Raw genomic sequence first — 72,089 nt, 5'->3', positions numbered from 1 at the left:
AAAAAGATGAATAATTGAAAGTACTAGCCCTATACTATGAAAAAAGGAGTTCATGTAGTTTTGCTCAAGTTTTCAAAGCCTAATTATGTCTAATAGTAAAGTAACAAGAAACTCAGATGTGATGTTAACTTCAAATCCCTTTTCGCTGGGGAATCACTAGACACCTCCCCCACGGGTGAGGAAAGACGCAGCCTGTGCCCTAGCGCTCTCTTCATCCTCGGTCTGCACTCCCACCCATCCTCTTCCAGACCACACAGCTCTGGCTGTGGGTCACAGTGGCTTTAAATACATGATTATAGAGAACTCATAAGCATTCTGTTTTCGATTGCTTCAAGTTTACTACTTAAGCGCAACCTTCAGGTAATAAACCCTCTGCCTCAGTGGCCCTCCGTGATGAGCAAGCTCACCCCCGCTCTGAGCTGTAGCCCTGGGATGGCTTTATGTGGGAAGAGAGGAGCTTGCTGGGTCAGGTTTTCCAAGTCAGGAGCATTCATTCAGATGTCTTGCAGGTGATCTTTGGAGGAAAAAATCAATGACAGCAGATTTTCTTCTAAAATGTATTTCATATTGAAAACTCATGAAAAATAAGCGTATTATATAGTTACTTTTGCTATGATATGATGACCAGCCTTTTAGAAGTGGCCTGTCATAACCAATAATGTTAAGAAATCACCAATGCAAGATCACGTGACTCTTAATCTGGACAGCACTGACCAAGCAAACCATTCGTTGACATGTGTCATTGAGGTAGCTTGCCTTAGAAATTTAACATATACATCTGTGATATGTAATCATTAGGAAGACTTTTAATACCAAGACATAGGAAACTTGGTTACCACTGGCTTATGCAATTAAAAATTTGGTTTCCTTATCTAATGAATAGTCAGGAGGTAGGGAGGGGCAGGCTTGGTTCAGCTTCAGAGGATCCAGGCCTTTCTAGATTTCTGCTCAGGTGTCTTCAGCATATTGCCTCATGATCACAAGATGGAGCCTGCCTTTCTAGGCAATATGTTCACATAACAAGCAAGTAGAAGCGAGCCAAGGTGTGGCTCTAGTAAGCTTATCTTGTGTCTATTGTATTATCGGAAAATAAAATCTTGCTTAAAACCCTCTTAACAGATTTCGCCCATATATCTCACTGATGAAGATTGCATCCCATGACCACCACTAGCTGCAAGGGAGATTGGGATAATGGGTATCTGACAAAAGGAATGGATCATTATAACTGGTTTAAGGGAATAGAGATCTATAGAGCACACTGTCCCCCCTAGGCAGAAAGATTCAGGGATGAAAGGTCATGGAGGCAACGTCAGTGATAGAGCACTACGATCTGTTGTATACGACAAAAATCACTTCCCATAGATCAGATTCTGAGAAAATAAAGTCTTAGATGAAAATTCAGGTCTTGTTCTTAAACTCTCTCTTTAAAAATATTTTATTTATTTATTTCTTTTGCAGAGAGAGAGGGAGAGAGAGAGAGAGAGAGAGAGAATCTGAAGCAGACTCCATGTTGAGTGCAGAACCCAATGCAGGGCTCAGTCTCATGACCTCGAGATCATGACCTGAGCCAAAACCAAGAGTTTAACATTCAACCGACCAAGCCACCCGGGCATCCCTCTTAAACTCTTTCTGAATTAAACCAACACAAAGAGGGGCACCTGGGTGGCTCAGTGGTTGAGCATCTGCCTTTGGCTCAGGTCGTAATCCTGGGATCCAGGATCAAGTCCTGCATCGGCCTCCCTGCATGGAGCCTGCTTCTTCCTCTGCCTGTGTCTCTGCCTCTCTCTCTTGTCTCATGAATAAATAAATAAAACCTTGAAAAATAAATAAATAGATAGGTAGATAAATAAATCAACACAAAGCCAGATTCTACAAAGGAAAAATAAATAACTATGGACTTAGATTTCTAAAAAAAAGAGAGAGAGAGAGAGAGAGACTGCAGTATACAATATGAGGTAATTAATGGTCTTTAGAGAAAACCATGTTAAAAGCATTAAAAGCAAAATTTTAACTGAGTACATTTAAAGATCAAAATGGCTTTATTCAACAATTTATGAATTGGGCAGCACCCCATCTGGCAAATAGAAATCTGCTGAGCTGTAGAAAAGGAAGAGTTTTTAAGGGCAGGAAAGGGGGAAAGGAAATTAGCAAACAACACATTCATTCTTTTTTTAATGGCTGAGTAACAGTCCATTGTATATACCTACACCACATCGTCTTTATCCAGTCATCTATTGATAGACATGTGGGTGGCTTCTATATCTTGGCTATTGTAAATAACGTTGCAGTGAACACAGGGATGCATGTGTTTCTGAATTAACGTTTTTATTTTCCTTGGGTAAATACCCAGTAGTGGAACTGCTGGATCATACACTATCTTGCCATTTGCAACAACAATTCTAGAGGGTATTATTCTAAGTGAAATAAGTCAGACAGAAGAAGACAAATAACATACGATTTCACTTACATGCAGACTCTAAAAAAAAAAAAAGAAACAAACAAACAACAACAACAAAAAACCAGAAATAAATTCATAAACACAGAGAACTGTTGGCTGCCAGAAGGGAGGGACTTGGGGGAATAAAAGGTGAAGGGGATTAAGAGGTACAAACCTCCCGTTATAAAAGAAATAAGTCATGGAGATGAAAAGTACAACTTAGGAAATATGGTCGATAATATTATAATAACGATGTATGGTGGATAGATGGTGACTACATTCAGCACAGGGAGCAGGGAGTAATGTACAGAATTGGGAAATCACTGTACTGTACACCTGAAAGTCACATAATGTTGTATGTCAACTGTACTTCAATAATAAAAATTAAAAATAAATGAATGCATTGTTTCTGCCAAGGTCACCCCCACAAGGGGAACAGACAGGGTGTATCAGGTGGGCCGATTACCTCGCTGGTGCTAACGAGGTGACTCCGGGTTGACTGGTTAATTGTTATATTCCTGGAAGAGGTTGAAGCTGCAGTTAGGTTAGGTATCAGGCCTTGGTTTGCTGACATGGGACTTAGTATAAGTGACTCCACTTTGGACCTGATGTTTCCTTTTTAACGAGAATATCAGACTGTCACTAAATGTGGAAGTGCAGCTTGTCATGACGTTTCTGGAATGTAGCTTTGATAACAGAATCTCTCCTGTTATGCTAAAAGCAAACAAGCAAAAAGGACAGACCTGATACCTTACCTGAAGGAAATACATGACAGTGTTTTCTGTACGACTCAAATATTTAATTAAAATGCACTTATCATGTCTAGAAAGTTGGTGGTGTTCACATCATTGTTCATAAGAAAATTTTACTTGCAAGAGGCAGTATTATTTCCCGATGCCGAGAGTAAGCTCTGGAGCCAGGCAAACCTGGATTCGTGTTCTGACTTACTGCTTATTAGCCTTGGTCAAGATTCAGTGTCTTCCCTGCAAATGGGGGTAATAACAGCACTGACATCCTGGACCCATTAGAGGCTTAAAGGAACCAGCGCCTATTTAATACTCAGCATATCTCCAGGCACAGAAGTCAGCCCTCAGATATTACCCAGCTCAGTATTTTTCTTATTTTTGTTCTGAATAAAGTAAGAACATTTGGACCTAATATAATTGTCAATTCTAACAATTTTCTTACGAGATCTTGTTTGTTGTTTGTTGTGATACAATCCAGGCAATGCTTATATCTTGTGACCTCTCCCTGTTGGCATTCTGCCAAAAAAACTGTAATAAAAAAATATTCTGTGGTGTGTTTTGAGATTTTATGTATTTATTTGGCAGAGAGAGAGAGAGAAAGAGAGAACAAAAGCAGGGGGAGCAGCGGGGGGGGGGGGGGGGTGGGGGGGGGGGTGGGAAACAGGCTCCCCACTGAGCAGGGAGCTGCTGCAGGGCTCCATCCCGGACCTCAGGATCCTGACTTGAGCCTAAGGCAGTTGCTTAACCCACTGAGTCACGCAGGTGCCCCTCTCTGGTGTGTTTTCATAGCAGTTCTCTGATTCGTGACTTAAGAAGCCTTCGGTTGTGTATCAGACCACACCTAATGGAGTCACTGGTATTTCTTAAGTGGCACTTGCCGATCTTCCTGGCCCACTGCACCCCTGACTGCAGCATCTCTGGTTTGCTGCGAACCCTCTGTACTGTAGACTCCAGACACAGTAGATTTGGGCTGTCTTGGAGAAGTGCTGAGTCATGGTGGCTGTTCTTTCTCAGACTCTCCAAGTCTCTTCCAAGAAATCTCTTGGCCTGCATGTCCTCATCATCTTTATTGTTGAACAGCTCATTTTTTGGACCCAAGTATAAAAATCAGACTATACTATTATCCAGCCCACATCATTGCATTTTTACCTTCAAGAAAATCATGAGACCTTCTGTCAAATATTTTGTTAAATCCATGCATAGCATATTTGCCTCAACCAGCAGTCTGGCAAAGGCATTGAGGTTAATTAGGCTGAAGGCTTGTTTGTATTATTGTCTCTCTCCCCGATTAGAGTCAATATGATAGAAACTATGTTTGTTTTGGTCATAATACTGGAGACAAAACAAGTAATTTTTGAATAACTTACAGACTGAGAAACTGAACTTAGTGATAACTAATTGTTATGTGCTCCGGGAATGTTTGTCCTTTTATTATTGTTTTCCAGAAAAATGCCCATGATCTATGTGAAAGCCACCACTACTATGTGGAACCCAACTCTGACTTCTCTAGCCTGGCTCCTCCTTGCTAGTATTACACTTCAACAAAGATCTACGCACTGGCAACATGTCTGATTGCGGCCAGGCCTAAAGCAGGACATCATTCTTCTCGTAAGGCCACCTAAGCAAAGCTAAAAATAAGTACCAAAAAAGTTACCTTGAAACCAACTGGGGCTGGGCAGTCCAATTGTATAAGGTCATCTAAGAACAATGGGTTGTTTTAGCTTTTTTTGATTCCAGGCTCTAATATCTCTGATACGATTGAGACAGTATCAAATAAAAGTTCTACTTGTTCCTCCAGGGAAAGCATTTTCAAAAATAAATTCTTTACCAAATATGAAGCAATGGGAGGGTAGATTCTGGGAATAAATGCCACTGGCCTGAGTGTTGTTCTTTGGCTTATTCGGTCATCCAGATGTCCTCTTCACTCAAAAGATTTTGTCACAGAAGTGACTCTACATTAGTGACTGGACAACACCAGGGTAGCCATTCATTGCAACTGGCATTTCTATTCCTCTCAGAATATCAGGAAATGTGATTAAAAACAAAGAATAAAAATCCCAGATGTCTACTCTGAGTATGGAGAAGAGAGGTGACATTGTGCTCCTGAGAGGCATCACATGTGACCCAGAGCTGCTGCTGAAATGTCCAGGGGAGACTGCTTCCCAGAAACGACTAAACTTACTGCCCAGGACAGAGGTCCTGGAAGCTTGGTGCAGGTGAAAGACTTCCTCAAAGTCAACAGTGATATATTATGCAGCTGAGAAAATGTATCACTCAGATCTCCTGCCATGGGAGACTGAAATCCCTGGCTGCTGCCTCTCTGTACCTACTTCTACACTCATGCCAAGGCCATGCTTACCCCTACATGTTCTCTGCCACCAGGGCAAGGTACTAAGGGAAGGGGAATCTGTGAGATGCAAGACTTGTCCAAGGACAACTGTGTGTCAAGGATTCTCTACAGGCTGGTCTGAGACTCTTCTTACCCAGGCTTCCCTTGTTCTCTCTCCTTTTATAAGTATTCGACCTCTCCTGAAGTCTGAAAGCAATCCTTGCCTTTCCCATTGTCCTGACTCCAAGAAATCTTTTGTATAACTAATCCTACCTTGACTTCTGCTCTTTGGCAGACCCAAACTCATGTACATAGCATTCCTTTGTCCAATCAACTGAGTATTGTTATGACCAAACACAAAAGACATCATAGAGATTGACTTTCTTGATCAGAGTGAAAAGAAAAACTAAATATATTTCTATTCCCTACGCAAGCCAAGAGTAAGCATTTTTTTTCTTCTCCCATTGGCCAATCATAAAATACTTGTGTCTCCTATAACTTTTGTATAAGATAAGGACATAATACTATATTACGAGCTGACAATACTTTTAGCCATTTGGGATATTGGAAAGGGGAGAAAAGGATCACCAGCATTGGGAGATGTGCTCAATAAATATCTAAAAAACAAAGCAAGCCACTGTGTTCTTTATTTTGTCCTGGACAATGTTTCCCACTAACCAATGGAAGTTAGCTGGGTGACAATAGGGACCAGAGGGTATCAGGTATTTTTGCCTTGCAGTTTCCCATAACTAAAAAGTAGCTGCTTGTCATAAATGAGCAGTCATTCCTTGTCACTGGGTCTGTGATGATTTGTAGGACTATTCTTTTTTAAGATTTATTTCAGAGAAACAAATTGTGAGCATGAGGAGAAGCAGAGGGAGAGAGAGAGAAAGAGAAGCAGACTCTGTGTTGAGTGCAGAGCCTGACAAGGGGCTCTATCTCACGACCCTGAGGATCATGACCTGAGCTGAAATCAAGAGTCATATGTTTAACCAACTGAGACATCCAGGCGCCCTGACTGTTCTTTTTTTAAAAAAAAAATCCTAAATTGTCTTTCAGCAGCAGAAGATAATATTGAAGTCTCTAAATAAAGGATGTGAAGGAGCTAGGCAATAAAAGTAAAAAAAAAAAAGTGCTGAAATTTTGTATATATATTTACATTGTAAAAACCACATTTGAAAAATAAGTCCAAAATCAGTGCTTAAAAATATCTGTAATAGTTCATTTCTCTTTTTTAAAAATGAAACTGAGCATCTTATTTGGGGCTGTTTTTTATTGGTATTATATGATTGCAAGTAAACATTCTGAATGACAGAAAAAGAGTTGCAATGATATTAAAATTTCTTTTCAGCTTTTGTGTATTAACTCATTGTCATACCCTTCAGTGAAACACAATTTACAAGCTCATATCCATTTGTGAGCATATTATGAATATAAAAACACTTTAGCAATTTGGTAATTATGAGCCATTATTTGGCTTGTAGAGGACCAATTAAGTAAGAAAAATTTCTCCTCTCTCTGTCTCTGTGTCTCTGTGTCTCCCTCTGTCTCTGAAAGACAGTGAGAGGCTAAGCTTAAGGGAGCATAAAATAATTAAACTAATTATACTGTATTTGAATTGGTAGAAGATTTTAGACCCAATCTGATCTAGAACTCTTAACCTAGAGGCTACAAACATCCCAGGAATCAATTAGTTAGCTTCATGGGAACAACTCTGGTCGGGTCCTGGTGATCCTGTTAGATGGTCCTGGAGACGGAGAACAGCCCAACCAATCTTCTCAGGGATGATGTGAACTCAGTGGCTCCTAGAACTCTCAAAGGTGGGGGTATGTGATGTAGGCAGACCGCAGAAGGAGCAATGGACAGTTGCTGATAAACTCAGCTATCTATGAACATTCCTATGTCCTCAAGGACTACGTAGGTGAATTATACCAGGACGTAACAATCGTATCATCCTGGAAGGTCACACCACTGGGAGTACATGTGTATAACAAACAACAAGAGGTCAGAGATGGAGAGAATTGTGGTCCTCTGAAAAAAAAAAGCAGAAAAAACAACCAATTTGGGAGGGTAGGCAAGGGTTTGGTTTTTAAGATATGGCATTCAAGGAGTGGACAGAAAATCCAGTTCTAAGTGATCCAAAAGTGACTGAAAACACAGAAGTAAAGGTGAATGCTCCCTATTACTATAGCCATGTTCCTTCCCCATGAGTTTTTCCTTCCTTTGGGGTTCTCCTGAACCCATGGCTACCAAGGCCCTTAGCCCCAGTAATGTACTGTATCCTCCTTTACTTGAAGTAGTGTGTTGAGCTGGCTTGTAACAGGTGAAGAGAGTCATTTGCTAGCCTTTCCCAACTTTGCCTTCAGTGACTTTACACTGGCTGCTTGAAGTTGGCCATAGTGGGAGTATTTACATCACAGAAACCAGCCAGTGGTATAGATGAGGAACCCCCCACCCACCATGAGTTGCTAAACATTTACCAGCATTTACCAATCACTACCTAAGAATGAAATAGAGATAGGGAGTATGTGGGGCCTTAAATAGGTTGATTATGGAAGACCTTAATATTAAAGTGGCATTTGGGGCAAGGAAGAGCATGCCTGATACAGAAAACAGCAAATGCAAAGTACCTGATGCATGAATGTGCCTACTCGAAGGACAGAAGAAAAAAAAGAAAGAAAGAAAGAGAAAAAGGTTAAAGTAGCTACAGTAGAGTGAGTGAAGGAGAGAGTAGTAGGAGATTAAGTCAGTGATGGAAGTTGCGAGGAGAATCAAATCATGCAAAATCTTTAAGATGATTGTAAGGAATTTGACTTTGAAAAAAATGATGAGCCAACTGAGGGTATAAAGCAGTGAAGTGACATGAGTATGGCTTACATTTTTAGGGATTTATCCTTTTAAAAGGGATGCTTTATGAAAAAGAGACTGCAAGGGGGTCAAGGTGGCTGCAGAAAGACCAGTTAAGAGGCCATTGCAACAACCCAGATGAAATCTGATGATGACTAGGACTAGAGGGCTAGTGGTGGAGATGGAAGAGGTAGTCATACTCTGGATGGATGCCTTAGAGCTGTACTCAGCAAGCAGCTTTCAGCTCAGTAAGACTTCCTTTCCTTTCCTTTCTTTTCCTTTCCTTTCCTTTCCTTTCCTTTCCTTTCCTTTCCTTTCCTTTCCTTTCTTCCCTTCCTTTCCTTCCCTTCCTTTCCTTTTCCTTCCTTCCTTTCTTCCTTCCTTGAAGACCTTTCTAATAGGTTTTTTTATAATCCCCAATGAAGTACCAACTTTCTGTGCCTGGAGATAATCAGGAAGAAGCCTGATAGCCACCCATCATTGATACTGTAGAAGACTTTCCTCTGTTGGGAAGAAACATCTACTGGCCTCTAATATTCTACAACAGCATAGGAGCTTGGCTACACAAGAAAATGTTTCTGCTTAAATGTCAAAACTGAGGGCACCTGGGTGGCTCAGTTGGTGAAGCATCTGCCTTAGGCTCAGGTCATGATCTCAGGGTCCTAGGATTGAGCACTGCATCAGGCTCCCTGCTCAGTGGGGAGTCTGCTTCTCCCTCTACTCCTCCCCTGTGCTCATGCTCTCTCTCTCTCTCTCTCAAATAAACAAATAAAATCTTTAAAAATTAATCAATCAATCCGATAACTGAGTTAAGGCGAAGGGAGCAAACAGAGTTGGATGTATCTATCAAATGGCTTCATTTCTGTGAGTGGTTTTTCTTGGATATAATACATAGGTCATATATTATATAGTATTGCATGTACATATTAATGACATTATATAACATTACCTAATATATAATAAGTATTATGTAATAGATATGCATTATATCATAGATATTTATAATTAGATATATTTAATATATAATCATTATGTCTATGAATACTCAAGGGGGGGCCTAACATAATGGTGTGTGTGTGCGTTCTGTGACATCGACCTATCATGTCACTATCATGACCTATCACATCAAAGCAAAGGGGAAGGAGGATGAGGAGCTTTGAGTGTGTGCATCCCTCTCCGTGGTGCTGAAATACCAACGGTCAAGCGATAATCTCTCAACTGGCTGACTCATCATCCTCCAGGGAGGTGAGGCTACAGGCCTAGTGCAATCACGTGAAGCAGAGATGGGGTGATGTGGAGGAGGTTAGAGAGTAAGTGAAGAAAAGATGTTGTAGGCTTTAAGATAGTACAGCCAGAAAAGATTTCAGGGAGTATCTAGTCCAACCCATTAATTTTGCAACTAAGGAAACAGAGAGTCACCCCATTTATTCTCAGCAGAGGCCCAAGGCCCACTGCAATCTGGGATGCGATCAAATGAGAGCAGGCTTGTCCTATGGGATGGCTCTTAACATTCCCAACAGAGCATCCTACCAGCTGAATTCTCTTTCATCATGTGATCCCCATTTACCACGACAGTAAAGAAAAACTTTCTCAGAAACATGTTTTGATTTGTGCATGAATTTTCCTGTGCAGTGAGTTTTGATACCCCCCAGTCTGGGCTTTATAGCAGTAATAGAACTGCTACTTGGTGTTGCCACAGCTTCCCAGGCCACTGCAAATGACCACTACTTTTGATTAATTTTACTAATTTATTACTTTTACATCTAATTGATGTCTCATGATTTCTGAAAGATGAGGACTTGGACAAGCTTGGTATGCATTTATGTGTTCTTTTTGTCCTTGGGTGGCTGACTTTATGCTCCATGAGGTTGTCGATCTGCTGTTGGGTAGAAAAAAATTAACGAGGTTACAGGATAGGAAAAAGAACAGAGGGCTAAAGCACCAGTGACCAGTCACACAGATGTTCAGTGAGGCAAAAGCTTGTGCTACGAGCTGGTTGATTTTTTACAAAAGAAAAGACAAGACAAGAGTCTGCTGAGATAGATAATCACACTGATCAAGGTGGTGTGAGTGTCCTTGCCTGAATTATCTAGGTGGACTCAGACACGGCTTAACATTTATATATTCGAGGAAGCTACATTCAATCTTCATTTCAAAACTTTGTTAAATTCTAATTAAGTCTGTGTTTTTTTTTCACTGGGATGACAGCCATTAGTAACTACTAAACTAGTGAATTGCAAAATGCCATCGACTACTGATGTGTAAATAGAACAAAGCCATCTGTGCAGTGCAGAGCATGGGAGTTCCTGCCTCATCCTCTCAGAGGCTCATTGTAGCCTTGGGTCACAGATGGAGGCAGCTCAGCTGCCCGGAGCACAAACTTCATCTGGCCTCAGGGCCCCAGAGCCTGGAGCAGGTGTGGGCCACATGCTTAGTATCCCCAGGGGGAGGAAGAGCAGCCTTGAGACCCATGCTGCAAACAAAGCCAGTAACGAGGACTCATCTCAACTGTTTCAGCCAGAGTCAGAAATGCAGACTCCAAGGGGAGGGAAAACCCAGCCTTCTTCACTTAAGCAGAGCCCTTCAGAAAGCTTCTGTCTCCAAGCCTGAGTCCCAAGGTTTTCAGCAATATGCTCTTTAAAGTCTGCACAGGTGTCCGCTGAGACCAGAATGGCTTGGCTAGAGAACTGTCTGGATTGCCAGTCTTCCTCTACAACCCGCACCACAAAAACTGACTCACCCAACTTTTATGAAGATGGTCTTCCTCTAAAAAAATACATTTACCATTGCTACTCCACTTTTCTCCTACGCTAGGTCTTTTATTTTTCTTCTCAGTTTTCTTTTTCACTAGAGTGAATGTATTAGTTCTTTCCCAGTTGTAGGAAAATAAACCCGTCTTATACAAAGGCATTGTACCAGAAGAAGAACAGGTACTGCCAAGGACAGGGCCTCCATCTTGCATTATGGGGTCCAGAGAGCATCCTGTGAGCTATGGTTTACCTTGGACATGGGGGTTTAGAAAGCGGCTAAGGGAGGATCCCTGCTGGGGTCTTCAGCTTTCCCTGGCTCACCAGGTTTCTGACAGGGGGGAGGTTTGCATTGTGTGGGGGGGGGGACAGAGACTAAATAAATGGCTGAGGGCGGAGGAAGTCCTGAAGGGTTGAAGTGTGTTCCTATGAGGGCCTCAGGAGGCCACCAGGCAGGGCCTGATCCGGTACTGCAGGCTGAAGCTGGCTTAATTGCTGGTAATTAAAGCAGGATCTATAGTTTCTGGGCATGCCTGGTGGGGGAGGGGATGGGTTTCTGGCCTTGGAGGAGCTGCAGGAAAGCACATGGTGCTTGGTGCTCCGCTGAGCTCACAGCCCCACTCCCAGCAGGGCCTGTTGCTGGGCAGTTTTCAGCGGAGGAGTCTCTGCAAACCTGCTCTTCAAGGATGGAGGATTGTCTTTTCAAAGGAAATCAACGTAGAATAGAAGTGATCTTTGTAGAGAGTTAACTATAGGTTAGGCATTGTTCTAAGCACATTTAATTCTCAAATAGATAAATTTTTAATTGATGATAATGATACAAAGATTAGATAATTTACTCGAGGTCTACAGTTAGCACAGAGCTTCTGTTTTCCAGGCCTCTGCTGTTTTCCAGAGGTTGCCAGCTGGTAGCCTCTGAAGCTGGATCTCTAACCTTCAACTGGCCTGGTCCCCCTGTGACCTTGGAAAACGAAAGTGCCCCATTTTAGTATATGTGCTGCCGAAGTGAGCATGTAGAAGACAGAAATGTCCAATAAAATTCAGGATTTCTGAATTTCTTGACAGAATGATAAGATCCGCCAACACTAGCCCAGTTTTTGCATGGAAACAATGGACTGGGGCTCAGTAGCTGCTGCCCCTTCAAGAGAAAGAATCTCTAGTTTCCCTGGAGATTTTTTTTCCCCCAGTTTATACTGCTCCCTTTTGCCTAAATCGTAGCCCATTTCCATCATTTATGGAACTTTCCTGGGCCTTGGTTGGCATTTGGAGGTTGTGGCCCTGCCTCTTTAGTGCAAAATAGAATAAAACATAGAATTAAAATAAGAGCTGGAATAAACAAACGAGTTGGGGAGGCCCAGTTACACGAGCAGAAGTGTCCTTGCAGTCGGTTACGCGCTGAAAGAGCAAAAGCTCATCGCTGAAGCCAGTTTATCCCGAGTCTCATTTTCAAACTCACAGATAAGCAGAGGAAAGCTTGCTGGCTTCCTGGCTCAGGGGAGGGGGAGGGAAGCACAGAAACTTCAAGAAGCATTGTAGTCTAAGACAAACAGCTTTCCTTGTCTGCTTTTAACAGATTGTTTTTCATAAAGCTTTCCTATAGCTCTGCTTTATCATCCCTGCCTGAGCTTCCAGCTGGACAGAATCCGAAAGCTAAAAGCCTGCAACTTGCAGAGAAGGAGGGCATTTGGCTGCCACTACGGCTGTACAGCCACGCCAGGCTGCTTGCTTCTGGGTAATCAGGTGGGAAATTTCATCTGAGTCTAGAGTTTCCTGCTGTATCAGTCTCTCCAGGCTCCTGCAGAGTTTAGATTCATGTATCCACACTGGCAATCCTGCCTTGACAAGGCTGAGGTCACTTTGGAGAGTAGGGGACAATTAACTCCTTGGTTTTCTTTAACCAGAAGCATCAGCTGCTCTGGTCAAGGCAAGGACCATCAATGGCCAATGTTGTGGTCCAGTTTTTTAAGTCCTTGGAGTAAGCAAAGAATGGCCTCAAGTCAAATGCTTAAAAGACAAAGCACTGTGACCCCCACGGAGAGGCTTTGAGACTCCGAAGGGCTTTGTCCAAGAGTGTGTCTTCTCTGCTAAGAGTGACAGTTAAGCTGGAATTACTGACAACAAGGGTGACTAGGCTTTTCCTAAGGAGCTAGGGCAGCTGGCATTTCCACACTTTCACAGGCCAGGAGACTCTGGCCTTATACGTATGTGCTCTTGTCTCTTTTTCCAGACTAGCTCTTACAGAAATCTTGACTAAACTATGTCCGTGAAGGCCACTCTTGCCTAAATCTAAACCTCAGAGTTTCCTTGACAAGATGACTCCCGTCCTGAGCAGAGGCAATGTAGCAGGTCCATTAGGGCAGGATGTAGACTTCTGCAGCCCTGGGTTTGTGTCCAAGTGCTGCCCCTCACTAGCTGGGTAGGCCTACTAGGTGCCTAACCTCTCTGAGCTATGGTTCCCTAATTCATGAAATGCTTAATGCCCCTATCTCCCAGAGTTGGAATGAAAACTCTATGAAAAATATAGCTTTTGGGGCACCTGGGTGGCTCAGATGGTTAAACGTCTGCCTTCGGCTCAAGTCATGATCTCTGGGTCCTGGAATCGAGCCCCGAGTCTAGCTCCCTGGTCAGCAGGGGGTCTGCTTCTCCCTCTGCCTCTTCCCCCACACCTCCCCTGCTTATTCTTTCTCTCTCAAGTGAATAAATAATATTTATTTTAATAAATAATTAAAAATAATAAAGTAATTAATATTATTTATCATTATAATAAAATCTTTAAAAAAAGAAAAAATACAGCTTATAATACTTGGCATATAGGAAGTGACTAATACAGGGTCTAGCACTTTCTGTCTCCTGCCTCCTCTAAATTCATCTCTTCCCATCCTCCTCTCTCATGCTCAGTATGGTTTCTTCTGACAAGAGCATTCTTTCCATCCTTCACCCTTCACTTACCTAGCTCCCTTTCCCTCCCCCTCAGATCACTGCCTTCCCTGGCCTTCCAGACTGGATCAGGTACCCAGGCTGAACTCTTTTAAGTCACCTCGTATTTCCTCTTTGTAATACTTGCTGCTGTTTGTGACGTAATGCCACTCAATGTCTCTCCCACTATATTAAGGACTGAGAGCGAGGTTCAACGATTTTGGCCATCTTTGTGCCCCAAGTACCTGGCACATAGTAGGCTCTAAATAAATACTCTTCAAAGGGTTAAAAAATGATATGAGTCAGCGTGAACTTTCTTTCAATTATATAATAAATGGACAGTTAATAGTCGTGTGTTCAGAAGTCATTATAACCATATACAAAAATTAAACCAAAATAGATAAAAAATCTAAACGTAAGAGCTAAAACCATAAAACTCATAGGAGAAAACATACAGGTAAATCTTAATGACCCTGATTTTGGCAATGGAATCTTATGATACGGCATCAAAAACACATTCAACAAAAGAAAACATAGATCAATTGGACGTCATCAAAATCAAAAACTTTTGTGCTTCAAAGGACACTATCAAGAAAATGAAAAGACAACCCACAGACTGGGAGAAAATATTCACAAAACATATATCTGATAAGGGGCTTGTATATAGAATATACAAAGAACTCTTACAACTCAGTAATAAAAAGATAAATAGAAGATGGACAAAGGATTTGAACAGACATTTCTCCAAAGAAGATACACAAATGGCCTTGTGCACACAAAAAGAAGCTCAACATCCTTAGCCATGGGGGATATCTATTTTTTTTAAAAATTTTGTTTAAAATCAATTAATTAAAAAAATAAAAAACAAAACAAAATAAAATCAATGAACATATACTGTATTATTAGTTTCAAAGTTAGGGTTTAGTGATTCATCAGTTGCATAGAACACCCAGTACTCATTTACTCATTCCATCATGTGCCCTCCTTCATGCCTATCACCCACTTACCCCATCCCCCCACCATCTCCCCTCCAATTACCCTCAGTTTGTTTCCTAGAGTTAAAAGTCTCCTATGGTTTATCTCCCTCTTTGATTTCATCTTATTTTTCCCTCCCTTCCCCTATGTTCATCTGTTTTCTTAAATTCCATATATGAGTCAGATCTTATACTTGTCTTTCTCAAACTGACTTATTTTGCTTGGCATAATACCCTCTAGTTCTATCCATGTCATTGCAAATGGCAAGATTCCATTCTTTTGATGGCTAAGTAATATTCCATTGCATATATACACCACTTCTTCTTTATCATTGGGGAAATTTAAATCAAACCCACAAGATGCTACTTAACTGCCACTAGGATGACTGGAATCAAAATGTCAAAAAATAACAATTGGGCAAGGACATGGAGAAGTCATAACCCTCATACACAGCTGATAGAATTGTAAAATGATGCAGCAACTTTGAAAAACATCTGACGGTTCCTCAAAAGGTTCAACAGAGGGTTACCATTTGACCAGCAGTCCCACTCCTAGCTATACACTGAAGAGAAATGGACATATGTATCTGCACGAAGACTGGCTTGCAGACATTTATAGCAGCATTATCTGTGATAGCCCCAAAGTGAAAATAATCCAAATGTCCGTCACTTAATGAATGAATACAATATGGTATATTCATGCAATGGAATATTATTTAGCTGTAAAAGAGAATGAAATATTGACACTTGCTGCAACATGGATGAACCTTGAAAATATTGTACGTGAAAGAAGTCAGACACAAAGGACCACACATTGTCTAGTTCCAATCAGATGAAATTTTTGGATTAGGCAAATCTATAGAGATATAACGTCGATGAGGGGTTGCCCAGGGCTGGGAAGACTGGGGGCTTGAGCTGAAGGGTACATGTGTTTCTAAGATTGATTATGGTGATGACTTCACAACTTGGTGAATATACTAAAAACGAAATACGTACAAAAAATTGAATTGTATACTGTAAACGAGTAAATGTATGGCATATGTAGTACATTTCAAAGATGTAAAAAATATTATTATATATCGTGAATTGTTAGGTATTAAGAGAAGCGTGTGACTCTCTCCCAGGAGTTAACACACCAGAGGAGGCAAGTGTGTATGAAACAGTAAGTAATACCTAGTAGGCTAGAATCAAGTGCTTCCTCTAGGACAAGGCTGCAGTCCTGACAAAGCACACAGTCTGGGGAGGTGGGAAATCAGCCTTAGGACATATTTTAAACTCCAAGTGCAGAAATTACATTGTATGACATTTGGTGGTGACACCAGTTCTTTTCCAGTACCATCGTCCGATTTTTCTTGTGGTTTGGTGGCATGTGCCAAGTGAGACGGACTATTTCATCTTTGTTTCCCCTCCTAGCTGCAAGCGCAGAGCCTGATGCCCAGCTTGGGGTGATTGGGTTGTGACTGGGGATGGAGCCAGAGTCAGGATATAGGGCTTCCTGTCTGAGCTGACCTGTCTCTTTTAATCATGCCTGTATCACCAAGGGCTTCCTTTTTGCAAAAGGCTTTCCCATGTTGTCATCTGTTGGCCTACCTCACAGCCCCGGAGGGCAGTGGAGCATGCTAGTGTTACCATCTCAGGAGGTAAGGGAAGAATAGAAAGAGCGGGGAGGCTGGTCTTACTTCAAGGTCACCCAGGGGGCAAGCACCTGGCTGATCAGGGATTAGCATAGATGTCACTGTCCCGCTAAGCCCACTGAGCCACATTGTTTATCTATTTCTGAGATAGGTTTAGAGCCATTTAAGGGAGGAAAAAAAAATCAGTCTCAATGAATCTTTATTTTAAGACTAAAATAAGTGTGTGTTTGAGGGAGGGGAGCAGATCACATCTTGAAGAGGGGGCAAAAATGCAAATAATAAAGTTACCACCAAAGTGTTCTTGATCTCCTCTATCCCTGAGCCCCTCTAACAGCTTCATCCTAAGATGGTGAAGATTACCTTAAGCCAGCCTCAATGCTCCTTTGGCGAGTTTGTTCTATTTAATATATTGTTTAATGTATTTGTTCATTTAGGCCATGACTCACTGCTTTCTGAATTCTATTTTTAGCTGTTGCTTCTCAGTTGGATTTTTCCACATATCAGATGTTCAACTATGTGTCTAAGGGGACACCGTCTGCCCTGGGGATGAAAAACTGACCATACAGTTTTGTTATTTATAAACTGTAAAAGGTGCTAAATATGTCTCTCATCTTCCCCTAAACCTTGTGAAGATTGAGGTGTCACCCTACAGAGAATATATGATGAATGCAAACTGCTTTAGGTGCATATGAGGCAAAATCCTGAGACCCCCAGAGGAAGTTGGTGGCCACCTGTATGTTACTGTGTACTATCTGAACATCTGACTCTTGACTCCCTCCTTAGAAAGGAATCTGGTAGCGGCATGAATAGGAAAAGATCACTCAACTGTGTTGATACAGCAGAGTTATGAGTTTGTGAAAAGCTAAGAAGACTTTAGGGAAAAGCAGTGGCTTTGAAGAAGGATGGAGGTGGCCAGAATAACAGTTCCAGAGAAGGGCAATCAGGCCCTAGAAGGCAGAGTAGGAATTTACGAGGGAATCTCAGGAAAGATTATGATAGAAACTAACCAAGATGGTGGACCACATGGCTGCCCAGAAATGACCATTTGTTAACCTTCATTTCTTTCCGAGTCTATAACTGATATATGCTTATATCGATAGGTAAATGCATAGAAAACTTCTGGAATGATACACACCAAACTGATAACAGATTCTGGAGAGGATAAATCAGGGGGTTGGGGAAAGTAGGATGGTTGCCTTCTACTCTAAATACCTCTGTTGTTTGATTTTTTTTCCCCAATAACAAAAATGTATTTATATATTCCTTATGTAATTAAAGAGGAAGGACAAAGAGAGGAGAATGTGTAAGTCTATGTGTGCCCATTGTTAGAAAACAAAGTTAGAATCATGTAACTAGGAGAAAATAAAAACCATCTGTAATCCACCACACCAGGGGAGCATATCTCATCCAAACCCACAACAGTGGATTTGGAGTCCAGGCAGAAAAAGTCTCCACTAGCAGAGAAAAGGGCTGTCACCCCAACAGGGCAAGCAGGGAGAAGCAGGAAGGAAGCAGCTGGTCAAGTGGTGGGGCTGGGGCCAGAGGTGAGAGATCAGGGGAAAGAGCGAACAGGGCCAGGAGGAGGGACTTGGGGGTGTGGATAATACTTGGGGGTGTGGATAATAGGGTCAGACATTTGTCCTCAGTCTTGGTTTTTTTTTTTTTTTTTTTTTTCTGTGCCCATAAATAAAGTCATCAGCAAGAAGTCAGCAGTTATAGCTGGATCTTACCCAAATTGGATGCTGGGATTATACAGACAGATAACACTACTGAGCAGAGGGCTTACCTAGGCCTCTAGTGGAAATGGGGCTGGGGGCGGGGGGTGGAACGTCTACAGAGAGGGGCCTGGAGCCTTACAGGTCAGTCTTAGGTAGGAAAGAGAGCCTCATGACTGAAAGCAGAGTGACTTAGGAAGAGTCTAAAAGAGGGGCGCCTGCCTGGGTAGCTCAGTTGGTTCAGCGTCTGACTCTTGATTTCAGCTCGGGTCATGATCTCGGGGCTGTAAGATAGAGCTCTGAGTTGGGCTCCACACTGAGCCTGCTTAAGATTCTCTCTCCCTCTCCCTCTGCCCCCCTTCATCCTGCTTGCATGCCTCCCCCCTCAACCAAAAAAAAAAAAAAAAACCAATCTAAAAGAGTCAAGAAGCAATGGGGATGCTCCTGGCATTGGGAGGGCCCTTCATTGTGTGGACTGTCCATGCACCGCAGGAGGCTGGGGACCCCTGACCCTTTGCCACTGAAGAAGATGCTCCCAAACACCACTACAAATTAAAACATCGCTGCAGCCTCAGAACACACCCTTGTTCGGAAAGCGGGGCATCTGATGCCCAGCTAAAGGAGCCGCGGGAGGCTCTAACCTCCCAGTCCTCTCCTGCTGCAGGGAAGTTAGACTGCGGCTCCCAGATGACTTTGGGCCACAGAGGATGGGGGAGACGGGAGGGGTGCTAAGTAACAAAAGAAACAGAAGAAACGCATGAAACCTAGAAGCACAGTTGGTAAAAGAGAAACATCCCCCACTTCAGCTTCTAATGGAGAGAGCTGAAGATCTCCGACCGCGGGCAGAGGCAGGAACCACAGGGAGGCGGGGAAGGAATCCAAGTCAGCCTTTGGCCATCAGGCCTTCAGCTCTGCACGTCATGCGTTTTTTTAAGGAGCCTGAAGAAAGCCAGTTGTTGGATCTGCTGTGAACGTTGAAAGAAGCGTGCTCTTAATCTATCACAGCATTAAACGGCTCTCGAGCAAGAGATTGTCACATCAATTAGACGTGAAACTCCCCTATCTCAGCATCTCTCCACATTTAACTACTTGGAGGGAAAGAAAAACGCTCCTATTTAGACGGGATATAGATAGTAACCATCCAAAAAAACATTGGCCCTATTTTTAGATGCACGTTTCTAGGCTTCTCCGTAACTGGACAACAATGCAGTATTTGCAATGTTGAGTCAAAATCAGTTCCTCATTCTAAGTGGGAAAACGCATTGCATTTCTGGGTTTGCTCATATCCATTTCCACAAGCAAGTTAATTGCTTGAAAAAAAATATATATATATACATTCTCCTCCCGCCCAATGCTGTCCCACATAGAACTGCTCAAGGAACAAATACCCGGCTTAAAACATTTTTCTTTTTTTTTCCAATTTGGGAGACATAAAACCGTAAGGCCTAACATGGCATTTCCAAACGCAGGGCCCTGAAGAAACCAACAGATACTCCAGCCCTTGGAGGCTCTGCGTTCTTCTATCCTTTGGCAGAGAAACCGAGGGGATCCCTGGGTGGCTCAGCAGTTTCACGCCTGCCTTCGGCCCAGGGCGCGATCCTGGAGTCCTGGGATCGAGTCCCACATCGGGCTCCTGGCATGGAGCCTGCTTCTCCCTCTGCCTGTGTCTCTGCCTCTCTCTCTCTCTATCATAAATAAATAAAAATAAATCTTTAAAAAAAGAGAGAGAGAGAGAGAGAGAGAAACCGAGACGCACCAGCGAGCCTGTCTGAGGGGGTCTTATTTTCTCCCTTCCTTGGGGTCCCCTTCAGCCCGGAGGCAGCCTGACTTCACCAGCCCAGAGAGACCAATGACGCATCAGCAGGGCCCATGTTATGAGTGGTCACCTCGTGCCAAGCCCTCTACTGATCGCTTACACACATGATCCCATTCAGTCATCACGACAGCTCAGAGGGGTGGATAGAGATGAAGAAACGGAGGTGCCAGGAGGGAAAACAGCAGAACGATGACACACGGAAGTCCCTAGAAGGCCCACCTTCCATCGGTTTGTGAACAAAGGCAGGAGAGCTCCCCCTGGGCTCCCAAGGCCGGCACCGAGCTCTGATACTGTGGGCCCCTGGGTGCCCCCCCCCCCCCCAGGTGGTGTCAGGCGTTCACTTTCCCAGTCTTCTGCCCCAGGCAGGCCTGCCCTGCTACCGCCGTAAGCTGGCCGCCGAGTGAGCATGAGCGGAAAAGGACCAGTAGGCCCTGGGCCTGTGCCGCTTCCCTCTGCTTATTCAGCACCTTCTCCCCGTCGTTGGGAGCAGCTGGGGTCCCTGAGCTGGAACCCGGCAGATCAATACCGTGTGGGGACGAAGACACGGCTAGCGGGGTACTAATGCTCATCGCGGATACATCCAGTATGTCAATCACCGTCTAGAGGTTAAGTAGATTTTTTTTTTTTTTTGGTCTAATGTCGGGAGGTCTGTCTTATTGGAACGTGGGATATTTTCCTGCCTCACTTGCTCGGTACGGCTTTAGATGAACGATGTGCTACAGAAACATTTGTAATAAGGCTTCATAGGTAGCCCATAAAAAAGAAAAATCCTATCAATATAAACATAAAATATACATATATATATATATAACTATGAAACTATATATATAAATACATGATTGAGTTTTGGACAATATGTTTTCTGATCATACTGTGCGTGAAACATGTTCTAAAAATCCAGTGCCTTTTCCATTGTGCTGTAAGGTACCCAGATGCCAAATTCTTCTGCAAAAACAAACAAACAAAAAAACTGCACGGGTGATGTAATATTTGCCTGTGTGCTTGCAACATCGGTTTTTGTCTTTTGCTTGTCATCTTTCTCTTACATGAAGGTGCAGCCCGGTCGCAGTTAATGACTTAGGCAAACTTCAATTCCCCGTCCCTGGTGTTGGTGCCACCTTGCCTCCCTCAAGGGCCCCCCCAGAGTGGCGAGCAGAGGTGGGGGTCCCAGCCAGGAATGCCTTTCCCTTCTGATGGTGCCTTCCTCGTCTACATTATGCTGGAAGGCATGGTTCCTTCTCAAGCTAAAAAATTTTCTGTGGCCCTTTAAGAGCCATGGGAAAAAAAAAAAAAAACCCAAAACAAAACCAAGGAGACACGCTCAGTAACACAGAAGAAGGAGAATGAATACTTTTATTTCTGCCAGAAAATTTCTAGCAATGCCTGTCCTCAAAATGAGCCTCATTTCACCAAATGTGGGTGAGGCCTTTCAAACAAGGTAACAGCGATAGTATAGGGTGCACATTCGGTCTCCCCTAAAAGACATTGTGCGTTCAGGAGGCTCCGTGCAGATGCCGGTGCACAGCCCGGGTCGGTCAGCCTCCAGCTGCGGGCACAACTGCCTGGCCCTCGGCACCTCACAGGCCTTCCTGCGGTGCCAGAACCCTCGGCCTTGCCCAAGTACTCCAGATGCCCCGGAACCAGGCCCCGAACCGGCTTCAGAGCAACAAACAAAGGCCAGTGGACCAAGGCGGGTCCCTAAGGGCTTGGGAAGCTGAACAACACGGCCGGCCGGGCCTGGAGACCTTTGATCCAGCAGGCTGGGCTCAGGGACGCAGGCGGCGACGCGGGCCCTTACAAGGAGCCCGTGTGGGGCCCAACTGCCCAGTGGCCGGGGCCGTGGTCGTGGCCGTGCAGCTCATGCGGGGTCGCACACTCCTTCATGCCCTTGCCAGGGTTGGGGGCGGCCGGCCAGGACCAGGAGCTGCTCCAAATCACTTGTTAAGGCACCCGAGGGGCTCAGTGGTTGGGCGTCCGCCTGGAGCCCAGGCTGTGACCCCAGGGTCACGGGATCGAGTCCCACATCGGGCTCCCCACAGGGAGCCTGCTTCTCCCTCTGCCTGGGTCTCGGCCTCTCTCTCTCTCTGTGTCTCTTATGAATAAATAAATAAAATCTTAAAAGAGAAAAATAAATAAACAAATCGCTTGTTAAATGAACTAGCAGACTCGCTAGACACCTTGAAATGGTGTCCGCCACATCGGCGCTGGGCGAAGCGGCCTGCTCAAAACACAGAGTGGTAACGGGGAGGCCGGGGACCCCCACATCGCTGCCCAGCCATCAGCAGGCCTCCAAACGTCCCGCCAGGACCTGCTCCCTCTCTGATCTGTGCCTGTGAGCACCGGGGCAAGGGCACCGCCACCCGCCAGCCGCCCTGCACTGGGCGCAGGCCTCGCTTCCCTCGGGACGGGATCTGCTGCTCCGAAACTGGCAGCAACAATTTTGCGCCCTGAAGTGCCTTCTAAGGAATTATTTAGCTGAAACCCATCCTTATTCTCATTCTACATCTTGTGCATCCCTGGGTAGTGGCCAGGGAAAGCTCTTTTCAAGCGTTGTTATGGAAGACGGCAGAGGAGAGTCCTGCCCCGGCTCCGCGGAGGCCCATGTCCCGCGAGGAGGGCCAGCGAGGCATCAGGTCACATATGAAGGGGATGCATGGCTTGGGTTTGTGGGTTTTCCTATAACATTTTTTTTTTAATCAAGATGATTTGTATTATTTTCACTGAACGTCATAGACTCCTTAGCCCATCTTGACCTTGATGTGACCTTGGATTTTATGGTGGGATAACTGCCAATCAACTTGGGAATAACCCCAGGTGACAGCATGGCTAGGAGGCGGGGCGGGGAACTCCCCGAGGGCCGAGGCCTGGGGTGGGGACAGCCTTCCCCAGAGCTGTGGGGTGGAATGAGGGCCCCACAGTCCTCCTGTTGCTGATGCTTCCATTTGGTTTCCAGGCCTGTGCCTGGAACCGTGACCCCAGCCCTGATCTAACCTGGGCTTCTCCCAAGGCAAGCCTTATACTTTGCTTCTTCCTCCATTTCCCCACATTAAGAAGTGCTTCCAAGTTTTGAAAATCTTTGTGCCACGCAACGTGCCCGTGGTTTACAGGCATCGATGACCTCACATAATAGCGAAAGCCAACTATTTTTATCCCCTTTTACCCACGAGGGGTCTCAGGGGCAGAAATTGAGTGCTTTGCTCAAGAAGTGGCTGAGACACAAACGAATGCTTGATGTTCACATTCAGCAGAACTTTGGAGCTTTTCTTTTCTTTTTTCCCCCCCTTTCTTTCTTATTTAGCATTCTTTTTCTTCCCCCAAGGCCTTGCCTTCATCGTTAGCCCCCTCAAATTCAAATTTCCAAAGCTGGTGTTTACATTCTCACTGTATGAAGTGACAAGTAAGGAATGGCCTTGAGCTTCGGCTTCTACACTTGTGTCCACACCTGAGGGTCGCACGTCGTGGGCAGCCGCTGATGTGCGTGCTGCCAAGGGGGCGCGGGGGCTTGTGGTACCTGCCCAGCGAAGGCCTCACGTTTGAGCTCCTCAGCGATCCCGGGATGCCCTGAGAGGAGGGACGAGGAGAAGAGCCTGGAGTCTGCAGGGGGTCTTAGGGAACAGCTGCCTCGGAGGAGCTTGTAGACACGGGCCAAAGAACCCATTTCCTCTGCAAGCACGGACCTCTCAGGGCACATTTTAGCTGCGGCTTCTCAGAGCCTATTTTTATCACTGTCCAGTTATTGATAAACTGAAACGCCTTTTATTTTCCATTGACGAGGTCATCATTTGCTACTTATTTTCGGTAGATAAGACGTCGTGAGAACAAAACTTCACTGATACGTCCACAACACAGAAAGGGAACAATTATAAAGCACTTTGATTTATCCCCAATGAGACTCTTAACTAAAAAAGATGGTTGCAAGTCTTGTTTTGATCTTTTTTTTTTTTTTTTTTTTTTGGTAGGATTTTTCACTAACAAAGATCTCAGATTTGGGGGAAAAGAAAAAGGAGCTCATCATTTGCCTCCGCTGGGTAGAGGTGTACATTTTTGAACTATTTTGCTCAGCACCAGGGCTCTGTGAGCTGCTGCAGCCACATGTCCTCCTGCCAGGTCTCCCCCAGAGGCCAAGGACTTCTGCCCAGAAGGACCGACCAGCCGTAGTCACAAGTTGAGGCCCTGTTAATCCTGTGCTCCCGCTAGAGGAACTCACACAGTAACTTCCTGAGGGCTACTCCGGCCCCTGCCACCCCTGGGGGCAACGGGAGGCTCCCAGTCATCGCAGCAATTCAGAAAGATGGTTTGGGATCCAGTTGGACTTCCCTTGCTGGTGCTTCGAGAAGCTTCCTGCAAAGCCATCAGTGACCATCTTGCCGTCTCCAGGAAAAACTGAACAAATGATCCAGAAGACAGAGGTCCTTTGTTCAAGGATCAAGAGCCCCTGTACTTGTTACAACGTGTATAATCTTTCATATTCATGTTGCTACCAGAAAGAAACTTCTCAAAGCCAATACTTGCAAGGGGCAATCAAGATGCAGTGTTGCCTCATGGTCAGTTTTTTTAAGGAAAGGCACAGAGGGGATGGAGAAGCACCTGACGTTTAGGCCCAAAAGCCAGATTTGAATTCTAGCATTAAAAAATGTAGGTTTTGGGCAGCCAGGGTGGCTCAGTGGTTTAGCGCCACCGCCTTCAGCCCAGGGCCTGATCCTGGAGACCCGGGATTGAGTCCCATGTCAGGCTCCCTGTATGAAGCCTGCTTCTCCCCATGCCTGTGTCTCTGCCTCTCTCTCTTTCTCTCCCTCTCATGAATAAATAAATAAAATCTTTAAAAAAAAATGTAGTTTTTCTGTAGGCGATAATTACAAATACTTTTATTTTCTAATTTAAGCTTTGAGTAGGTAATATAGTCTCACATAGGTCAAAACTTTAAAAGATGTAGTGTCCACCTACCCTGTGTCTTAGCCACTCAGTTGTGTTCTTATCCTTCCAGAGATATTTTATGCACATACAAATGCATATCTATTCATGCTTCTCCACAAACATTAGTATATATTATGTTCATCACTTTGCTTTTCTTCATTTTACAACACCTAGTAGAGATTTTTTGCTATCGGTACATAAGCAGCCTTCTCATTTTCGTGGCCACATAATAGTCCACTGAGTAACTGTACTATTTTTTTTTTTAATGTATAATGTGTTGGCCACTAGTTTCCCACTAAAATCTGGACTTATCACTGTGAACAGCTGATAATCTATTCGGAGGTCTTTAAAAATGAGGTAAGTTCTCATCACATAGGAGTTTGAATAGTATCCATGCAACAGGTCCCCTGAGAATTCCTTCTGAATAGTGTCAGCTGAGGACTGCAGAGACTATAGCCCACAGAACCCTGTACATCAGGCCATAAGGCACTGGGTGGTTTCTAAGAAAGAGTCCCTCACTTATGCAGCATTTTAAAAAATAAATGAAAAATAATAAATGGCATTTCATAATAACTTAGATATATATCCACACATGCTTAAGCGAGGGCAACCCAACATTTGCTTTTAGAGCATTAGAGTTAATATATTGAAATAGAAAACACACTTGACATCTGCTCTGTTCTGCTATTACACTTCACTGGGGTAACACGCCCTTTCCCTTATGGTAGGCATTTCCAATGCAGTAGAGAAGGACTAATTGCTTTCTAACTTGAAGATTTAAAGATTCAGACTGAAGCTATCGTGATTAACTTTAAACCACATTTGAATTCTACTTAATTACAGTCTTCAAATCCATTTCCCCCATTTTTGGAGCTACATTATTTATATCACTGACATAATAACATCTATCTTTCATAGATCTTGGGCCAACACTCCATCAGCCATATTGTGAGAACAAAGGCTCTTGGAACATGTACTCAGGCCAAAAAAAAAAAAAAAAAAAGACAATGTGACTGTGGGAAGTGGTAGCAGGTGGCACAACTTATCTTCCTGAAATCCAGTTTGGAGGGTTTTACTAGAAATAAGTTACCAGGATGAACTGCTGGGTTATGTTCACAGTGAGAACATGGTACGTGGCATTCCTTATAGGACTCACTTTTAGGAAGGAGGCTATGAAGTAAGTGAAGCCGTTTGGAGATGCCAGCCAAGAGGCCGAGTTGCCTGTGAGCTGGGATTCCTTTGTGGACGAGAGCAGATACGGATGGCACCTAACTTCCTCTCGTTGTAGGGCCCAGTGCCAGGCACACATGGAGTGTGCAAGGAATGCTTATTGAAATGAGCCATTCCCAGCAGCCTCGCTGTGGACATGACAGGGGAGCGAAGTTCATGGATGTTGATCACATACTGTCAGGTGGAGAAAGAGACAAAGGAACCAGGGCACAAAATGCAGGATTTACTACGAAGCTAATGGAGCTTAAACCTTGGGACCTCTCACTTGCATGGCTCCTCTGAAGGCCCAAGAATAACAAATATATACACAATACACATACATGAGTTAGGGAGGATATATATAAAAAAATGTTAAAATTGGTTTTCTCTGAAGGTGATTATTTATTTGCTATTTTCTAGACTAGTAGAATAACAGGTGAATTAATGCCATGGAAAAACGGACCCTTTCCTTCCCTTCTAAAGAAGTATCCTTTTGAACTCACTAACTTTTTTTTAACTATTACTTTCAGGCAAAGTTTCTCCCCATCCAGCACTGGAAATGAACTGGTCTTTCCTGGTTCTTGGCAATCTTGACAATAAGTGGGGAAGAAAAGTAAAAACACATGGGCAAAATTGTCTCTCTTTGAGTTACAATCTTCAAATTCACGGGAGGACACACATCTGCTTTTTTTGGGCAGGTTTTTGCAGGAAGTTGATCAAAGAGTCAAGAGCTTCTCTTTCCCACATGCCTTGGTTCCTTCCCTAAACCCTCCTGGTCAACCTCTATCTTCCATCCCAACTGTCTTCGTTCAAGCTGACTCGCCCCTTTTACCATCCCCTGGGAAGGAACTTGAAATCTGGAAGTCTGGGGTTATAAAGAGGACAGGTGGCCTTTAGGTCTGTGTCCACAAAACCCAGGACAGCAGAGGCTGCGTCCCCTGAGTCCGAGTCTCCATTAGATCATCTCAGAATTACTTTCACCAGCAAGGGCTGGTGACACGTGTCCAGCCCTGCTCTTTCTCCCTCGCCCACACTCTCACGTGGCCCCCCATAGCCTGGAGGGCCAGGCATGGGGAGGCAGGAATGCTAAACGTGGTCCTGAGCTCACTATGCTTACCCTGCCATGTTCTTGTGACCCTCCAAGAAGATCAAAGGAATAAAAGACCCCCACTGCAAGTGGATGACTGCTCCTGGTGGGTTTGACTAGAAGAGAAAACAAGGAGCTCATGGGGGGAACCACAGCATCTCTCTCTACAAACTTCACTATTTATTCTCTCCCTCATTCAATTTTTCAAGCATTCAGTGGATGTAGATCATCGTCTTGCTATGTGCCAAGAACTATTTCATAGGCTGTGGATACCAACAAAGGTGAACAGAAAATAACACTGTGTTTGGGCATTCACAATACGGTGAGATAATTCTCCGATCATTTTTAGTATAGTTATAATTATTCTAAAAACAGGAAGACACAGGGGATCCCTAGGTGGCTCAGTGGTTTAGCACCTGCCTTCAGCCCTGGGAGTGATCCTGGGGTCCCGGGATCGAGTCCTGCATTGGGCTCCTTCTCCCTGAGCCTGCTTCTCCCTCTGCCTGGGTCTCCGCCTCTCTCTCTCTCTGCGTCTCTCATGACTAAATAAATAAAATCTTAAAAAAACAAAACAAAACAAAACAGGAATACACAGAAACATACACTCCAAAATATAGTTTTTTAAAAACTTTCTAATGGAAGCTCAGTTACAATTAGGTGTATGCCTCAAAAATATTAGCATGGCTGGACACCTTGACCTACAACCTCAATCGAGTACTCCCTAGCATCGATACCAGGCCCCAACGGAAAATGAGAGAAAGCATAACACCAGTCAAAAAATGAGGGTTCCTCTGGAAAAGAAAACACTCCAGACGTGATGGGCACATATTAAGCATCCTGTAAGTAGCGACCACCATCGTCATCATGATCATGTTCTTCATCATTATTCTAAGCAAATGGGCAGAAAATGCAACAGTTTGGGGTCAGAGAGAGTATGGCACGTTCAAGGACCTTAAAGAACTTTTGAGAGGCGCTAGGATGGTGAGCTACTGGGTGGGAGGGACAGGCAGGGGGCAGACCATGGGGATTGTTGGCTGTGCGGGGGCTGCTAACTGATCTTCAGTGTCTTCCACCTCCTCCCTAACTTTGGGTCTCACTCCTATTCTTCTTGACTTCCTTATTTTTTAGTATTTAATTATTTAATTATTTATTTATTTATTTATGAGAAGGAGAGAGCATGAGTGGGGGGGAGGGGCAAAGGGAGAGGAAGAGGGACAAGCAGACTCCCCACGGAGCACAAAGCCGGATGTGGGGCTCCATCCCAGAACCCTGAGATCATGACCTGAGCCAAAGCCAGACACGTAACCCCTTCTGGGCCCCCCCCCAGGCACCCCTGTCCCTCTTGACTTCTATGCAAGTAGAGTATTACTTGGCACATCTGCTTCCCCTTTACTTTTCTGTCAAACCCTGGACATAGGTGCCTCAGGTTCCCGTAGTTCCTCAGCAGGCCTCCATCAGACTGCTCTCTTACCCAGAAGCCTTCAAAGGATCGACCAACTGTCTCCCGGTGGCACGAGAGCACTACCGTGCTAGGGCTGCCGCGTACCTGTCCAGCCTCCTCTTTCACTATCCCCTCCATGACCTCAGCATCCATCCACACGTGGCTCCCACGGGCCCCCGTGCCTTCAGCACCCTCCCTAAATGCCCCGTCTCAGTCTTTCGAGTTCTGGACACCTTTCAGAGCTCTTCCCAATGTCCCCTCCTCTGTGAGGGCTTTCCTTAGACTCCTAGTTGTCTGAGCCTCCTCCCATCTCAAAATCCCCACTTTGTAATCCTGCCAAGACTCTATAATTACTCCGTGCACCGGTCTGTTTCTCAGCACAGGATCAAGAGCCCTCCGAAGTCTTGCTTTCACGGAGAACCTTCCAGGATGCTTGTTCTGTAGACTACGCTTTAGGAAAGGCAACAGGAAGCAACGGAACCAGATCCTAGGTGGGGTCACCCACGTCCATGTCACGTGAGCTTTGCTTTCTGGCAGGGTGAATCTAGGAGGCCTGTGTAGACTGTGAGGCAGGGGGTGAGTGCCCAACACAGGCCACTGGCCATGGTCATGCTCCAGTCCACCAGGCTGATCACCAAGTCCAAGGAAACAGCCGGGCCAAGATGGCTTTCAATGTAATAAAACTCAGTCTGGTCATTAAGGCCACAGGTTGGAGACACGATGGGTGAAAAAGGATAAATCTATAACTAGAGGCAAATCATATTATTTCTTCTCATTTTCCTTCTCCCTTCTTACCTTCTTTCTGCAGACGAATATTTCTGCCAAGTGGTTAAGAGCACTTGGCCCAAGGCCTTGCAGCTCACCTGGATTCTCGGGTTTATCACATTTCCCTGCTTAATTACTGTTATCAACTTCCCAGATTTTTGTAGACTCAACACACTGAATAATGAGGTTAATAAAACCGGTGAACTCCTTTGCCATGTACACAGACTATTTCTATAAAAATGCCAAATGTATTATTAGCTCAGATGTAATCATCTTTTCTTGCTTCTTATAAATTTTTCCTAATCAACCTATTGGCTTTCCAGTGAGGGCTTTATTTACTCAGTGTTAGATTTCAATTCCCCTGGACTTGATTAGAGTCTATATATTTATAGCTTCTAACATTTCTGCACCAAGTAACTTCCCCAGTGAGTGAATATGCATCTGGAATTTAACAAATCAGACAGGACTGAAGCCCCCAGCAGAAGTACCGACTAGCTCTGGCCAACCCGGGATGCTGGGACAGCCACATTACCTAAAAAAGCTTCCTGTGGATTCTTAGCTTGTAGGTTTGGCAGAGGACTAAATAACACAAAATGTTCAAATATTGGTTATTTTGAAATAAATAGAGGTCTTTAAAATCGCACCTGTTGGGGTGGCCCAGTGGTTTAGCACCGCCTTCAGCCCAGGGTGTGATCCTGGAGACCTGGGATCGAGTCCCACGTTGGGCTCCCTGCATGGAGCCTGCTTCTCCCTCTGCCTGTGTCTCTGCCCCCCTGTCTCTCTGTGTGTGTCTCTCATGAATAAATAAATAAAATCTTTAAAAATAATATAGACCTATTCATTTAACAGACATTTACTGAGGGTTCCTATGGGCCAGACTGTACACAAACAGCAAAGATACAAACTGTCTTAGCCAGATATCATTCCTGGAACCGTCTCCTGAAGCTTATGTACTAACGAGGGGAGACCATGAAATGGCTTTTTATACAGTTTTCAGGAACATAGAAGAATTAGCAGTAGGTGAGATTATGTCAGAGGAAATAGGCTCAAGTTTATTTAGAGTGCAAATGAACCCTAGAGGCAAAAGATACCTTTTGCTCTCATGTGGGCTACAAACTGACCCTGAAAAATAGCCAATCCTTTGGAGTGGACCCCTGGATGCTCTTGAACACCATGCCAAGAAAGTAAAGACGAGCAACACTGAAGGTCAAAAAAAGGGGTTGTGGAAAAGTGGAACAAGGATAAGTCAAGGTTTATTTCAGGGAGAAAAATCAGCGATGACCACATGTGCTGGGCTTAAGGCAAGATCCAAACACAGAGCCTGCAGGAACTCTCTAGGGTGGCTTGAAATGTACGGAGTCGGCCGGGTTCTGCAGAACCGTGGCCCGCACGGGAGCCTGGAACTGTGTACCTTGCTTACTCTCTCTGCCAGCGGGCTGCGACCCACATTCTAGAAATAATTTTCCAATATGGGCTGGCTGGCGGGGAAATTCTGAAACAGCACTAACTTCCATGACAACCTCATCACCAAGGTGTACCGGGGACTTGGTCACATCCAGCGCTGGATCCTGTCTAGTGAAAAATGAGGTTAAGAGAAACAAGCCCCACTGCCCAAGACTTGCAGAAGGCGCCGAGTTGGTAGCAGGTGAGATGCTCTCCGTATCCCCTGGAACTACAGATGACATCTCTGGAGCGCCTACTATGTGCTCGACACTGTGCTAAGCGCCTGTTTTTTTTTTTTTTTAAAGATTTATTTATTTATGATAGACATAGAGAGAGAGAGAGAGGGAGGCAGAGACACAGGCAGAGGGAGAAGCAGGCTCCATGCCGGGAGCCCCACATGGGACTCGATCCCGGGACTCCAGGATCGTGCCCTGGGCCAAAGGCAGGCGCTAAACCGCTGTGCCACCCAGGGATTCCCCATGCCTGGTTTTTCATATTATTCACTGCTCATTATGAAGTGGGTACTATGATCACCCCATTTTAGGGATTGCACAGCGAGGTTAGAGAACCAGCCCAGGGCCATGTTAGCGGCCGAGTCCAAGAACCTGAATGGGCTCAGGACCTCTGTAACCTCTGAGCTGCAGGGAGCCGCGGTCCCTTCCAAGGGTACATCGCCCACGGAGGGATGAAAGAGGCACTGCCTCCACGCCCACCGTGCCACTCGCACTACCCATTTGGACTTCTCTGTGATCAGGTCGTCAATGTGCTTGAAATACCTTGTGGAAAAAAAATTAATCAATTCTCCCTCCCAAAGTAGAGCCACAGCTGGAAGAAGCAGGTGAGGAAGCTGGATCAAAAGCCAAACCAAAGAAGAATAAAAACCCGGGCAGAGGCAGCCGGCATCGGAGGAGCAGGGTTCGGCCGCCAGCCGGCTTGACGCCCAGCCCAGGAGCCTAACATGGGGGTAGAGGGCAGGAGGACCCGGGCTGACCTCGGAATTACGGGGTCATGGGGGATGCTGAGGAAATGTGCTCAGGGGCCAAGGTTGGGGAGAACAAGGTACAACGTGACTTCAGGGCCAAGAGGCTGGAGACACAGAAAGGACGGGGCACGACCAGAGTCAGAAAACACGTCAGCCAGCACTGTGCAGGTAGGCCAGCCTCCCTCCAGCCCGATCCCATAGCCCAGCTCCCGGCTAACCCAAACTCCTATTTTTAGGCAACTTATTGCTGTTGTTACCCTATATCTATAAAGAGACTTTTTCCAGAGCGCCTGGGTGGCTCAGTCGGCCTAGGCTCTGCATTCAGCTCAGGTCATGATCTCTGGGTCCTAGGATTGAGCCCCGCATCGGGCCCCTCAGCTCTTAGGGGAGCCTGCTTCTCCCTCTGCCCCTCCCCTTCACAACCCTTGCTCCTCTCACCCACATGCATGTGTGCACTCTATCAAATAAAAAAATACAATCTTTAAAAAAAAAAAAGATACTTTCATTGGAAAGCTCTGAGAAGGCATAGGGATTGGTCAAGGTTAGTATCCAAAAGGTGGTTCCTCTCACTGCCCTTGCCTTCATTCTCCTCTAACATACATTCCGGGGGCAGTCCCACCTGGGGGGCAGGTAGGGAACTGGGGCTGCGGGGTGTCCTGCTCACACCTGTTGTTGATACCACGTAGGGGGTTTCACTGGAGGAAGAGCTAGAGGGCTCCAGGTCGAGGGTTAGAGACCAGCAGGTGCATCTGTAGGGATGGTTCCTCCTGGTTGGGGTTCCGGATGCCGGGAGGCAGATTAACACTGAGGGGCCCTGTTCTAGGCCCTGAGTAGTGCCCGGGCCTCCCCGACCCCGTCCCCTAGGTAAGCCTGCAGGAGCATCACTGACCTGGTGTGTTTATGCTCCAGACTCCCCCAGGACCACTGGACTGCCTGTAATGTGTGTGCTCACATCTATCCTCTGGTCCCTGTGTATCATCTGTGTGCTGTCTGGATCGGGTGAGCCAGTGTGGATGACAGTGAGAAGCATGAGCTCTGGAGCCCGTCGAATCCCAATCTGTGTGGCCGCGATGTCACTGCCCCCAAGCCTCCGTTTTCCCGTTTGGAGGATGGATCAACGAGAGCATCCACTGCACCATTCCACCGCCGCCTACTGCCTCGACTTACTTCATGTCGGGCTCCCCCTCCGTGTTCCTGGGACGCAGGGCAGTGGCCCTTCTCTCAGCTTCTCCAGCGCACCAAGCTCCCGTCGCCTCGGAAGCTCTGGGAAGCCTCTCCTCCCAGAGATGCCACAGGCTGGCTCCCTGGTGCACCACACATCTCTCCCAACCAGGACCCCGGGGAAAGATTGTCTTGGCCAGAAGGTCATGGGTTCTCCCCCCAAATCAAGTTTCCTTCTTTACTCTGATCTATTATTGTCACAAAATTTGCTGCCCTTCCAAGTCCCCTTGTTTACCCATTTTTTTTTTGCACTGGCTCAGTAAGAATGTTCCTTATCTCCATGTCTGAATTTGCACCCTAGACCTCCCCTCGCCCCCTTTCCTTGGTATCTATGGCATAACGCACTGTATAATTTACTTATTTCTTTAGTTTATCGTCTCTTCCCCACTACAACGTCACTCTGCGGGGGCAGGTATTTTTGCTTGTCTGGGTCACTGCTGCATTCCTAGCACACGCCTGGCACATAATAGGGGATCGATGACATTTATTGCATGGAAAAATTTGTTTGTTCAGCTCTGTCTCCCTGGAAGGGAAGCACCCCCAGGCACTTCATCCTCACCCAGTTTCCTGTTGCATCTCAGCGATAATTATACAACGGCACCCGAGAAGTATCTGCTGGGCGCATGAGCGGCACCTCCCTTATAGAGGTATGTGAAGAGTAAAATGAGAGCATCCTCGTAAACTTGGCATAAGTGCCGTGCACATAGTAGGGGTTGGGTAAAAATTCAGATATAAATCACTACTAGAAGTTGTGCTTCTGGCACGGGGCCTGAACAACCCCTCGTGCTTTCTTGAGCATCTTTCAGAGCCAGGGGCTCCTCATATTTGTGCCCTGAGAGGTTGCATCTGCTTCTGGCTCACTAGGTTTGGGTGGGGATGGGGCCCTCAGACTTCATCCTGGTTTAGGGAAAAACTCTCTCTTTATTAGTCTTCGTGGTAAAAACAAAAAACAAAAAAACAAAAGCCAAAACCAAAAAAAAAAAAACAAAAAAAACTTTTCGTTGAGTCAACCAGGCTCAGCTGACAAGTGCTTATGATTAGATGACCGTCAAGGTTAACGTCCAGATTTGAGCGTCTCGAACTAGCCAGAAGCCCCTCATCCTTTAGGAACGCGACTGGCTTTCAGTTCGGGACATATCCAGCAGGAATGTACTCATGTTAGACACACTCGGGTTTTCGGATGGTGTTTGCCACCCGTTTCTACCCGCCGGGGGTTCGGTTGCAGGGAAGGGCTACGCGTTTGCAGGGACTGCCCGCAGCGGGGAAGGCGGCCTGCAGGAGGGCCCGCAGCCGCAGGCAGGGTGTGCAGGACTTTCTCAGAGGAGACAAAGCCCGGGTTCAGGCATAGTGTCCTTCTGGGTCACGGTTGTGCAGGATGTTCCTTGAGATCAGAAGGCCATGTTCCAGGGCTCAGCCTCCGGTTTAGGAGACTTTTCTGATACAATAGACACAGTGTATCCCAAAAGGGAGTTTAACTATTTGATGACCCTATAACGGAGGTAAAGCGGGCGTGGCAGCCTTTGAAAACCACCTTTCAGCTGAGTTTAAGTATTTGTTGGGGGGCACCTGGGTGGTTGAGCATCTGCCTTGGGCTCAGGTCATGACCCCAGTGTCCTGGGATCGAGCCCTACATGGGGGGTGGGAGGTGGTCCCTGCTTAGCGGGGAGTCTGCTTCTCCCTCTGCCAGTCTCCCCAGTAGTGCGCTTTCTCTCCCTCTCAAGTAAGTAATTTTTTTTTTCCATGAGAGACACAGAGAGAGAGAGACCCAGGCAGAGGGAGAAGCAGGCTCCATGCAGGGAGCCCGATGTGGGACTGGATCCTGGGACCCCGGGGGACGCCCTGAGCTGAAAGCAGACGCCCCACCACTGAGCCCCCCGGGTGTCCCGTAAATAAAAATCTTTTAAATAAAAGTATTTGTCGGGACCTCAAAGGGCCCACCGAGCCATCGGTGCATCCTGAACCCCGGAGCTCATGGGCTGCCCGTGGTCCTATTCCCCGGCCGCGGCCCCTCTCGAGCCCAGGGCCAGGCCCAGCTCCCCGCAGGCTGCCTGCAGCCGGCCGGGCGCCACGCACAGCGCCCTGCGGAGCTTGGGAAACACGAGGGAGCCACGCGGGCACCCCGGCCGGCCCGCTGCTGCCCGGGGGATGACCGGGAAGGGACAGAGCCCCCCCGCGGCAGTGCCCCGCTGACCGTGGGACCACCTTCCAAGACCTTCGTGGACCCCGAGGCCAGGACGGCACTTGCCGGACTGAGATGAAGTTTAATTCATAAATTAAGCAGACTAAGGGATTCATGACAGTAGCTAATAGCTAAATAGAACAATTGCAATAATATACTGTAACAACGTTCTGGGAACCTTTCCTACGTACTCACCACTCCTGCAGACATGAGGCGAGGAAATGGGCCGTGACCTGGGGTCAGCCCATTCGTGACCTCCTGATGATCCGAGCCAATGGGGCTCACCTGCTTCTGAATATGGTTGGCACAGGTGACTGACGCGGGAAAGGCCAGACTGCAGAGAAAGCGAGACTGCTGCATTCTTCTGGAATCCAGACCCAAAGGCCAGAGGCTGGCCCTCCCCTGCCTGTCACCATCCAGAGACCTCAGGGCTCCGGGGAAGGACTGGCTGGCCCCTCACAGGTAGGCCCCCGTGGCCTAAAGCGAAGGCCAGCACCCAGCTGCCTTTCAGTCCTTGTCACATTGGCTAATTATTATAGCTTTGCCTCAAAAGTTTTCTCCTTGCTCAAACCCGAAACCCCAACAATTCCTTCTACTTGCGTGACGTCCTGGGGTTACCACTGCCAAGGAGGATGCGAGGTGAGTTACGTTTCTGTCTCTATTTCTGGGAGCAAGTAAGAAGATGTGAGAAATGTTGCAATCACCAACCATGAAAATGCTGTTACATACATTTATTTTATCTGAAAAGAAATGTTCGTGGCTGTTTGCCGTCTAAACACTTAGACATCACATTCCATATCCCGTGAACACATTCTTGGGGCCTGATAGAACTCAAATAACAACCTTCTCTTTGGAAATATCTTAAAAATAATAATAAAATGAATTCAAAAACAGAAAATGTTTGTAACCAAAGAATGAACACAAAGCATGGATGACAGTTTTAGAAGTAGCCTTTTAAAATTGGTTTAAAAAAATAAAATAAAATTGGTTTAAGGTGTTATTCATTTGTAACCACCTTACAAAACAATAGGGCTAGAAATAAACTCTAGTACAAGCCGAGTTCACAAGTTTAAGAATAAATTTTTATTTTTAAATTTTTTTAAAAAGATTTTGTCTATTTAGAGAGCTAAGAATGGGGGCTGGGGAAGGGAGACAATGTCTAGCCGACTCCTTCCCCAGCACAGAGCCCATCACAGGGCTCCAATCCCACGACCCCAGAGATGACGACCTGAGCTGAAATTAAGAGTTGGTTTCTCAACCAACTGAGCCATCAGGTGCCCCCAGAAGTTAAATTTTTGAAGATTAAGTAGTGAAGTTCAAATTCTCTTTAAGTAGAATCTTCTGAAACTCCTGTTGTAATTCCTCTTTCCCTATTCCAGTTGTTTGAATTTGTCTTAATTATGGCATTTCAAAGATTTCTCAACATAAAATCTACAGGTGGTGCCTGGCCTAGGTTATTTCAATTTATGATTTTTTTAAATTTTACAATGGTATGAGAGCAATACATGTTCAGTAGACACTGTATTTCAGATTTTGAATTTTGATCCTTTTCTGGGCTGGTGATATGCAGTGGATACTCACTCATGATGGAGCGAGCTCAGCTCCCTCAGCCATGTGAACACAAAGGTAAACGACCAATACACTGACAACCGCTCTATTTTTCACTCTCAGTACGGTATTCGATAATTTACAGGAGATGTTCAGAGCTTTATTATAAAATAGGCTTTGTGCTACGTGATTTTGCCCTGTTGCAGGCTAAGGTAAATGTTCTGATCAAATTTAAGGTAGGCCGGGTTAAGCTATGATGTTTTATAGGGTAGGTATGTTTGGTTTTTTTAAAGATTTTATTTATTTATTCATGAGAGATACAGGGAGAGATGCAGAGACACAGGCAGAGGGAGAAGCAGGCCCCATGCAGGGAGCCCGATGCGGAACTTGATCCCAGGACCCCAGGGTCACACCCTGAGCCGAAGGCAGGTGCCCAACTGCTGAGCCCCCCAGGTGCCCCTGTAGGGTAGGTATATTAAATGCATTTCCAGCTTACAATATTTTCAACCCATGATGGGTTTTTCAGGGCATGACCCCTGTCACTTACGTCAAGGAAGATCTGTAATGGTAGATATATGGTTTTATTTAACTCGAATTATAAATTGGTGTGTTTGGGCTATTTATTGTCACATATAGCAAAGCTTCCTTTATACCAAACTCAGTTATCCTGAAGTCTCAGAGAAACAGGGTTTGGCTCAGCATGAGAAACACAATTGAGAGAGGCCTCTGGTTAACCAAATAAATATTGGCAAATCCATACCCCAAGGCTCATGCGCTTGATTCAAGAGAGAGCTCAGGAGCTGTTTTTGGCCTACTTCACTTACTATTCTAAACTTACAGGTGAAAAACTACATAAAAAAGGAGGAGGCCACAGAGACGTCTTCAAGGTTGTAACATTACCAGCATCAGTGAGTGATTGGCCTCCAGTCCATCAGCAGTGAAGGAGGCAAACGAACCAAGAATGAGGGAGTAAAATCCCTACATAAAGTACATACTGACAATTTATTACAGCGACAAGATCCCAACAGCTGTCACTGTAGTTCAGTCAACGTTCACAGTAATGACCCTGAGTCACCAAAGTAAATTAGGTTCAGAACAGTCTGTAAGAGGGGAGGAAAATGTTAGGCAAATAGAAAATTAAATTATTTGGATTTATTCATTTGTCTAGCAAATCTTTACTGAATGTATTTATTTACATGCCAGATGCTGTAGGGACATCTTGTGTCCTCAGGTCTTGGGGACACATGGATACTGAGACAGCAGTTCCTGCTTTCAAGAAATTTGTGTTCTAAGTCAGAGGTTTCAAAGCGTGGTCAAGGAAGCCCTAAAGGTCAATGACACACCCTTCCAGGGGATCTTCATGGTCAGACTACATTTTCCGTAATATTAGGACGGCATTTGCTTCCCCCCCCCCCCCCCCCACTGTATTGGCATTTGCACTTCGGGTACAAAAGTAATGATGGATAAAACTTAGTGTGAATTCCTTAACATTAATCAAGACAGTGGCCCCGAACTTACTAGTGATCGCCCCCACACACAGAAGAGAATGCCAGTTTGACTGCAGGACATCCTTGAGAAAGCAGGAAAAATGATTAATTTTTATTGAATTTCAACCTGAAGTATACATCTTTTTAATATTCTGTGTAATGAGATAGGTACACATAAAGCACTTGGGCTGCATACTGAAGTATGATGGTTGTCTAGAGGAAAAACATTTGTGTGATTGAGTTGCAAGCTGAACTAGCCACTTTTTTTCACAGAACACAGTTTTTATTAAAAGAACTATTGACAAATTGTGGTCATTTGGCAGACGTTTTCTCAAAAAAAAAAAAAAAAAAAGAACAAAGTGAGCTTGTCCTTTCAAGGAGAACAACCGACAGTATTTAGAGCCAATACTACAATTTGAGCTTTCAGATGAATCTTAGAGTTTTGGAAAACAAGAGCTTGTAGCTTCCCAATAATTAAAGACTTCTCTGGTGAGGAGGATAATGATATTAACAAATTTATTTTTTGATATTATACGGTGAAATTGTCAAATTGGAATGACATACATAGCTAGGCAAATCAATCTTTCCCAAATTATCAGATTGTATGATGTCACAAAGTCATGCATTGAGAAAAGATTCATTCAAAGGGGCAAATAGACCAATGGGTTTTAATGTAAGAAAATACAGAAAGTTCACTGATTTCTTTCAGATTACACATTGGAAATGAACTTTAGGAATCTACCACTTGTCAAGTTTTAGCATAGTATTAAGAAGAATATCCTTGAAAAGGCTATTAAAATATCCCTCCTTCTCTGACAGTCTCTGAGACTGGACTTTCCTCTTATATTTCAACCCAAAACGATTTATTGCAACATGTTGAATGCAAAGGCAGATATGAGAGTCCATTGCAAAAATGTAAACCAATACTACTCTTCTCTCTGAAATTTTTGTTTTGAAAAATACATTTTCATTAAAATGTGTCTTAGATGTTGACACGTAATACATGTGTATTGTTATTTTAAGGGAATCAGTAACTATGAATTTTGGGAATTTCCTAATTTTCATTTGTAATACAATACACATCAGTAGATACTACCTACATGTATAAATCGCTCCAGGGTCCTCAATGCTTTTCAAGAATACAAAACATCTTAAGATGAAAAGAGAACCACTGGTCTAAGAGGAAGACGCAGATCTATAAGTAATTCTGACCTCCTGCGTTAAGGGCTTTGATGGGGAGAAGCACGAGATAACATGGGAGGGTACAGGACAAGCATTCAGCCCAGTCTTGGGGAGTGATGGAAAGCTCCCTGGAGGAGGTTATCTTTAAGTTAGGACTTGATGGATGATAAGTGAGCGTGCTAAGGGGGGAGGATATGACGTTCAAGATGGAAGGAAAAACGTATACACAGTTTCCAGGAGAAAGAGAGGATGGCTGGTTCATGAAAATAAAAGTCATTTGGGGGAGGGAGAGAATAGTTTGTGATGATGTAGGTTGTTCTGATTCTATAATCATCTCAATCAAATAAGTATATATCATTTCAATAAGGTAACTTAATAAAGGGTGAAAAATTGACTCTGGTCTCAAGTATACGTGATACGACTGGTGACGGGCAAGCTAGAAACGGTGCTTGGTATACTGTACCTGTTCATAGGAAGTCTGAAAAAAAACCACCTTAATAAGTTTTCACAAATATGTGATTACAAATTGTAATCTGTATTCCGTGATATCTCTAGACTTAAGCCGAAAGATCTTTTTTTCTTTTTTTTTTTCCGAAAGATCTTTTTTCATGTTTAAAACAATTCTAATGAGATATCTAAAGTTTGATTTGAATTTGAAACAATACAAGTTGCCGTTTGAAGCCTTATATTCTTTATAAATACTCGATTTCCACCCAGATCAGTGATAGTTATCTCACTAACTTGGGTTATCTCCAACAGTGATCTTTCTTTACGAGTGACATAGAGGGTAATATGAATTTCTTCCTGTCTTGAAGGCGTCTTTGTCATGTTTACCTTATGGCCATGGTTTCCTGATTTTCCTTTTTTTTTTTTTTTCTTTTTTAGTGTCTTCCCACAACACTAAAGAAAACCTTTAAATCGATGCCCTGGAGAACTCCCCCAGGAGTTTGATGTTGGCAGATGCCCAGGCAGGCAGGCATGTGTCCTGAAGGCTGGGGCAGGTAATCAGCCACTCTAAGAGGCATGTCCCTAGTCAAAGCCCCTGCATTTATCCCATGGGCATTCATGAGCTGGAATAGACCTTCTGAGAATGATTTTTTTCTCTTTCTGGAAGGGGTTCAGAAGAAGCAGAAACAAATATTTACAGCTTAGAGGTCAGGCCTAGTACGACTGGTATCTGGGAGTAGAAAGCCACCTGCAAGCACATCACGGCAACCTTCAGATGACAGGCTACTGTTACGTGTTACAGAATTAGGAGTCGCTGTCAGGAGAACGCAGCGGCAAGGTCATGTTGCTGTACTTCACGAACTTTATCTGAGTGGCCCTATGTAGTTTGAGATGTTTGCAGGGCGATCCGGAGCACATTTTTGGCAGGGATCATATCTATTGACTTTGGTTCGCTGCATATACGTTGCTTTATCAGTATGCCATTTGCATTATATGTTGTTAGTTATTTTGTGGCTCCTGAGAACTCTGAAGGACAAGATAATACAACCACGGGTGGATTATACTTTGACATTTTTTTTACAGTATATTACATTTTAAGGCACTATCACAAACAACAGAAAAGCAGCAAAACTAGGTCAACGCAGTGAAACTAATTTAAAACTAGAATTGATTTTGTAACTATGGATACCACCTATATCTCCCAGAAGATTCTAAAATAAATTAGACATGTAAATACGCCATATCCCTAGCAACTGTCTGACACCAACGTGTTCATAATGAGTGGTGTATGAGTAAATGAACAGATGACTAAACTCTCACGCAGAACCGACAGATATCTACAGTTTTCAAATGAGGAAATCGAGACACAATGAGGTGAGGTCGCTTGTCGGACACAGAGTGAAAGAACACTGGGCCTGGGCTTCGACCATAGGCTCACTTGATTAACGTCTACACCACACTTTAATGGTATATAAACCAAGTTTGAGGGATCATTTATATTTAGGTAGTGGGACATCCTCCCATCCAATATGTTGATTAAATACTTAGTGATTGTTTGTTGGGTGAGAAGAAGTCAGACGCACAGCCCTGGTCTGGCCTCCCGGCTGTCAGTAATCACTCCCTGCATCATGTCACTGGGGGTGGCCGGGGTCCCCGGGGGAAATTGCCAGGGCTCAGACACTAGCTCAGTGGGTTTCGTGTTAGGATGAGCCCCCAGGTAGCATCTTCTTGCACCGCCCCCATACCCCGTGCCACGGCCTCCATGATCAATGCCTTCTGAAGTCCCCAGTGCTCAACAGGCAGTGGAGGTTTCTGTTTCCTGCAGGAGCGCACGTGGCTTCAGGGGCTGGGACACGAGGATTTGGTTGGGTTACCTCAAGGTCGCAACGACACGTGTCGGTGGTGGTCCAAGGGAGCTTCCTGCATGGGTCCTGCCCTTCCGGGGGCGGAGGCCTGGCATCGGGGGACGATGTCCCCGAAGCCTGCTGCGGACCCTAAGGCTCGACAAATGCCTGGTGCTCGGGGACTGTTCTCAGTCGGGGCCTCATCCCACACTCTGTTGTCCCTCGAAACTTCTCGGGCCGTGTCCTCTCGGGTGGCCAGCTTCTCACTCCCCGCTGCGGATGGGGGAAGGGTGTTCAGGGACCTCGGGCTGCTGCTTCCTTCCATGTGCCATCTGTACGGCCTCACCATTCTCTCAGCGGCTTTCTGTCCAGTGGACCTGCTAAAGAATGTTTAAAATGCCCATTTCTCCATTTTCCCTGCTCTTTCCTATCTGCCCTTCTCCTCCCTGGAAAGTAAGCTTTATGCGGGTTAGAGACCAAGCTTGTGTTTCTCAGCACTGTAGCTTAGGAACTGCGCTAGGACCTGGTACGTGGTGGGTGCTTGTTAAAGGGTCATGGACTAAATGATGGGATGAGTAACCAAATAAATGACCTTTTTTTTTTTTGGTGTGTGTGCTGACATCACAGCTGGAGTTGTTTTCTTTCAATCTCATTATCTGGAGATGATTGCTGTTTTTCCCGATCCTCTTTAAAAAGTGCTCTCTCGCGGAAAGAATCCATCTCAAAGCAGCTAATCCATAAGCAGCTGTGGGATTCTAAACAAAACCAAGCTCCTTTCAGAAATGGTGGAACTTGGGGTGACTGGTGGCTCAGAGGGTGAGCGTCTGCTTTGGGCTCAGGGCTTGACCCCGAGGTCCCGGGATCAAGTCCTGCATCAGGCTCCCTGCAAGGAGCCTGCTCCTCCCTCTGCCTGGGTCTCTGCCTCTCTCTATGTCTCTCATGAATAAGTAAAACCTTAAAATAAAAATGGTAGAACTCAAAATCAGATACTTGCTGACCATAGGATTTGAGAGAAGGTGCCCATAGTTTTCTTTATTGCTAATGGAAATCCCAGTGGATTTCAGATGTTCCTGATCCAGCTTCAACCTATTTAGAGAAGGAATACCACGTACCCTGACTGTGCTCTTGGGAAGCACAGAGGTGAGAAGTGCTGAATCAGGCAGCTCGGGAGGCTGTCCCAGTCCTTCGCCTGTTCTCAATCGTCATCACCCCTCCCATAATGTGGGATGGAATTGGGGCACAGTCATCTAAGACACCAGGCCCTGTAGGAGCTTTCCAGAAGGAATTACACAAGGAATCTACCTCCCAAAGTGCGCAACACCTGTGTTGGTTTCCTACCTGCTGCTGCAATAAACTGCCACCACTTTGGGGCTTTAAAACAGCACAAAATTAATATTTTACAGTTCTAGGGACTGCAAGTCCTAACATCAAGGTGTCAGCACTTTCGTTCCTTCTGGAGGCCCTAGGGGAGAATCCATTTCCTTGCCTTTTCTGGCTTCTAGACACTGCCCACAGTCCTTGGCTCATGGCCCTTCCTTCACTTTCAAAGCAACCTGTGTACTTCCAATCTCCATCTCTGTCTTTCCACTCATCACATCTCTCTTCCTGCACATCTCTAACTCGGACACTCCTATGTCCCTCTCATAAAGACTTCTGGGGTTCCATTGGACCTACCCAGGTAATCCAGGATAATCTTCCCATTTAAAAAATCCTTATTAACCATAACTGCAAAGTCTCTTTTGCCAGATAAAGTAACATATTCACAAATTCCAGGGATTATGGCGTGAACCCCTCCAGGGGCCATAATTCCACCCACCCCCCCACTCCCCCACCCCACCCACTTTCTTCCTAATGGCCTCATAAAGTGGCATTCAGGTCCTCCCATCTCCCAGGGCCAAGCACATTCACTGGCTGCTAGAAGCTTCTGTATCACTTCCTCCTTCTGAGTTTTCCTTGGTCATCCCAGCTGGATGCACCTGTTTCTTCCTGAATACTCCTTTGAGCAACCTGAACCTTCTCAGGGCATTCCTTTCTTGTTCCTTGCACCATATTCATGTGTGTGTGTATTATTTTTCCTGACCAGCATGAGCCAGAAGCCAACTCCGTGCCCTCCTGGGGCTCAGAACAGTGTGGCAGATTGCAGGGACTCAGCTGTCGCTGCTAGTTCTCAGCAGAGGACAAGTGAGCCACTTCTCCCTGGGCCTGGTGCCTTCCAGAGGTTTCATCCAGAGATGGGGAAACCCTAGAGTACCATTGCTAGCAAGTGAGGCTCCCCTGCCTGTGAACTGGTTGGAATCCACATTCACTATCTGCTTAGAATACCTCGTCCCTGGGGGCTGCTGGTGCCCGGGGGAGGGAGACTGCATTAATATCTCCAGCTTTCCACCTTGCACAAGCCAGGCTTCTTACGGCTTAGCCATTTGTAGTGGAAGGGGCTGCTTGTCTGCAGTGCTGGCTGAGAAGCTCCATCTCTAAGCAAGCTTGGCTATTTCCGGTATAATTCTCTTCCCCTCAGGATGCCATCCTCTACATGTGTTGGAATGACTCACTTGGCACTTGCACTTGGTAAGAGCTTGAGCTTGGTGAAAAGGCACTGGTTGAGAACGTCCCAGTCTTATTTTCAGCCACTCCCTGGGAAGGCCTCACCTTGACCCAGGTGGACTCTTAACCTCCCGAGCAGCCAAGAAATGTAGAAGTATGAGCTGTTTAATTGTCAGGCACTAGGTGAAGCTTGGAATGGGGGTAGAAGTGGATTAAAAAGGGTAGGGTGGGTGAGGAAATAAAGCCATGAAATCAAAGTTGCTGCTTTGACACATTTCACAATCACCTGGGGAGAGAGATAAGTCACCAAGCCATTACAAAATTCTGCAAAATCTCCTATCAGGTAAGTGCTGGGAGGTGAGGAGAAACATAAGTGGTTTCTATCTCACAGTCTTCATCTGGATAAATCCAAAATATTAAACATGAGATCTTACAAATACTAGAGAAAACCGTGGGAGAATTTTTCTTATATGATCTCAGAATAGGCAAAGGCCTTTCTAAATATGAATAGGACTCATAAGCTGCAAGTCAAACAAGAGTTAAATTTGACTACATAAAAAAAAAAACATCTCCCACAGCAAAATCTATAATACATAAAACTAAACAATTGCCAAACTGAGAAAAAGTATTTATAAGTCATATTACATGACAAGACTAAGTTCTCTAATGTGTGAAGGATGCATATAAATCAATAAGAAAACACCAACCATCCCAATAGGCAAACAGGCAAAGGATATGAGCAGACACTTCATAGAAAAGGAAATGCCGATGGCCCTTACACATAAGATGCTCTGCGTCACTTAAACTAACAAAAATGCAACTAAAATTCAGAGAGATGTACTGCTTTGCTTAAAAATTGGCAAAATTACAAAAGTTGGAAAATACTTCTGTTGCAAGGAATCAGCAGCCCATTAATGCTACTGGTCGGAGCACCTATTGGTACCACACCAACAGCAGGCATATTTTCAACATCTATCACAATTATAGACCTGCAAACTCTATAACTCAGTGATTTTGCTAGGGATTTATCCTATGGACAGCCTCTGACCTATTAAAAATGACATCTATAAGGCCTGATTTTATAGATGCAGGACTGTTCTCTACAGTACTATTTCTATTATCCAAAGATTGGAAGTAATCATCAATAGATGAATGATTAAAAAAACAAACCAGGAGAGTGATAAATTATGATACAATGGGGTTCTGTACTTTTCTCAGAAGAAATGGGCATGCTCTTTATGGCTATTATGGAAATATTTTGAAGATACGTTAAGGGACAAAAGCAAGGCACAGAACAGTGCGTTCAGTGAGCTGCATTTTAGTATAAAAGAAGGGAGGAGTAAACAACTGGCTGTTTTCAAGAATAAGCTCAATATTATGGGTGTTTTTGCTCATGCTATTCTCTTCCTGTAAATTGTGCTTTCTCCATTTCTGCCCATTGGAAAATATTTATTCTTCCAGGACAATTTCAAATATTTCTTCCTTTATGAACCTTTATTGATCTCCTGGATTAAATGCTTTCTTGATTGAACAAAAATTATTAAGAGAATAGTTTTAAGATTTTGGGTGAGGGGTCCTTCTTAAGGAAGACAACATTTATAAAGGGAGAAGACTGATTTAATTTTATAAGACATTTAATATTTTATATGGTCAAAGACATCATAAATGGACTTACAAAAAAAGCTAACAGACTGAGCATCATATATTGATGACAGAGGCATCCGGATTATATAAATAGCTCCTACAAACCGACAAAGACAAAACCAACAGTCCAATAGAAAAAAAGGGCATATTTTAAGGACAAATGCAGTTTGTTAAAAAAAAATGTTCAATTTTAAATAAATATTTTTCTCCTTTTGTTGAGTAAAACAGATTTTTACTATGATGTGGGGAAACAGTCAAGGATGTGGTGGGGGTACAAATTGTTAAATTCTCTTTGTAGAGTAATTTGGCAGGAGTCATTAAATGTTAAAAATATGTATCACCATCCATTGGACTTCTAGGCATCTGTGCTCAGAGATGCTTATATGCACATAGAAGCATTTACAAACATCATCATTGTAACATTATTTGTAATAGGAAAAAACAAAGATCTCTCAAGGACCACCGATAGGGGAAAGTACACATGAACCAGGATAAAATCGTTCTGTGGTTATGGTGCAGTAATTTAAAAAATAAAGTAGATTTCTTCCTATTTGCATGGAAAGAGCCCCAAAGGGAAATGGCACTGAAGGTTAGTATGTAAAATACTATTCTGTGTATGGCCCTGTAGTAAGAAACTGAGGGCAGCTGACAGCTAGTGAGGCATTGAATCCTGCCAATAACCGCATGCCTGAGCTCAGGAGCAGATCCTTCTCCAGGCAGGCCTTCAGATGGTCACAGCCACAGCCCCAGCCAACACTTGGCAGCCCTCTGAGCGACCCTGAAGCAGGCAGCTCATCTAAGCTGTACCTGGACTCCTGACCAAGAGAAATGGAAATAATAAACACTGTTTTAAGCCAATATAATAAAATGGAATATTACTCTGTTTATGGGCAGTAAAGCTATATGTATGAATGTTTGTGTGTAGGGGGATAGGAATGTGTCTGTGCATATACACAGAATCTACGTAACTGTGTACACACATACATAGATGTGAAAAAGTATATATATAAACAGTTTAGCTTAATAACTGTCATTACCTCTAGGGAGGGGAATAGACTTAGTGCAGAAGGAGGGGCTTTGATTTTGTGCTCTATCCCTTTACGAGGTTTTATTGTTTGTTGTTGAAAGTTGGTGATGAAAAGGACTCAGTTCACACAACTTGGAGAAGGGATTTGATCTCAGTTAGTCGGCCTCCTGGTGTGATATTTTTTCCCCACCGTTCCCCAAAAGAAAAGAAGAGGCATTTCCTGAGTCAAGGATGATTAAGTAGAAATAAATATGAGACATTTTCCCGGCTTTCCAGGGCACTGCTGAATCTTCAGACCCTTTCCTCTTACAACTAACCTAAATAGCCATTGTTGAAAGAAAGACCCATTGATTTTATGCGCAGAGGATTTAGCTGCACCTACCATGATATAGCATATAGATCATACTTTAAAAATCTTGAATACCCCATACATTGTAAATCTGTTCCTTAACTTTTCTTTTTCCCTTCCTCTGATTCTGTTAATTTTTCTATGGCTAACTTAAAATTTAGAAAGAAAGGACTAACCAACCCTGAATAAATAAAGACTATTCTTTAACCCTTTACATGACACATTGCCTTAAATGACATTCTAGAGTCATTTTAAACAGTAACATAATATTAGAGGCTCATTCGATGTGAAATTTAGTCTGACTTTTAGGTCCTTCTCTCTTATTCCTCTTCCTAACCAATAATTTGCTGCACTTGGTTTCCTTTCATTTGCTTTAATTCCTATAGCACGGAGGAAGAGCGTTAGATAGGGAGGGTCATGGACTTTGAAGTCTGACGTACCTGAGTTTTCATAGGTTTACTGTGATTTGGAGAAAACTTTTCTGCATGCCAGTTTTTCATTTGTCAACTGGCAATAATAATAACTCACGGCAAAAAAGAAATCACAATGAAATTAGAAAATACGAAGGGAATAAAATGAAAGAACATATCAATGTGTGGGATGCAGCTAAGGCAGGACTTGGGAATGTTATCGTCTTTCTTACATATATCAGAAAAAAACAAACCCTGAAATCAATTGTCTGAGCTTCCCAAGGAGCTAAAAAGGAAGATAAAACCTAAATAAATCAGAAGGAGTGAAATAGTATAGCTAATAATGGAATTAATGAAAATATATGCCCATAGAGTAGAAAATGATCAGTAACATCAAATATAGTAAAGATAATCAAGACTGATACTGATAAAGCCCTAGCAGGAACGAACAAGAAAAAAAGAGAAAATACAGATTAACAAAACAAAAAAAACACAACCAAATCTAGCTCTAAGCTAGCTAAGGTCATTTTGGATTACCAAAATCGGAAATGCAGAAGAGACATGAGGGCCATTAAAATGATAAGTGACGATATCAATTTCTCTTAGTGAGAATTCACTGAAACCATATACTTAAAGCACCAGGCTCAGTAACGTGGCTTCTGGAAGCTATTCACATTGTTGATGCACTTGATTGAGCACACGGTCTGTGCTGGGCCCTGGGAATCCTCAGGCAAGTTGGTGGTCAGGTGTGAGAGTGGGAGGATAAACGTAGCTCTGGCTTCCATGAAGCAGAGAGTCCAGTGGCGAAGAGACAAATTTTTAAAATTAAATATAAAGATGTGAAATTACATTGATGGCAAGGGCTACAAAAAAGAAGTGGCGCATGGAGCTGAGTATCTATGAGTGCACGTAAAAAAGCTAACGGACCTCGTAAGGAGGCTCAGGGAAGGCCTCCTTGAGGAGGTGATAGCTCCTTAAGGAGGCTCCTCAAGGGAAGGCCTCCTTGAGGAGGTGATAGCTGAGATGCCATCTGCAGGGCAAGCAGACATCAACTAGGTGAAGTTAACTAGTAAGAGCTTTTGCCAGGCCAAAGAGAAGTGGGAAGGGTCCTGTGTTTGGAAGAAGCATGCTCTGATGTTACATCAGTGTGGCTGAAGCTGGAAAGTAAGGATGAGGAGGTGGCTAGATATAGCCAAGGAGACTTGTGGGACCTTGTAGGCCATGCTAAGGAGTTTGATCTTTATCCTAAAAACAATATGGAGCCAGTTAAGAGTTTCAGGTATGAGTGGGTAACAGGACCAGATCAGAAAAGATCACACTCCATGTAGTGTGAAGCATGGATTGGATGAGCATCCCATTGGAAATACTGATGCCAGTCAGGTGACCATTGCTACTGCACAGGCCAAAACAATACAACTCTTGTTTATAATATAAATTAAGTTGGAAATGATGTCGTAATGCCAATCAATAATGGACGGGTTAAATAAATTATAGTAAATAAAGACAATGGGTTACCATGCAGCTATAAGGAATGAGGAATATAGAAATATTCATCTGTGCTGTTATGGAGATATCTCCATGCTATATTGTTGAGTAAAAAAAACAAAATGGGAAAATGTGTGTATATGTGCTGTTTATCTAAAAGAGGTAGGGAAAGGTATATATAATTAAACATATATATGTTATATAAATGTATATATGAGACATATATTTATGTTATATAAATAAATTATATATAAATATATATAAATGTATATATATACATATATATATATATGTTTTTTTTTAAATGGAAGGCTAAACCTGGGCAAAAGAGTTAGAGAGGGAAAGGGAGGAGAAAGAGGCTAAAGTTCTCTGAATACAAATTATTCTGTAGATTTGATTTGGGGAGCAAATATTTTACCTAGTTATAAAGTATAAAAATATCAACTCATAAAAACCAAAAACCAAAATGAAACAGATGAGCCCAACTATGTATCGAGTTAGCGGCATGATCATATAAGAATGGGTTGATTGAAGTGACTTTAAAACTGCACCCCTTTGTTATCTAATAACAAAGAAAACTGAAAAAAAAATCCTAAACCGCTTTTAACATTTTTATTGTTATTCTGAGAGTATTATGTATGAATGACTTCGGAAACCAATTTCTAACCTGTACACTGTTGCCTGTCATGGTGATAGTAGGTCAGAGTAGGGTGTCGATAGTAGAGAGAAGTGGATGGATTGAGGAGATACTTAGGTCAAACTGACCAGACTCCATGCTCAGGTGTACACGGACAGGGCCAGGGCTCAGGGAGGAGTGGAGACACCTAGGAGACACCTAGGAGGCATCATAGGGTACGTGGTGAGACTGCTCACTCAACTAAGAAAAGTGAGATCAGGTTTGGGGGGCAAAGATGGTTTTGGTTTGGAGCGTGTTGAGTCTGAGGTATCTTTGGGACATCCAGGTGATGTCAGGTGGCAGCAGGCCACACAGGCACTCTTCGATGTTAGTTTTCCCCTTCTACCTCCTTAGTGCTAGATTTGTGATTTGTTTTTTGTTTTTTTTTTGAGGTGGGGATAGGTGATGACTACTTTTCTAGTTTGCAGTGTCACTTAATATTGTTTCAGAGGTCTTGGTAGTTATGCCCGACTCGATGTCACCCGCATATTTTTGTAAGGATGTTTTTACTCCATTGTCCAGCAAACTGGGACCAAACAGGTGTATCCATCAACCACTCCTCGAGGGCCCAGGATTCCAATCACTGTGTTAGGTACCTACACTTTCTATGGTTTATGCCTTTCTTACAAAGTTACTCGTGTGTTTATAAAGATCTTATTGTCTCCAGGATAGTAATGAAGAGACTAAAGATCAAGAAGAAGAAGTCACTTGGCCAGAGTTACAAACCTGTACTATAGCAGTCTGCATCTCTCATCAGTTTTCTGTCATTATGTCTGTGTTTTGCAAAGTCTGGGTGGTGACTTAGGTGGTTCATGGTCATGGCATTTCACTGCACTGACTCACACAGTAAGAGAGCTCTCGTGTTATTTTCATCCAACCTTCTGCGATGACATGGAAAACAACTCAGTTCGGTGGTAGTGTGTCTTACTGCCTCTCCAACACTTGCTAATCTCTCTTTTTAATCTAATGAGCCTACTCCTGAGGGTCAGAGTCTTTTTTTTAAAATCTTTTTTATTTTTATTTATTCATTATAGTTACACACACACACACACACACACACACAGAGAGAGAGAGAGAGAGAGAGAGAGGCAGGACATAGGCAGAGGGAGAAGCAGGCTCCATGCACCGGGAGCCCGATGTGGGATTCGATCCCCGGTCTCCAGGATCGCGCCTTGGGCCAAAGGCAGGCGCTAAACCGCTGCGCCACCCAGGGATCCCTAGGGTCAGAGTCTTGAGCAAATAGCGGTGTGTGGCAGGAGGTGAACTGTATGATCTTATTCTCATCGTGTTTATCTTAGGGATACCTTCCCTTTCAAAGTGACGTTAGTGTTTCCACTTGCACAGCAGTAAAGAATTTCATGAAAAATAAATCTTAAGTAAAAAAAAAATGGAGCGAAAGAAAATTATTACATAAATAAAAGTAATGGTGGTTCAGAGAAATGAAGGACAATCAGTATGTGACAGTGGGCTCCGATGGCTTCGCTCTGGAAAACAAGGCTCCTGACCAAACCTCCTCCCCCACTTATGGGCGCTGGTGCTACCCTTACCTCTCTAAGAGGAATTGAGGGCCTTCTACGACCAAGAAATGATCTGTTACTATCTCACTTGGGAACTCTTTGTCACTGTTCACTGGCGAATGTGGCTCACCAGTGAGCCTGTCACAGACCTCAACTGCTGTGGGCCAGATGGTACCTTATTCCCCGTTGACCAGACTGGCATGTAGGAAGTCATCATGGCCTTTGGCTGCCTACCATGTCTCCCATGCCAGGGTTTCAGGAAAGAGCTAAGAGCAAAGCGTGAATCACCAATAAATCATGGTGGTAAATGGGTAAGACAATGGTCTGACTTGGAAATCTTAGCCTACCCATCCAGGCGATTTTGTTTTGTCCCTAATATGCATTCTAGTGTTAAAACTCTATTGACTAATCTAATTTCCATGCAGGCCTCTTTCTTAAGCTTCTAATCCTAAATCTATCTTTTATGATAGTACCATGTTTGCACATTTTGTTCCTTTTTTTTAAAAAAGATTTTATTTATTTATTCATGAGGGACACAGAGAGAGAGAGAGAGAGAGAGAAAGGCAGAGACACAGGCAGAGGGAGAAGCAGGCTCCCTGCGGGGAGCCTGATGCAGGACTCGATCCCAGGACCGGGGATCACACATGCCCTGAGCCCAAGGCAGATGCTCAACCGCTGAGCCCTCCCATTTTCTTCCTTCTTCATCCCCACCAGCCCTTTCCTGGGGCAGAAGCTATATTCAGGAGATCTGTGAGACATGGTTGTAGGTGGGCTGCCTTTAAACACTTTTTTCTGTGTTCTAAACACAAAGGCAACAACAATCCCCGATGCTATGTATATTTTTTAAAAGATATCACCATCACACGAAATCATTTTGCTTGTGTGTTCCTTAGGGGACCGAGAAGCACATTGTAGTCCCTGTAATCCTGCTGGGATAGAGAGGGGCCTTCTCTTTTTATTCTTTGTTAGGCCCGATGCTAGCTGTTCAGCATATCATTAAGGGGAAGAAATCTGTATCTGGAAAACCGCATCTGTAGTCCTCTCATTTCCTTTTTTTTTTTACGAATTTGTTATTGGTGTTCAATTTGCCAACATAGAGCATCACACCCAGTGCTCATCCCATCAAGTGCCCCCTCAGTGCCCGTCACCTAGTCCCCCCCGCACCCCTTTCCCATAAGCACCACAAAGCCAGTGCTCTTTCCTTTGCACTGGGAATTGCAGACTGGGGGCCCAAAGCCTGAACAACGTTGGACCCCGGGTTTGCATTTTTTGGCGCATCAGGCGGGGGGTGGGCCGTACTGGTTAGGCGCGTGTCTCCCTGAGCCCACAAGGTCAGAGCGAAGGCGGGGTGCGCGTCCCCGGAGCTGGGGGCCCCGGGGTCACGGCACCTGAGCTCGGCCCTCGAGGTCGCGGGCGGGGCGCGAGGCCCGGGCCTGCACCCGGCACCTGGGCGAGGTCCGCCCCGCGGCGGGGGGGGTGCGGGGGGTGCGGCGTGCGCCCCCGGCCCGGCTGCGGCGGGGTCCCCACGGGCACGGCCCCGGCTGCGGGCGCTGCCCCGACCATTGTCCGCACACCTCTTCCTCCGGCTTCCGGGCCGCGGGCGAGATGATTTGCTGCAGATGACATCAGCCCGGGCCGCCGGCTGCAGGCGCGGAGGCAGCCGCCGCGTGAGGATGTGCCGGGTGGTCCCTGCCTCCTCCTCTTCCTCCTCCTCCCGGCTCGCGGCCCGGGCTCCGTATAAAAGCGGCGCCGCGTCCCCGCCCGCTCGCAGTGCCCGCTCCGCTCCGCCGCGCGCTCCGGGGAGGGCGGAGGGAGGCGGCGCGGCGCCGGGAGGGGCGCGGGGGGCGGAGCGCGGGCTGCACCTCGGCGGCCGAGCCTCTCCTGCCGCAGACGAGCCGGGCGGCGGGGCAGCTCGCGCAGCGCAGCGCGCCGGCAGGATGGCGACCGTGGTGCTGGAGGCCGCCGAGCCCGAGCCCGCCGGCGGCATCGCCAACCCCGCGGCGTCCACGTCGCCCAGCCTGTCGCACCGCTTCCTCGACAGCAAGTTCTACCTGCTGGTGGTCGTCGGCGAGATCGTGACCGAGGAGCACCTGCGGCGCGCCATCGGCAACATCGAGCTCGGTAAGCGGCCCCGCGCGCCCCCCCCGGCCCGCCCCGCCCAGGGCGCGCCCCGCACCCGCACCCGCACCCGCGGGGCTGCGCTCGCCGACGGGCATCCCGCGGATGCTCGGGTGCGGGGCGCGGTGGGCACGGCCTCCGCCTCCCGCAGGGACCTGTCACAGGTCCGCAGCCCCCCCGCCGGCCGCCGCCCCGCCCGCCCGGGAACTGCAGGTGGCCACAATAGAGCCGAGCCCCGGGAGCGGGGGGGCGGGGGCGCTTGGCGCAGACGCCCTATTTAGTCCCCTTGCCTCCCCCCCCCCACGGCTCCCCCAGGGCTGGGACCCCCAGCATGCGCCAGGGCCCGCGTGGGAATCGGCCTCCCCGCAGCCACCTCGGCCCCCGAGAAATGCCTTTTCTGGCGTAAAACCTCCCGATGTGCTCTCCCCCCACCCCGCAATGACTAGGCTAGTCCTGGGGCCACGCCCGCCCCCCTCCCGTCCCCTCCCCGGGACGCAGGGATGGAGAACCGCCTGCGCCCGCCTCGCCACCGCCCCTGGGACCCCGGTGGCAGCCTCCAGAAAGGACAATGGGACCCCAAGTTGCGGGGTGGGGCTTCTGCTTTGGGAAGTCTCAGCCTCGGTGGCGAGGGCTTAGGGGAGGGGGGGTGTCGGCGGGCAGGGCCAGCGCCGCGCCCGGTGCGCGCACTAGGAGCGCGCTCTGCGGAGGCCGAATAGCGGTTCGCCGGGAAGCCAGGGCGGGGCCGGCGCGCCGGGCGGGCGGGCGCAGCCTCGAGCGCGCGGCCCGGCCCGCCCCCGGCCCCACCCGGGCTGCCGCAGTGCTCCCGTCGGCTCACCGCACCTGCCCCCCGCACTGCGGCGCCCCCGCCGGGCCTCGGGCTCGGAGCTGCGCGCGCCCACCGGTCCCCGGGCCCGGCTTTGTTGCGCCCCAAGCGCCCCCGGCCCCCACGGGCGGCTCAGGTCTGCACCCGAGCCCTCGCCCCGGGCGCCCCGGCCCTGCCCTGGGCCCCGCCGCAGGCCCCCCGCCCGGCCCGCGCTCCAGGCTCCCGGAGACACCGGCTGGTGGGCGTGGTGCCCGCACTGCGGTCTCTACGGCAGCCCGGGGCGGACAAAGGGCGTGCACGCCCGCCTCGCTCCCGGGCCCCGGGGCCCCCCGCCCACCCCCACCGGAGACCTAGGGGAACCCTGATTTTCCATGAAAGAAAAAAAAAAAGAAAGCTTGCTTTCTGACTCTGCATTTGGAAACGGCCCCCTTGTCCCCAGAACAAAAGGCTGCAGGGTGGGGATTGGACTCGCAAACCTGGTTCTTTTGTTTAACTTTAAAGCACTGATTTTTTTTCTTCCCCTTTCAGCTTAAAAAAAAAAAAAATGCAGTCGTGTAGTTTTATTTGAAAAAAAAAAAAATTCAAGAGAAAGAGATTGCAATAGGGAGATGCCTTATTTGAGCATCTCAGAAACCCTCCGTTTTCAAACTAGAGGCCTTAAGTCTGGTCTGTCTTTAGTTTGCACGTTTTTCTCCTTGGAAAATTTCAGCCCTACTGACTCTGGGTGTGGCTGCCATAGGAATCGATGATTCTGGATTAAAAGCAGTTATTGCCAGGGAGTCCTAATAGCTGCAGAGGGGTTTAGGCATCTCTGATTTTTGTGACCCGCCCAGGTGGGGCCGGCAGAGGGGCCCTCACCTGTGTTAGAGATGGGCCCTAGGGGGGCAGGAAGGATCCTGGGCCTGCTCAAGGTCACATCGGCCCTAAGGGACAGGAGTGCCCCCTGCACCCACCCCGATTCTCTGGCCCTGTCATCATGTCGGTGCGGGGTCCAAGGCGGTAGTTTGCAGAGCTTGCCTTTGTATGGCCATCCACTGGTGGGCAGCACCCTGCGCAGAGAGGGGGCCCGGCCCTCACCTTCCTACCCTAATCATCGTCCTGCTTTGTTACTCTGCGGATCATCCTTTCTGAACCCCATCCCTCAGGGCCTTTATTCAGCCCGCTTCTCTTTGAGGAAAAGAATAGATGCATCCAAGTGCTGCTGTGAAGGGCTCTCTGTCTTCACTCCTTTTCACACCATTAGCTTGCAGTAATACAGTTCAGATGTGCGTTTTGGACGTCAAAAAATATTTTTCTTTTTAATGGATTGAGATAATATAGAGAAAGGAAGAAAGCAGAGATCACAGACGAGGAGCTCGGTGAATTTCCACAAGGTGGACACACCTGGGCCACGTCGCTCAAGGAGCAGACATTACTGGAATCCCAGAAGCCCCTTCACGTTCCCGTTTCAATCACCAGGCCTTCCTGATTTTTTTGGTTCGCTAATTTGGTCAGGTTTTTGCACAGAACTCCCAAATTGCTGTATTGATCCCGTTAACAATCAATCAAGTGAGCGAGCACAGCCACTTCCTCACACACAGTAGCAGATGCTGCTTTTCCTCTGGAGATTGCTCTCCTGGGTCCTGGGTTCTCAGATGCAGCTGAAGCTCCAGGGCCCCTCAAGGACGAAGCACAATTGCTCCCCTGGCTTTTCAGACAGTCTGAGATGACTTAGCAACAGGGCAGCCTGGCTCCTTGTCCCTCTGTGTCCCTGTGGCTGGCGCGCTGCTGCCTCGGCCTGCAGGTCCCAGCTGGGCCTCCTCCAGAGGTCACTCTGGCACCACCGCTGCTACTGCTGGTGCCTGTGGGCTGCAGCATGTGACGGGGATGGAGATGCTCCTGTTGGGCAGGGGGGAGGGGGGGGGGCGCGGCTCCGACTGAGTCCTGCAGGCTGGGAATGCAGTGCTTCATGTGTTAGGCTTGCTTCCTATTTCCCCTCCCATCTTAACTGACCTCCTGTGGGTTTGGGGACCCTGGTGATTTGGAATTTTGCCATCTGATTACCGAGGGTTCTTTGGGAAGCCTCGAAGATAAACCTGTAGGAAGATGGTGGTAATACGATAAATCCACAGGCCTGGAACATCCCGGCATGGATGCTTAGGAAAGCTTTCTGCAACCGCGGAAGAGAGATGCGCCCTCATTTTCTCAGCAGTATTCAAAATGTCTAAAGTAAGGTTTGATCATACCTTCTCAAGGTTGAAACAATGGTCTTCCTCCCGTGGACTGGTCTAGCTTTGTTAGTTATGCAGCACTGGGTGCCAAACCACTGTCGCTCCCATCAAATACCACTCCTGGGCATCTCTTTTCACCCTCATCCCAATTAGCCCCCACCTTAGACCTAATAGCCATCCCCATTTTTAGCAGAGCCTCTACTCCTCCAGTTTATTGTAGGACATAGACTACATAAATCCATACCTTGTAAACTGAATGCCTTATGAAAGTTTTCATTGCTTTATTTTATTGCTTTATAGGAATTAAGACCTATTAGGAATATTAACTGTCAGGTCCGTGCTTTCAGTTACTGATAGAGTGTAGCTTTTCTCTGGCTAACACTGGGAAGCAGCAAGATGCGTTTATAAAAAGATAGATGTGTGTAACATCTAGTGCCCTGGATTTTGAAATGTAAGCTTAGCCGATTGCATTGTAACCTTCTGATGGTACTTTATTGATTGTCTTCAAGATGGCTAAGGGAATTAAGAACACAGGAAAGAGGTGGGGTTTGGTTCTCATATTAATAGGAAAAAAAAGCCAACACATGGTGGAGGTTAGAAGAAATGTTGGAGAATGATAAGTATATTATGTTCATCTTTATACTTTGCAAAGTCAAAAGGTAGATGGATTTCTGCTTGTGCTGCTTAATTGATATTATCTGGTAAGGGTTCTGTGAGCCGTGCCGGAACCCAAGCCAGTTCCCAAATGGAAGGTCATTAAATTGATGATTCATTCTTTTTTTTTTTTTTTTAAGATTTTATTTATCTATTTGAGAGAGAGAGAGCGAGAGCGAGAGAGAGAGAGAAAGCGCGCGCATGGGCAGAGTGAGGGGTAGAGCGAGAAGCAGACTCCTGGCTGAGCAGGGAGCCCGACTTGGGCTTGATGCCAGGACCAGGGATCGTGACCTGAGCTAAAGGCAGACGCCTAACCGACTGAGCCACCCAGGCGCCCCTGATGATTCATTCTTAATCTTCTATAAAGGCTTACTTTTAAAATAAGCTCTGACTTTCTGACCAATAATAACTATAAATCACTTCTTTTGTTTTCAATGTGGGAAGCTATCCAAAGACCTAAATTATTTATCATCAATGCATTGCATGTATACATTATGAACATCAAGTATTTGGATTAAAAAAGCCAATTGAAAGTTTGGACAAGGGAAAAAAATAGGAAAACTTCTTTGAGAAATAAACCTTGAATTTAGCTCTTTTTTGTTTCAATTCTGTTTCTTTAATTTATGATTCTAATCTGCCTCCCAGTCACTTTTTAGCATAGTTTTACAAATGGAATCTTACAGTTCATAGGTTAACCGTTTAGGTACCAGCAAAAAATATTCAAAAGCTTATGGATCCGAGGGATCAATGAGAAAGTTTATAGGAAAAAAAAAACAACTTTGAAAAGCCCAAATACTGTTGAGTAGAACACGTGTGCCATTGCAACATGTAATGAATGATCACTTTGTTGGTTTTTCCAGTTTATAATCTCTTTTAGGAATATAGATTTTAGCTTTCAATGGGAGGTGCTTTAAAAAAAAAAATTGTTGGTTTTATTCAATAATCCTGCAAAATGTTTGCATGATTGGTAACCTTGGCAAGATATAACCTGTATAAAGTGAGGGAAAGTGGCTGCTCACCCATCACTCTGACTTGTCCTATAATGACCCCCCCACCACCACACACACCCATTTTATTTCTCCTGTTTCCATCTGCAAACTTCATGTGCACTTTAGCCTCCCCTTTGTGCCCTGCTTTCCCCTGGATTCAGAGAATGGAATTCTTGGCTGGAGCACTGGCCTGCAGACAGTGATGGTGCCCGTTCTGTGGCTGGGCACCAGCCCCAGATTATGTGGGGGAGTCCTCAGGGTACCCAGCCACAGGTCACCTTCCCAGCGGTGACAGATGCCCCCTGGGCCCAGAAATTTAATAAATGCGGAGGTTGACCTCCCATTGGTAGAGTTCTGTTCTGCCCTGACCTAGGTCAGCTAGTAAGGGGCACAGTCTTAGCAGTGTGCTGGAGAAGCAATGGCTTAAGACAGAGTTTGACCTGGCATATATTGGGGTGGAGCATCAGAAAAAGGGCTGGGAATTTATCTTGACATTTTCTAGTATCCATGAGAGACCAGGATGTTCTGCTTCTGAAAGCCTCCTCAGAATCTGTTTATCAGCACCCTACGGGCCCCCAGTCAGGCTCTCGAGAGAGGAGAATGTGGCAAGACAAAGAAGATCCTTTTCTGCCCTTTAAGCTTCAGAGGGCTTATGGCTGCCTTCCTGTTAGGCACAGAGGGAAGATATATAAACCTACTAAATGCAGTAGGAGCCTTCCTTGAGAAATACTATTTCTTTTTGCTAGTATTACCCAGTAGAAGGTACAATGTAATCACAAAATTGTCATTTCTAAAATTGGTATAGAAAGTGGCCTCGTTCCCAAGTTTTCCTTTCCAACTAAAATAACCAGTGAGTCCTTTGTGACCTTGATTTTATAAGTGGTAGTAGTGAGGTAGGCATTGTTAAGACATAATTTGGCTGGAAATTGCCCCCTTGGAAAGAGAACCCTAGATTTTTAGTGTCGTTAGCAGTATGAAACTGAGAAATAATATTTCTATCGGCCGTTTACTAGTATAATTTAAAAATTAATTTCCAAATGAGCTTTTCTGTTTTGTACTTTCCCCCCCTTGCTAACTCACAAATCATACAGCCAGGAGTTTTTGAAATATAAAGCAAACGTTTAATCGCATGTGTCATGACAAGTTAATTAAAGCCAAGGGGAAAATGGTAAACAACAGTGTAAGAGCAAGTCTCCGTATAACCCTAGATGAAGTCATTCAAATGATGTAGCAATTTGGACATAGCGAAGAACAAAGGCAGAAGAACCCTATGAATTTAATTTAAATACATATGTCTCATTATTAACTTAGTGACCCAACGTGACAAGCCCGGAGACAAAGTGGAGCTCAGACCTGGAGCACAGAGAAGCCAGTTAACAATTACCAATTAAGCGGCTCAGACAGGAGCTTGACGGTTTTTTCACGCTGGCCTCGCATATAGCGTATACGTCGAAGTAAAATATTCTAATGAATTCAGACCTCTCAACCTGTCAAGCCTTCTGCGGAACAAAAAGAACCCATTTATCATTTCTGCGCTAAAAAGATCTGCAAAATCGCAACATGCCTTTCTTGTTAAAATTTAAATACTCCATTAGCACAAATGCAAGCTGAGGCTGTTGATGTTTCCAGGGAGACCCATAATATTCCCCCTTAGGATTTAGCCTCTCTTTAGGGCCGTTAACTCTTCCACACCTGAAATCTTCCCGTGCATCGTGCGATCAATTCTCTGCCTCTCCTGGGTGGACGTGCACCTGTTTGAAAATACTCCTCGCAGTCCAAGGGTGTTTGGTGTATAATCTGAAGAGTCTAGATAGATGTGCAGTCAAGTGAGTTTCCAGAATCTCTGTGTCGTACGTTTGTGCATATAGACGACACACACACGTAGAAGCACACGCACACCCGTATCTTGTTTCTTTGCAAGATAAGAAGACTGAACAAGATATAAATGGGGGGTGAATACAGGCGTTCAGGATTTATGGGTGTGTTTAAATAATGTGCTGCCATTTGTACTCCCGAGTCTGTGGGAGCGACTATGGAGCCGCAAAACTGGTGAGATGACCCGGGGCTTGCGTGGAGATGGCTCCTCGGCTGTTTTGCCGAGTTTCAAGGCCCGGCTCCTAGGAGCCAGGCAGTAAACGGCTGCTGTTGCAGAGTTTCTTCCTGGCAATTGAGGATGCTCCATGCAAGGGTGCGGTCATGGGTCCTACCGATGGCTCTCCCGGAAGCTACCTATTTGGAAAAGTATAAAAATCCATAGAAAACAAACACATTGCAGAGTGTTGTGGTTTCTCAGTCCTCCCTGGCTTGCTCCCCAGTTCTTGCTTCTTTGATGTCCTCTGGGTTCCCTCTGGCCACCCCCCTTTGGAAGGACGGGGGCGGGGGGACCGAGGCAGGGCATCCGAGCTCCTTCTGCCCCAGCCTCGGGCCTGGTGAGCGGAAGGCAGTTCATGGCCACTGACTCTGTACGATTTTTTAAAGCTGTTGCCACACTCGGTGCCTCCCGGTAAGAACACTGAGCACCGCTGGCGCAAGCGATCAAAGGAACATCTGTGAGGCTGGTCAGATAAAGGCGGGGGCGGGGGCAGAGAGGCCGTGACTTTAGGGCTGAGGTCCAGTCTTCTCGTGCAGGTGGCGCAGCGGGGGGGCCCGACAGCTGGCCGCTGAGCCGCCCGGGTCCCAAGGTGTAGAGACCAAGGCCCGCAGGTGCCTCGGCGCCCCCCCCGCCCCCGTTGGGAGCGGCCCCGCCAGCGCTGCTCGGGACAGCCGGGCCTGCGTGATGGCCTCTCCACCTGGAACCTGACCGCCTCCTGTCCTTCCCACTCCCTCCCTGGAGAAAAGCCTGTCATTTCCCCAGTAGCCGCTTTCCTTGCGCTCCCAGAAGAGCCGCATGTGCGTCTTATGAGGGCAGAGGCCTGGTCCCCCGGGCCTGTCCCTTGTGTCGCGGCCTGCGGCAGGGACCTCCTAGCCCTCCCCCTCCACGGGCTCGTCACTCGAGAAGTCTGCACATCCTCCCTGAAAGCCTGAGAAATGTCACGGCGATGTTGGCCAAACCGCTCCGAAATAACTAACTGGACCGCTGTCCCTTCTCTTCCTGCCCCTCCCTAGGAATCCGATCATGGGACACCAACCTGATTGAGTGCAACCTGGACCAAGAACTGAAACTTTTTGTGTCTCGACACTCAGCCAGATTCTCTCCTGAAGTCCCAGGTGAGGCCTTGCTCTCCGTGTAGGTCCCCTAAGAGCCCGCGGCCTGCAGAGCCTTGTCCCCCACTCCCCCTGGGGGCACCAAGAGGAATTTCCTTTTATTGCCAAAAACTTCTTTGTAGTTGTGCTTATCGGTGAGGTTGGCCCGAAGCAGCATTTCATGAAAGTCAATTCTAAGTTATCTCCGCGTGGGTTATCTGTTTCGTGGATTCTTAGTGAAAAGTTTTAAAGGTCTGGCGGACAGTGTTCCCCTCCCCCACCCCCATTTCACTGTACTCTCTGGCCTTGAGTGACTGTAGGCTATTTAAATATTAATTTTATTCAAATAAAGCTATGAATACAAATTGGGTGCCCTCCGCCCTGAACGCCACAACCTCCTACCCTCCTTAGAGAGAGGAAACGTCTCCATTTACCTACTCCATCCTTTTTCGCCATCGCATGACCACACACTTTTCTCGTTGTGGGTAAAAGAGCCTGACATTGCAAATTGCTATTAAAATAGCCTTTCTTTCAGAGGTGGAAAAGAATACTGCAGAGTAAAGGTAAGGACACGAAACTTGTTACCTGGGGAAATGCTAGGCCTGGGGGTGTAGCGAGACTGTACTGGGCCTGGTCCGCGTTGCCTTCCTCGTGTGAGCTGGGGCGGGTGGTTCTCCCTCTTGGTCACCTCTGAGGATTATGAGCAGAGGGGCTCGCCCATAAAGACTCCAGACCTGTGTTTCTCCAAAGCTCTGCCTTTGATCTGCCACGGACAGCTGTATTGCATTTTATTTCTTGCATATCACTGACATTTTATGTGAAATGGAGAAACATTCTTTCCTGCCTACCTTGTTCTGTTATATGATTGTGACTTTATTGGCATTGGTATCAAACCAGGAGGGGGAGGACGGTCAGCCTTTTTTATTTTTTTTGATCGATTCCATCCTGTCCCATTGGCCTTATACATACTGAGATTTGAAACTGCTTATGGACGGTCGTCGCTTCACAGATCACACTTGGCCGCAGCACTGTGCCCCCGAGACCATCCTCGTTCCTCGTTCTTCTCTTCGGGTTTGTTATGACAGTGAAATCCCACACGTTTCAGTTGTCCAAATGAATTGTTGCTTTCAAGCACGGAATTGAGTAAATGTGCTAAGGAACACAGCAGGAACTGGTTCTGTAAAAGTTTAACTTGCTGCAAAGCCCTGTGAAAAGTCAGCTTTTAAGTAACTTTGCTTTGAGGAAAAAGAGAGAGAGATCCAGAGGCTGTCAGCACACGATTTGCTAAAGTAAAGGTACAGTATATGATTGCGCCGGGGTTATTGTGTTGTATCTGTATGTCCTGCACGTCTCCGTGACTTTTATTTATTTATTTTAATTTTTTTAAAATAAATTAATTTTTTATTGGTGTTCAATTTACCAACATACAGAATAACACCCAGTGCTTATCCCGTCAAGTGTCCCCCTCAGTGCCCGTCACCCACTCACCCCCACCCCCCGCCCTCCTCCCCTTCCACCACCCCTAGTTCGTTTCCCAGAGTTAGGAGTCTTTATGTTCTGTCTCCCTTTCTGATATTTCCCACACATTTCTTCTTCCTTCCCTTATATTCCCTTTCACTATTATTTATATTCCCCAAATGAATGAGAACATACACTGTTTGTCCTTCTCCGATGGACTTACTTCACTCAGCATAATACCCTCCAGTTCCATCCACGTTGAAGCAAATGGTGGGTATTTGTCGTTTCTATCTCCGTGACTTTTAAAACCATCTCACAAAAATAAAAACAAGGGAAGTACCCTTTTCCAACACGTGTGTCTCAGAATGCAGAAGGCAAGTTTTTATCCTCTCTCTGTGGCTTGTTCTGACTTTCTTACCAAGACTGTTTGTAAAGCTACTTTTTTTTTTTTTGGTATACAAATCGTGATTCCTCTTATGTTCATTCATCCTTGGGCTGGTGTTGCGGAACGACAGCTGTGTATTGCAAAATGAAAGGCTGCAGGGACTGCTGAAGACTTTACCGTTTTGGGGCCAAAAGACCTGAGATGACTTTTGTGGACCAGGGAGGCCGGGTGCCCCACCCAGCACGTTAGCCTGGCTTACCGTGCGCTCCCTCCTTTTTCTGCTCTCCCTGCGGTGAGGGTTGGCTTCCCACCTAGCTGGATCCGTGCAGTGCTAGATGCTACATCTGGACACGCGGCAGCCGTCCCGTTCCTGGTGATGGCACGACAGGGGTGGTGGTGGTAGGAGCTTCCCTTTGAAGCCTACGAGTGCACTGTGCAGGCCTGGGCCTCCCCGCTGAGGCCTGAGCGTGGAGAATAGGCCCCCTGGGAGGATTCCCCCTGTGTGGGGAGCGTCCAGCGTGGCGTGCAGGTTTCTAACCAAGGCTACCATAGATGAGGGAAGCACATGTCAGATTCAGTTTCAGGTAAGTACATGTGTTTTAGAAAGAAGTTTTGTTAGAGGACATGATGCAACATGGCAGTGAGTGGACATCATGGGATGGTCACTGGCATAGACCCGAGGAAGCTGTTCGTTCGCTTTTCCTGAACAAACTGGGAACGGTTTTAGGGGAAATTTGAAATCTCTTTCTGAGTGGGTCCCAGTCTAGTGGTCTCTTCCACACTCCCCGAAATTCTGTAGGAAGTAATGCGTGCACCTCTGGCCCCCTCAAGTGGAGCCGGCTGAACCTCTGCCTTCAGACGTTCAGGATTGCGAGTTAGCCTAGAGGCAGGGGGATGAGGCGCAGGATGGGTTCATTAAAAAAAATAAAGCCATTCAGTCTGTTAGAAAATACTTAAATAGCACCTCCTATGTCCCAGGTGCTACGGGGTGAGGGTGGGTGACCACACAGTGATGAGCAAAACCAACATGGTCACTGTTTCGACTGTGAGAGGGCATCCAGCCGTCACGGGCAGACTTGCATCAACTCCGGTGCCCTGTGTCAAGTCTACACCCTTTGTGTTTGGTTGGGTTATTTATTTATTTGTTTGTTTTTAGGCTAGCAGAGTGGCAGTAAAATATTCATTGTCTTCCCTGACACAAATAGATAAGGAGCTAGGGTTGCTCTTTCATCTGCTTGACATTCATGTTATTATGCGTTTGTTTTCAAGAACTGGAGATCACTTACAAAAGACGGGCGGTAGCTTCCAAGGCAGCCAAGAAAGACATCGTGTGGGTGCTGTAAGCTCGTGTGTTGTCTGGTATGAGTTTACCTCTTGCATTCCCTTCTATTTATTTTTTTAAGATTTTATTTGTTTTATTTATTTTATTTGTTTATTTGCAAAAGAGCGAGAGCCAGAGAAATCACAGAGGGAGAGGGAGAAGCCACTTGCCACTGAGCAGGGGAGCCCTATGCGGGACTCGATCCCAGGACCCCGGGGTCATGACCCAAGCCAAGGGCAGATGCTTAACCAACTGAGCCACCCAGGTGCCCCTCTTGTATTTATTCTTAAATATAATTTTGAGATTCGATGTGGCTGTTTCTTCAGGATTAAAGGCCTCATTCAAGACCCCTCTGGAAGATTTAGTCATCTTGAACAAAAATATGCTTTGAGCAGGAATCTGGAACATGAGTGTTTTCTCCATGCAAGGTGGGGGCCATTTAGGGTGAGTGGTGAGGTAGTGGTTCCCCGAGTTCCCTGGAGCTGAGTCCTGGGATCACTAAGCGCCCCCCCCACCCCACACTCTGGCAGACTGTAATTTTTGGAATGATCAGTCATCTGGACCATCTTTTATAGTCTGGAACCTGTTGCAGGTTGACTTGCCTAAAGATCACTCAACAAACATCTGGTTTGTGCCCAGGGCAGGTCTGCTGCTTTGCCCCATTGTATAGAACCATTCTTGGCCCCGTCTAAACTGGGGTCCCGCAAGACTCGTTACCTTGAGAGACAAGGTTAGACCCTCCACTGAGAATACTCTCTAGTCTTTCACTCAAGGAGAACCCAATACTTGAGTCTTTTCAAAATAGAGCCATCCTTTTGTTTCCTTATATTGATGAATATAAGGAATTCCACTTGATGGGGTTGATGAATCCCACTACTATCAAGGTCTTTCTTTATACGTCATAGCACGTGTTTTGTACCTTCATCACTTTGGCTGAGGATCATTGTCATAAGTTTCACTACAAGGATAGAGCTGGGGTTACCTTGCGGTAGAGCATTTATTTCATTCTTTCTTATTTGCCTTTCTCCCTAATATAACTTTAGGTCTGTTATCATAACAGTGGAGGAGGATATGTCCCAGGGAGGGTAGCACCCCATGGTCATCTGTGTTAGGCATCAGTTCACAACAGCAAAATAAGTACAAATCAATCCCAGGGCACGGGATGCTGGAGTGAAAATTCACTTCCGTTTTCTTTTTTCCTTCATTTGCCATTGCTATCTGCCTATTAAAATAATTTTTATGATTTGGTGAACACCCAAATCCTCCCCACCAACATAGCACAATTATTAAGAGTGAGAGATCATGGAGCTAACCTACTTGAGTTTTGATCCTAGCTCTGACATTTTTTTTTGCTATAGGATCTTGGGGAAACTTAATCATTCTATGCCTTGGTTTTAGAGCCTGTAAAATAGGGACAGTCGCATCTATCTCACAGCACTTGGGTGAGGATCGAGTAAAATCTTGAAACAGTGCCTTGTCACATAGTAAACCAGTCAACGTAGGTTAGCATTCAAAGTGGCTATTTTGCTGAAAGCCTATCTGCGTTGTGCATTTGCTGATTATTATCATCTGTGGGAAATACTGGCTTTGGATGTTGGCTGGCTTCCTTTTGGCAATTTTATTAAAATTTGTATCAAAGATGTTTTTCAGAGAAACAATTGCCTGGGTATTATCAGAAGACACGTAGCCTCCGGTCATGGGTAGGAGGTGGCCATGCGGTGTGACCAAATTTAGGAAGGTCCCTTGAGCATGAGAGTGAAAAGGAGGTGATGCGTTCAGGTGCTGGTATAGCAGGACCTCTGGGCAGGGCTGGAGACGGTCCATCACGTGGTCCTGCTGGACCCAGATGCTGATGTTGGTGAGGGTGCTGCATAGGGTATCCACCCGTGGGGGATGGCTTCCCCTCCATTCTCCTACGTGGTTCTCTGTCCAGGCAACAAGTGGCCATAGACCTTGCCAATTTTAAGAAGCCAAGATTTCTGGTGGTTTATTTTCTTAGTGGAATCAACGGTAAGACCTTGGCAGATTTGCATTTTGCCAATGGTTTTAGAGTTTAGGATTCATTGCAATTGTAGAGATCTTTCTGCAACGTGATGGGTTTTGTAGTGTGTATGGGTGGTTCTGCTTGGGAAGCCATACCTCTCCTCTGCAGGAGACACAAACCACTGCCGAGCATCCTTAGATTTGTGCTACATGACTGCTAAAAATATCTGGCCTCTAGATGGGTTTTTGATGGAGAATTAAAATGGAGCCTTTTGAATTTAAGTCATGCGGATCCTCTACTCCCCCTGACATTAATGAGGCAAAGTTTCACAACATTTGCCAGTAGAATGATAAGAAAATGCCAAAGTGCTCTTAGAAGAGGTCCAAGAGTATTTTTAGTTGCCCTCTCTATCAGTCTAGACTTGTCTGTTTAGTCTGTCGTGCGGAATGATAGCTTAATTGTATGTGCCTAGGATGCGTCACCTGCTCTATGACAGGGAGTAATGAGTGTGTTTTCAGCCCTGCTCCCAACCTTTAAACCAGAAAGCACACAAATGCACATTTAGTTGTGTTCGGGAGGTTGACTTGACCCTCAGAGAACCTGTGATTTCAGAGGGAAAGCAAATACGTCATCTTCATGTTCTCTCTCTCTCTCTGGGGTTGCACATGCATAGGTACAGACGCTTGCCCACATGCCTACAGGATTCATCTTTTCTCACAGCACCATCACCCAAGGTTATGGGAGGAACCCTGGTAGGAGAGGCAAACCACAGTCTTATTTTGTGGAAGCCACCAGGCCCCTGTTGGACATCCATTGAGGTCAATGTGTGCGCCTGGGAAGGGAACTCCCATTTTCATGCAAACCATGGGCCTCTCCCCCACTTGCCCCCTGCCCTTGGCCTCCCACCCAGCCGTGGTTGGCTGCTGGAGAATTGGCAGCCCTTCCCGCTACACTGCTCCCATTCACATGTCACAGCCTGAGAGCAGAGCATGGCACTGCCTGGTCACCCCCACCGGTTATTTGAAACCGTGAAAAGGTCGAACTTTCTGTGGTGAAGAACCGGAATTTTGTAGTGTATATGCAACACAAGGTGTAACTCCTGTGAGGTTTATATTTTGCTCAACTTTGAAATTTGGGGATCTGTATGTTATTTTATCCTCACACACGAGTGTGATGTTTTTTTCCCCTGGTGTAGGTGTGGCCAACAGGGAGGAATAAAATGGTGTTTCATTGCCACGTTCATGTGCCTTCATTGCCATCATTAACGATGGCTCCTTCAGACCGCCCTGGAAATACCTATTCATCTCATTTTTTTTTTTTTAAGAGTAAAAAAAAAATATTTTACTCTGCCGACCGTAATGGTTCCTAATGGGCACCGTGAAACCACTCAACAGATAGACATGGGCAGGAAGGCAGAAAAGTAGCTCCCGGGGCCCAGTAGCCATTTGGGGGAATGACAGTAACCTGGCCATTAAATCCAACTAAGTGGATTTCAGAACAGCTGTTAACATCGCCAGCCAAGGACGGTGTCTCATGTGGAATGTTGGCGCTTTGGTCTTCATTTCCAGACAGCAAAGAAAGCCCCTAGGGTTTTTTTTTTTTTTTTTTTTTTTTTAATTTTATTTATTCATGAGAGACAGAGAGAGAGAGAGAGAGAGGCAGAGACACAGGCAGAGGGAGAAGCAGGCTCCATGCAGGGAGCCCAGCGGGGGACTCGATCCCGGGTCTCCAGGATCACACCCTGGGCTGCAGGCAGACGCTCAACCACTGAGCCTCCCCAGGCTGCCCGCCCCTGGTTTTTTTTGCTGGTAGAGATTTATTGTTGTCGTTTTGTTTTTCTACTTTTTAAAAAATTTATTATTATTTTTTTAAAGCAGCCGTGTCAGCAAACCACACCAAGTGACTCTAGTGCCTTTCCTTTTTCCTTGCCTGATTTTGCATGTTCTTTCTGGGGCACTTTGTTGAGCATCTATGGAAGCCATGCTGGAAATACGGGTGGAAGATGAGGAACAAAGTATGAACTAACAGATTTTTTTAAATAAAAGGCGATAGTATTTTTTTTTTTTTTTTTTTTTTTAGTGCTTATTATTGAGTGAGGAATTGTACAGGGATGTATGGGGAATGAGGTATCCCACTGTTGACAGTTTACTCGGAAAAATAAGTCATTCACAGCTTTAAAAAACACTAACAAAGAGTGTTTTCTTTATTTACAAAGTGCGTGTGTGAGAGACAGACACACGGGGTGGGGGGGGTGGGGCGGGAGAAAGAGAGAGAGAAGCAGATTTACTCAAATCCCTGCAGAAGACAAGGGGTAAGAATGGAGATCATAACAAGCATTGCATTTTGATTGTCCAAGTGCAGATTTAGTCCTAATGACAAAGGTTACCCAGGTACCAGCACCCCCAGCCACAACCCGGGGCTAATTAAACGCTACCCAGGCAACCATCAAGTATCCTCAAACATCATACTCCAGGGCTTACGCCTTTTGTTTTCTCTCTCTGGTCTAAGGGTAATTTCTATTGCGTGTGAAGTCAGATTTCCTTGGTCCTAGAGAAATGAGAGAAAGTAAGAAGTGCCCCTGGGGGAAGCACACTTAAAAAACGGACCACAGGCACTGCAGGAATTAGCATAAACACAAGACAAAAATTACGTTGTTTTTATAAAGCATCCCAGCCTATGTTAAAGACCTGCCTGCAGTGAGGACTGCCGAGAGGTCTGCTTACAGAAAATGCAACCAGAGGCTACAGATGATTTAAGCATAAAATTTCCTAATTAAAAATAAACACTACAAGCCTAGGGCAGGTGGTGTTTTATTGGATGTGTCTCCCCTCTCTTAGACCGCACCTCATTTTAAAGACTCCAACTGAGGCTGCCTCTAAAAATTGCCCTGCGGGGTTAATTGCCCGAGGGGCTCAGATAAAGTAGGAGCTACCCGGAGTCTGCCTTGGTCTGGAACGTTCTCTCAACCTGCCCTTTACCAGCGCTGCCTTAATCAAGCAGGTGGTCATTGGAGGCTATCCGTAGATGAGCCACAGTTGAGGATTTGGGACCAAATTCACAGATTCCTTGTTTGCATCTCACATGGAGAGTCTGGGGAAGGAACTGCTGCTCCCCAGGGGGACCCCACTTATCTAGCACACTGTGCCCCAAGGACACTGCACCGTATAGATGTTGTTCTTTGGTTCCCGAGATGTCAGTCGATGGAAATGTCTCATCTGGGGCAGCTAACTTGATAGCAGTAAAGCTGGAGACGAAACGGATTCTGTAGCCCAAGCCAACAACATTCTCTTGGTGCAGAGCTCTGCAGCCATCTGGAGCAGTTGTGTTTGGCCTTCGAAACTCTCCTGGGGTTTGATGTCCGCCCATAAAAGACCAGTGAAATGGGTGAAAACTGCTTGCTGGAACTCTTCCCTTTCAGATGTTTGTGACCAAGCGTGAGAGGGGCGTGGGAAGGGAAGGGAAGGGGACAGGGAGGGATCCCTTATCATACTCTGATCCAGGGGAGAGAAGATGATCTTTTCACAGTATATGGTATGTCTTTTTAGAAGGTGCCCTATTATGAGCCAGTCTGTCATTAAATAGTTATGTAAGTCGTTCCTGCAGTAAAGACACAGTTTGAGTGCCTGGGCCTGCAGGCCATGAGAAGATGTGTGAGTAATCCTGGCCTGAGAGGTACTTACAGTTGAATGTGGAAATAAGATAACGAACAGGAGGGAGTGTATACTATGCGTCCAGTGGGGATTTTGCAGGAGGGCCCTTCTGTACATTCTGTTTGTTCAGGTTATTTTAAAAAATACACATGCATTAAAAATATGCCCCGAAATTGTATTAACCTATACAGATTGGGGCATACATACAACAGATCTAATGTACTGGGTTCTCTTTGTGACCAAGGACTATTGGCTCCAAACCGAATCATTTCCTAGTACAGGGCTACATTTTAGTTAAGCCCTTTAATTCTGAAAAGATTGAATTGCCTTTTTAAGGATTCACCCCCCACTGAAAGCATGTGAAAACAAAACTGCTCGACTCCATGTATAGGCTTGATTTCAAGTTTGTCTTCATCTTTGAGTGCTGAAAAGTTGTCCATTGGTCGACTCTGAAGACGCTCGGGAGAGATGGTGAAAGGGAAAGATTTTATGAAAATAAAGCTGCAGTAAGTTGTTCAGTGTCCCAAGGCTAAAACAGGCACTTTGGAGATGGAAAGTACCTGATTCCATTGTTCTCTAGCAGGGAAGGAACGTCTGTTGTGAGCTGCTGTCCGTCTCCAGAGAGTTCTGGAAGCCTGACTCCATGCAGCAGCTTGGGCCACCCAAGACTGTTATTGGCTCTGTAGCCCCCTGAGGTTGCTGTGAGGCCTTTCTTGGTTTGCAGCATAAAGGGGTTAGACTAGGTGAGGGTATCTGGAATTTCTGCTGGCTGCTCAGTGAAATGATAGACGGTGGTGAAGAAGTCCACAGTGTGAGTCTGGGAACTATGGCCCATGCGCCGTAAAGTATGTAACTGCAGGTGAATGGGCCTGTTTAATGTCATATAACCGTTATGTTTCCCTAACCTCTCTGACTAGTCACTTTGACCCTCATTCTTTCCCCGGGTTCTAGATTTCTGTAGAACACAATTTGGGAGAGGGTGGACTAAGTGATCTCTGAGTTCCTTCCAGTTTTTATGTTCCATGGTTCCTTGAAGTTTTACTAAATTGTCTCATCACTGACGTGCAGAAGAGATTTTGTCTTGTTCCCTGTTGAGCTTAAAATAGTTTTTAATCCAGGTTTTAAAATATCGATGAAAGAATTTAGTTTAGAAAATCTGTCTGTCCCATCTGCTAGCATTAATTTTAGGGGGAGGTGCACAGCTTTTTGACACTTAAGCAATTTCTCAGTGGGATTCTTGGCCTTTGGGGCTTTTCACATCTGTCTTCACCTTGGGGACACACCAAACAAGACAAAACTTAATCCTGTTTGCACAATGCCAAACACCTGCATGGCAAGTATTTCAAAAGTCAAATGCATGAGTGTTTCATCTACATAATGACAAACAGGAAATAGCTACATTTTTTTCTCCATTAAAATTAGAATTTCCACATTGATGTTTGGTACTGCATTCAGCTTTAGATGAGCTCCTTATTCACAGACCTTGGCAAGGAGGCTAAAGATTGAACCTCATGAGTTCATCTCTCGGTTGAGTGTGTTAAAAGTGCCAGGGACATCATTTGTTATGGACAATTGGCCTGCATTTTAATAAGCATGATCAGCTATGCATGTCTTGTCATGCGAACCACCAAATTAGCACAGTGTAAGCTAACAAGTCACTACATGTAGAAATGAATGCCCTTGGGAGGCAAAGCTCAAACCAAATCATTACTGACAGTGTACATCTTGCATGCAGGTAATCGTTATTAGAAAGCC

The 72,089-nt window shown here is 45.7% G+C and overlaps 1 protein-coding gene across 1 annotated transcript; it reads left to right on the top strand.

Moving 5' to 3' along the window:
- The first annotated feature begins 32,028 nt into the window (after positions 1-32,028).
- Positions 32,029-61,813, top strand: MAP1B (microtubule associated protein 1B). The gene is made up of 6 exons (XM_072745395.1): positions 32,029-32,170; positions 33,111-33,203; positions 34,449-34,519; positions 35,245-35,460; positions 52,891-53,680; positions 61,459-61,813. Exons 1-6 carry the CDS (start codon positions 32,029-32,031, stop codon positions 61,581-61,583), a joined length of 1,437 nt encoding a protein of 478 aa, XP_072601496.1. The 3' UTR covers positions 61,584-61,813.
- The last annotated feature ends 10,276 nt before the right edge of the window (positions 61,814-72,089 follow it).

Source organism: Vulpes vulpes, unplaced genomic scaffold (assembly GCF_048418805.1).
Source record: "Vulpes vulpes isolate BD-2025 unplaced genomic scaffold, VulVul3 u000000652, whole genome shotgun sequence".
NCBI lineage: Eukaryota > Metazoa > Chordata > Mammalia > Carnivora > Canidae > Vulpes > Vulpes vulpes.
This window is presented reverse-complemented; position numbering and strand designations above follow the sequence as displayed.

Coding starts and splice junctions, on each gene's coding strand:
- MAP1B (XM_072745395.1), top strand. CDS start 32,029: ATGGGGGATGCTGAGGAAATGTGCTCAGGGGCCAAGGTTGGGGAGAAC. Junction 33,204..34,448: donor CCCCTCCGTGTTCCTGGGAC/GCAGGGCAGTGG, acceptor GTTCGGTTGCAG/GGAAGGGCTACGCGTTTGCA. Junction 53,681..61,458: donor CATCGGCAACATCGAGCTCG/GTAAGCGGCCCC, acceptor GCCCCTCCCTAG/GAATCCGATCATGGGACACC.